The sequence below is a fragment of the Oncorhynchus clarkii genome, chromosome 2 (assembly GCF_045791955.1).
Source record: "Oncorhynchus clarkii lewisi isolate Uvic-CL-2024 chromosome 2, UVic_Ocla_1.0, whole genome shotgun sequence".
NCBI lineage: Eukaryota > Metazoa > Chordata > Actinopteri > Salmoniformes > Salmonidae > Oncorhynchus > Oncorhynchus clarkii.
In genome coordinates this window covers 24,951,284-25,023,372 of record NC_092148.1, presented here as the reverse complement: position 1 = coordinate 25,023,372, position 72,089 = coordinate 24,951,284, and the positions used below count along the sequence as shown (strand labels likewise).

The 72,089-nt window shown below is 43.8% G+C and overlaps 2 protein-coding genes across 7 annotated transcripts; one reads left to right on the top strand and one right to left on the bottom strand.

Moving 5' to 3' along the window:
• The first annotated feature begins 16,812 nt into the window (after positions 1-16,812).
• LOC139364830 (uncharacterized) lies at positions 16,813-24,939 on the top strand. Of its 6 annotated transcripts, none has more exons than XM_071101981.1 (15): positions 16,813-17,128; positions 17,291-17,364; positions 17,596-17,872; positions 18,246-18,397; positions 18,574-18,624; positions 18,717-18,999; positions 19,106-19,254; positions 19,418-19,441; positions 19,745-19,810; positions 19,985-20,267; positions 21,567-21,718; positions 21,837-21,941; positions 22,595-22,687; positions 23,962-24,244; positions 24,401-24,808. In XM_071101981.1, the coding sequence occupies exons 1-15, from the start codon at positions 16,950-16,952 to the stop codon at positions 24,540-24,542; spliced, it is 2,313 nt and encodes a 770-aa protein (XP_070958082.1). In that variant the 5' UTR covers positions 16,813-16,949; the 3' UTR covers positions 24,543-24,808. The 6 variants fall into 6 exon arrangements, with proteins under 6 accessions (XP_070958082.1, XP_070958067.1, XP_070958090.1 ...); XM_071101966.1 differs by having other exon boundaries at positions 19,106-19,275; positions 24,401-24,803; XM_071101989.1 differs by having other exon boundaries at positions 22,598-22,687; positions 24,401-24,802.
• LOC139364863 (protein C-mannosyl-transferase DPY19L1-like) lies at positions 24,893-39,810 on the bottom strand. Its single transcript, XM_071102020.1, has 22 exons — positions 39,421-39,810; positions 39,085-39,109; positions 38,849-38,936; positions 38,522-38,659; positions 38,305-38,425; positions 36,941-37,034; positions 36,741-36,798; positions 36,176-36,267; positions 33,864-33,963; positions 33,282-33,359; positions 31,254-31,340; positions 31,077-31,136; positions 30,738-30,818; positions 30,451-30,552; positions 30,016-30,087; positions 29,024-29,103; positions 28,842-28,866; positions 28,372-28,491; positions 27,422-27,596; positions 27,090-27,189; positions 26,883-27,008; positions 24,893-26,607 (listed from the first exon to the last, which is right to left on the bottom strand). The coding sequence occupies exons 1-22, from the start codon at positions 39,662-39,664 to the stop codon at positions 26,436-26,438; spliced, it is 2,238 nt and encodes a 745-aa protein (XP_070958121.1). The 5' UTR covers positions 39,665-39,810; the 3' UTR covers positions 24,893-26,435.
• Positions 39,811-72,089: the final 32,279 nt, after the last annotated feature.

Here is a 72,089-nt window from a genome sequence, read left to right as displayed (position 1 = left end):
CCTCTCTCCACTGGGATTCTCTGCCTCTAACCATATTACAGGGACTGAGTCACTGGCTTACTGGTGCTCTTCCATGCCGTCCCTAGGAGTGGTGCGTCACTTGAGTGGGTTGAGTCACTGACGTGATCTTCCTGTCTGGGTTGGCGCCCCGCCTTGGGTTGTGCCGTGGCGGAGATCTTTGTGGGCTATACTCGGCCTTGTCTTAGGATGGTAAGTTGGTGGTTGAAGATATCCCTCTAGTGGTGTGGGGTCTGTGCTTTGGCAAAGTGGGTGGGTTATATCCTGCCTGTTTGTCCCTGTCCGGGGGTATCATCGGATGGGGCCACAGTGTCTCCTGACCCCTCCTGTCTCAGCCTCCAGTATTTATGCTGCAGTAGTTTATGTGTCGGGGGGCTAGGGTCAGTCTGTTATATCTGGAGTACTTCTACTGTCGTATCCGGTGTCCTGTATGCATTTAAGTATGCTCTCTCTAATTCTCTCTTTCTCTCTTTCTTTCTCTCTCTCGGAGGACCTGAGCCCTAGGACCATGCCTCAGGACTACCCGGCACGATGACTCCTTGCTGTCCCAGTCCACCTGGCTGTGCTGCTGCTCCAGTTTCAACTGTTCTGCCTGCAGCTATGGAACCCTGACCTGTTCACCGGACATGCTACCTGTCCCAGACCTGCTGTTTTCAACTCTCTAGAGACAGCAGGAGCGGTAGAGATACTCTTCATGATCGGCTATGAAAACTTACTCCTGAGGTGCTGACTTGCTGCACCCTCGACAACTACTGTGATTATTATTATTTGACCATGCTGGTCATTTATGAACATTTGAACATCTTGGCCATGTTCTGTTATAATCTCCACCCGGCACAGCCAGAAGAGGACTGTCCACCCCTCATAGCCTGGTTCCTCTCTAGGTGTCTTCCTAGGTTTTGGCCTTTCTAGGGAGTTTTTCCTAGCCACCCTGTTTCTACACCTGCATTGCTTGCTGTTTGCTGTTTGGGGTTTTAGGCTGGGTTTCTGTACAGCACTCCCTTTTTTTAAATGTATGTTCATGTTATCTTCAGCAATATCCGCCTTATTAAACAGACTTATGGTCTGACATCTTCACAAACAAAAATATTAACATAGTGTCACTTGTGAACTAGTAAAACAAAGTTTAATGTCCTGCTATTGTGTCCATGAGAAATGTTTTTGCGACGTTGCTTTTGTCGAACAAACCTGGGTCAATGGAAACCTGCCTAGTGTTGGGGACTAGAGAACTAGATATAGCTAAACTATATTTTGCAGTAGCTTGGTGATAGTTGAACTAAATTAAAATACTGGTAGTGTTTTCAGTAGTTAATTACCTTTTAGGAGTGTAGCTAAGTCCTAGACCTAGACCTACACGCTACTTCTTTTGTTAAAATGAAATATGGGTGAAGACTTTCCTTTCTTTTTCGGCACCAGACCAGTCTGCATCTCACTTGAAACAGTTTTTGTGTTTAATAGGCTAAATTACACATTCTGTTAACATCTGACGCTAGAGTGATCCTTTTCTTGAAATTTGTAGTCTATGACATTTCAGATTTAGATATAATATGTTTTAGTTTGGATGTATCAAAGCGGGGACCGAGAGACTGAAAAACAGCTTCTATATCAAAGGCCATCAGACTGACAGCCATCACTAACATAGAGTGGCTGCTGCCAACATACAGACTCAATCTCTAGCCACTTTATTAATAAAAAATTGGATGTAAGGAATGTATCACTAGTCACTTTAAACAATTCCACTTTATATAATGTTTACATACCCTACATTACTCATCTCATACTGTATGTATATACTGTACTCTATACTATCTACTGCATCTTGCCTATGCCGCACGGCCATCGCTCATCCATATATTTACAGTGCCTTGCGAAAGTATTCGGCCCCCTTGAACTTTGCGACCTTTTGCCACATTTCAGGCTTCAAACATAAAATATAAAACTGTATTTTTTTGTGAAGAATCAACAACAAGTGGGACACAATCATGAAGTGGAACGACATTTATTGGATATTTCAAACTTTTTTAACAAATCAAAAACTGAAAAATTGGGCGTGCAAAATTATTCAGCCCCCTTAAGTTAATACTTTGTAGCGCCACCTTTTGCTGCGATTACAGCTGTAAGTCGCTTGGGGTATGTCTCTATCAGTTTTTCACATCGAGAGACTGAAATTTTTTCCCATTCCTCCTTGCAAAACAGCTCAGTCTCAGTTCAGCTCACTCAGCTCAGTCTTCTCCTTGTATGAGCTGAAAGTTTATTTGGGACGGCCAGGTCTTGGTAGATTTGCAGTGGTCTGATACTCCTTCCATTTCAATATTATCGCTTGCACAGTGCTCCTTGGGATGTTTAAAGCTTGGGAAATCTTTTTGTATCCAAATCCGGCTTTAAACTTCTTCACAACAGTATCTCGGACCTGCCTGGTGTGCTCCTTGTTCTTCATGATGCTCTCTGCGCTTTTAACGGACTTCTGAGACTATCACAGTGCAGGTGCATTTATACGGAGACTTGATTACACACGGGTGGATTGTATTTATCCTCATTAGTCATTTAGGTCAACATTGGATCATTCAGAGATCCTCACTGAACTTCTGGAGAGAGTTTGTTGCACTGAAAGTAAAGGGGCTGAATAATTTTGCACGCCCAATTTTTCAGTTTTTGATTTGTTAAAAAAAATTGAAATATCCAATAAATGTCGTTCCACTTCATAATTGTGTCCCACTTGTTGTTGATTCTTCACAAAAAATACAGTTTTATATCTTTATGTTTGAAGCCTGAAATGTGGCAAAAGGTCGCAAAGTTCAAGGGGGCCGAAAACTTTCGCAAGGCACTGTATATGTACATATTCTTATTAATTCCTTTACACTTGTGTGTATAAGGTATTTGTTGTAAAATTGTTAGACATTACTGCACGGTCGGAACAAGAAGCACAAGCATTTCGCTACACTCACATTAACATATGTTAACCATGTGTTTGTGACCAATAAAATTTGATTTGATGTAGTGAACTACTTTTTAAAAGTAACCTCTTAAGGGTAGCTTTAGTGTACCTTAACTTCTTCCATTGTCAAGTAATACAGTGCATTCGTAAAGTTTTCAGACCCCTTGACTTTTTCCACATTTTGCTACATTACAGCCTTATTCTAAAATTGATTATTTTTTTTTCTCATCAATCTACGCACAATACACCATAATGACAAAGCAAAAATAACATTTCTTACAAATGTATTAAAAATATAAAACTGAAATATGACATTTACATAGGTATTCAGACCCTTTACTCAGTACTTTGTTGAAGCACCTTTGGCAGTGATTACACCCTCGAGTCTTCTTGGGTGTGACGCTACAAGCTTGGCACACCTGTATTTGGGGAGTTTCTCCCATTCTTCTCTGCAGATCCTCTCAAGATCTGTCAGGTTGGATGGGGAGCGTCGATGCACAGCTATTTTAGGTCTCTCGAGGTGATCAGGTTCAAGTCCACTCAAGGACATCCAGAGACTTATCCCAGAAACCACTACTGTGTTGACTTGGCTGTGTGCCTAGGGTCGTTGTCCTGTTGGAAGGTGAACCTTTGCCACAGTCTGAGGTTCTGAGCACTCTGGAGCAGGTTTTCACCAAGGATCTCTCTGTACTTTGTTCCGTTCATCTTTCCCTCGATCCTGACTAGTCTCCCAGTCCCTGCCACAGAAAAACATCTCCATACCATGATGCTTCCACCACAATGCTTCACCGTAAGAATGGTGCCAGTTTTCCTCCAGACTTGACGCTTGTCATTCAGGCCAAAGAGTTCAATCTTGGTTTCATCAGACCAGAGAATCCTGTAGGTGCCTTTTGGAAAACTCCAAGTGGGCTATTATTCCATCTGGTCACTCTACCACAAAGGACTGATGGGTAGAGTGCTGCAGTGATGGTTGTCCTGCTGGAAGGTTCTCCCATCTCCACAGAGAAACTCTGGAGCTCTGTCAGGGTCACCTCCCTGACCAAGGACCTTCTCCCCTGCTTGCTCAGTTTGGCCAGGCGATCAGCTCTAGGAAGAGTCTTGGTGGTTCCAAACTTGTTCCATTTAAGAATGATGGAGGCCACTGTGTTATTGGGGACCTTTAATGCTGCTGACATTTTTTGGTAACCTTCCCCCAGATTTGTTTCTTGACATAATCCTGTCTCGGTGCTCTACGCACAATTCCCTTCACCTCATGGCTTGATTTTTGCTCTGACATGCACTGTCAAATGTGGGACCTTATATAGACAGGTGTGTGCCTTTCAAAATCCTGTCCAATCAACTGAATTTACCACAGGTGGACTCCAGTCAAGTTGTTGAAACATGTCAAGGATGGTTAATGGAAACAGGATGCACCTAAGCTCAATTTCAAGTCTCATAGCAAAGGGTCTGAAAACATATGTAAATTAGTTATTTCTGTTTTTGTTGTTAATACATTTTGCAAAAATCTCTAAAAACCTCTTTTCACTTTGTCACCATGGGTATTGTGTGTAGATTGACGAGGATTTTTATTTATTTAATCCATTTTAGAATAAGGCTGTAACGTAACTAAATGTGGAAAATGTCAAGGGGTCTGAATAATTTCAGAATGCACTGTATATACAGTTGAAGTTGGAAGTTTACAAACACTTTTGTTGGAGTCATTAAAACTAGTTTTTCAACCACTCCACAAATTTCTTGTTGTTTCTTGTTAATGAGTTTTTCCAATAATTGTTTACAGACAGATTATTTCACTTATAATTCACTGTATCACAATCCCAGTGGGGCAGAGGTTTACATACACTAAGTTGACTGTGCCTTTAAACAGCTTGGAAAATTCCAGAAAATGATGTCATGGCTTTAGAAGCTTCTGATAGGCTAATTGACATCATTTCAGTTAATTGGAAGTGTACCTGTGGATGTATTTCAAGGCCTACCTTCCAACTCACCGCCTTTTACATCTGTACAAACAATAGTACGCAAGTATGAACACCATGGGACCAAGCAGCCATCATACCGCTTAGGAAGGAGACGCATTCTGTTTCTTAGAGATGAATATACTTTGTGTGCGAAAAGTGCAAATCAATCCCAGAACAACAGCAAAGGACCGTGTGAAGATTCTGGAGGAAACAGGTACAAAAGTATCTATATCCACAGTAAAACGAGTCCTATATAGACATAACCTGAAAGGACGCTCAGCAAGGAAGAAGCCACTGCTCCAAAACCGCCATAAAAAAGCCAGACTGCAGTTTGCAACTGCACATGGGGACCAAGATCGTACTTTTTGGAGAAATGTCCTCTGGTCTGATGAAACAAAAATGGAACTGTTTGGCCATAATGATCATCATTATGTTTGGAGGACAAAGGGGGAAGCTTGCAAGCCAAAGAACACCATCCCAACCGTGAAGCATGGGGGTGGCAGCATCATGTTGGGGGGTGCTTTGCTGCAGGAGGGACTGGTGCACTTCACAAAATAGATGGCATCATGAGGAGGAAAATTATGTGGATATATTGAAGCAACATCTCAAGACATCAGTCAGGAAGTTAAAGCTTGGTCGTAAATGGGTCTTCCAAATGGACAATGACCCCAAGCATACTTCCAAAGTTGTGGCAAAATGGCTTAAGGACAACAAAGTCAAGGTTTTGGAGTGGCCATCACAAAGTCCTGACCTCAATCCCATAGAACATTTTTGGGCAGAACTGAAAAAGTGTGTGCGAGCAAGGAGGCCTACAAACCTGACTCAGTTACACCAGCTCTGTCAGGAGGAATGGGTCAACATTCACCCAACTTATTGTGGGAAGCAGAACGAAATGAGTCAAATGTAAATGTAAAGACAACTAACCGACTCATCCCTGTATCCTAAACAGTGTCCGTAACCAAACCCCTACCCTTACCCTATCCAAGCCCCTTCCCCTTCCCTGACTCGGCTTCCCAACAACAGAAGATACAAGACAATTTAAGGACGCTCTCTTCCCACCCAAAGGGTCTGTAGCCCCCCCCAAAATATAATTTTATAGTATAATTTCTTTATCTTATCCTTTACTCTTATAATTGTATCTATTTTATGTGCTTATTGCCCAGGCTTATATGCCTATTGACTTGCTTCCCTAGAAATGTAACTGTACAGAAACAGTTTCATTTACTCCTCCTGTACACATTCACAAATGCCTTGCCACCCATGCTCCACCCCCTCCGCAAAGCCCACCAATCCAAGACAGAAGCAACTGTCTACCAGCCCAGAGTACCACTGTGGTTGACATGCCTGTCTATGATGCTGATCCTGACTGTCTCATCTGCACTCTCTTTTGCTCTGACCTCTCACACTGAGACGGGAATCTAGCAAGATAAAGATTAACTTTTTTATTTTTATTTTTATTTTATTTAACCTTTATTTAACTACGCAAGTCAGTTAAGAACACATTCTTATTTACAATGACGGCCTACCAACTTGACTGCGTCACTCCCAAATACCTGTGTTAATATCCTTCATAGCTAAATTGCCTTTACACAATATAGGTCAATTATCTTGTCTAATGTGTATTAGTATTTTCTTGTTTTTCAGTTGAGATGCTGCGGTGTGCATTGATCCAGAGTGTATAAACTCATCTTTAGTTACCTGCCTAGCTCTTCCAATGAAACATGTGTCACTAGTGTGACTACTACCATAACCGTAACAGGTGTGCTAAGAGTTTGTTATCTACTTAAAAATGCTTAAAGCCAACCCGTGATGCTGTTAGCTTCCTTATGAAGGATCTTTTGAAACCTGATGTAAGATTACAATGTACAATATTTTTGGGTAATTGCCTCTTTACTCTATACTTCTATTTCATTAGATTCTATTCAAAATGGATCTCTTTTTCTCTTGTTTTGTAAAGGGCTTGTTACTGGTGAAGGTTCCATCAAGGTTAACAGGGCATGTGGCATTAAGAGTCACTGGCCACGTACTGTACACTGAGTGGACAAAACATTAGGAACACCGTCCCAATATTGAGTTTAACCTCCTGTTGCCCTCAGAACAGCCTCAATTCGTTAGGGCATGGACTCTACAAGGTGCTGAAAGTGTTCCACAGGGATACTGTCCCGTATTCACTCCAATGCTTCTAAGAGTTGTGTCAAGTTGGCTGAATATCTTTTGGATAGTGGACCATTCTTGATATATACGGGAAACTGGTGCGCCTGACACCTACTACCATACCCCGTTCAAAGGCACTTCAATCTTTTTATCTTGCCCATTCACCCTCTGAAAACATACACAATCAATGTCTCAATTGTCTCAAGGCTCAAGAATCGTTGTTTTTACCTGTCTCCTCCCCTTCATCAAATCCAATTTTATTTGTCACATACACATGGTTAGCAGATGTTAATGCGAGTGTAGCGAAATGCTTGTGCTTCTAGTTTTGACAGTACAGTAATATCTAACAAGTAATCTAACAATTCCCCAACAACAACCTAATACCCACAAATCTAAAGGGGTGAATGAGAATAGGTACATGAGTATATGGATGAGTGAAGGCTGAGCAGCATAGGCAAGGTGAAATAGATGGTATAAAATACAGTATATACATGTGATATGAGTAATGTAGGATATGTAAACATTATTAAAGTAGAATTATTTAGAGTGGCGTTGTCACGTTCTGACCTTAGTTCCTTTATTATATTTTGTGTTAGTTTGGTCAGGGCGTGAGTTGGGGTGGGTAGTCTATGTTCTTTTTTCTATGTAGTTTTTATGTGTTTGGCCTGGTATGTTCTCAATCAGAGGCAGGTGTCGTTCGTTGTCTCTGATGAGAATCATACTTAGGTAGTCTGTTTTCCCCATTTTAGTTGTGGGTGATTGTTTTCTGTGTTCGTGTTTTCACCACACAGAACTGTTTCGGTTTTCGTTTTTGTTGTTTTGTTCAGTGTTCAGTTGTTATATTAAAAATATGGACATGGTTGTTGTCCTTGATGATCTTTTTGGCCTTCCTGTGACATCGGGTGCTGTAGGTGTCTTGGAGGGCAGGTAGTTTGCCCCCGGTGATGCATTGTGCAGACCGCACCATCCTCTGGAGAGCCTTGCGGTTGAGGGCGGTGCAGTTGCCGTACCAGGCTGTAATACAGCTCGACAGGATTCTCTTGATTGTGCGTCTGTAAAAGTTTGTCAGGGTTTTGGGTGACAAGCTAAATTTATTCAGCCTCCTGAGGTTGAAGAGGCGCTGTGTCTGTGATGTGTACACCGAGGAACTTAAAACTTTCCACCTTCTCCACTGCTGTGCCTTCGATGTGGATAGGGGGTGCTCCCTCTGCTGTTTCCTGAAGTCCATGATCATCTCCCTTGTTTTGTTGATGTTGAGTGAGAGGTTGTTTTCCTGATACCACACTCCGAGTGCCTTCACCTCCTCCCTGTAGGCCGTCTCGTCGTTGTTGGTAATCAAGCACACTGCTGTTGTGTCATCTGCAAACTTGATGATTGAGTTAGAGGCGTGCATGGCCATGCAGTCATGGGTGAACAGGGAGTACAGGAGGGGGCTGAGCACACACCCATGTGGGGCCCCAGTGTTGAGGGTTAGCGAAGTGGAGATGTTGTTTCCTACTTTCACCACCTGGGGCGGACCGTCAGAAAGTCCAGGACCCAATTGCACAGGGCAGGGTTGAGACCCAGAGCCTTCAGCTTGATGATGAGCTTGGAGGGTACTATGGTGTTGAATGCTGAGCTGTAGTCAATGAACAGCATTCTTACATAGGTATTATTTTTGTCCAGATTGGATATGACAGTGTGCAGTGTGATGACGATTGCGTCGTCTGTGGACCTGTTGGGGCGGTAAGCAAACTGAAGTGGGTCTAGGGTGGCCGATAAGGTGGAGATGATATGATCTTTGACTAGTCTCTCAAAGTACTTCATGATAACAGAAGTGAGTGCTACGGGGCAGTAGTCATTTAGTTCAGTTATCTTTGCCTTCTTGGGTACAGGAACAACGGTAGCCATCTTGAAGAATGTGGGGACAATAGACTGGGATAAGGATTGATTGAATATGTCCGTAAACACACCAGCCAGCCGGTCTGTGCATGCTCTGAGGACGTGGCTCGGGATGCTGTCTGGGCGAACACGTTTAAATGTTTTACTCACGTCAGCCACGGAGGAGGAGAGGGGGCGCAGTCCTTGTTAGCGGGCCGCGACGGTGACACTGTGTTATCCTCAAAGCGGGCAAAGAAGGTCTTTTGTTTGTATGGAAGCGTGACCTCGGTGTCCGTGACGTGGCTGGTTTTCTTTTTGTAGTCCGTGATTTCCTCTCAGATCACACAGAACGTCACCATGCCAGTGATTGAAGTGGATTTACCAAGTGACATCAATAAGGGATCATAGCTTTCACCTGGATTCACATGGTCAGTCTATGTCATGTTTTGTACAATCAGTATATATACAGTAGTTACAAAGGTGACCAAGGAAGTGTTCACACAGGTGAGAGACATGCTTAAGCATTTGACAGGGGCAGGGCCAACCTGTATTGGATGAACAAGAAGGGGGACAGACGCTGCGCCATCACTGGCATGGTGACGATCTGTGTGATCTGAGAGGAACACTTCACGGCAGACCACCCCTTCCTCTTCTTCATCAGACAATACGACCTACTACATCCTCCTCCTCGGCAGGTTTTCCTCTCCTCATTGGAATAGGGATGGTATTGTAGTAACAACTGAATACACCAAGCCAAATGAAAAATTATATTTAGTTTGGACTGTATCATTGTGAATGATGATGGTTCCCCCTTACACTCTGTTAAGATTTGAATTGAATACTGCAATTGACACAACCTTCCTTATCTGTTAAAGGATCCAAACAATGGTCAAAACATCTACAATCCTATTAGAAAATGTTGTGGTGTGATTATTTATTTTACAATATTTCCATGTTGGTAGAAATGAATCATAATCATCATAATATAATTTGTTTTAAAGCAAGCACATTTAGAATATAAATCATCATAAATAAGAAATTATTAAATCAAGAAACACTCAAATGTAACGGGCATCAACTGGAAAACAATACAAAAATCATGACTTATATAGTATGTATTTTTAAATACATACAAATCATTGTACATCTCCTTATGTTGTAATCAATGCGTTATGTTGTAAGAGGCCCAGCAGCAGAGGGACTAGGCTCAGTCTGATGGACCAGGCTGTAGCTGTTACAGGCACATTGGTTAAAGTTACAGAGGCTGTAGTTACAGGGGATGTAGTTGCAGTTCCAAATACGGGCCCTGTGTTTACAGATACGGGCCCTGTGTTTACAGATACGGGCCCTGTGGTTACAGATACGGGCCCTGTGGTTACAGATAAAGGGCCCTGTGGTTACAGATACGGGCCCTGTGGTTACAGATACGGGCCCTGTGGTTACAGATACGGGCCCTGTGGTTACAGATACGGGCCCTGTGTTTACAGATACGGGCCCTGTGTTTACAGATACGGGCCATGTGGTTACAGATACGGGCCCTGTGGTTACAGATACGGGCCCTGTGGTTACAGATACGGGCCCTGTGGTTACAGATACGGGCCCTGTGTTTACAGATACGGGCCCTGTGTTTACAGATACGGGCCCTGTGGTTACAGATACAGGCCCTGTGGTTACAGATACGGGCCCTGTGGTTACAGATACGGGCCCTGTGGTTACAGATACGGGCCCTGTGGTTACAGATACGGGCCCTGTGTTTACAGATACGGGCCCTGTGGTTACAGATACGGGCCCTGTGGTTACAGATACGGGCCCTGTGGTTACAGATACAGGGGCTTTGGTTACAGTTTTAGGGGACGTTGTTATAGGCTATAATTACAGTTCAAGGCGCTGTGATTAGTTACAGATGCTACAGATGCTGTAGATAAAGGCACAGAGGCTGTAGATAAAGGTAAAGAGACTAGATAAAGGCACAGAGGCTGTAGATAAAGGCACAGAGGCTGTAGATAAAGGTACAGAGGCTGTAGATAAAGGCACAGAGGCTGTAGATAAAGGTAAAGAGACTAGATAAAGGTACAGTGTCACGTTCTGACCATCGTTCGTGTGTGTTTTCCTTGTTTTAGTGTTGGTCAGGACGTGAACTGGGTGGGCATTCTATGTTGGATGTCTTGTTTGTCTATTTCTATGTCTGGCCTGATATGGTTCTCAATCAGAGGCAGGTGTTAGTCATTGTCTCTGATTGGGAACCATATTTAGGTAGCCTGGGTTTCACTGTGTGTTTGTGGGTGATTGTCCTTAGTGTTAGTTTGCACCAGTTTAGGCTGTTTCGGTTTTCATTACGTTTATTATTTTGCACTGTTTGTATTTAGATTCGTGTTGCTATAGTCACAATAAACATGGATCGCAATCTACACGCCGCATTTTGGTCCGACTCTCCTTCTCATACAGAAAACCGTTACAGAATCACCCACCACAAAAGGACCAAGCAGCGTGTCAACAGGCAGGAGCAGCGCGAGGAGACGCGCAATAAGGATTTCTGGACATGGGAGGAAATCCTCGACGGGAGAGGACCCTGGGCTAAACCAGGGGAGTGTAGCCGCCCAAAGGTGCAGCAGGAGAAGAGGCAACAGGAGCAGCCCAAAGAGGAGGTATGGACATGGGAGGACGAATTAGAAGGAAGAGGACCCTGGGCTCAGCCAGGAGAATATCGCCGCCCCAAAGAAGAACTGGAGGCGGCGAAAGCTGAGAGGCGCAGATATGAGGAGGCAGCACGACGTAGCGGATGGAAGCCTGAGAGGCAGCCCCAAAAATTTATTGGGGGGGGGGGGGGCTAACAGGGAGTATGGCTACGTCAGGTAGGAGACCTGGGCAGACTCCCTGTGCTTACCGGGGGGCTAGAGAGACCGGACAGGCACCGTGTTATGCAGTGGTGCGCACTGTGTCTCCAGTGCGGGTGCATAGCCCGGTGCGGTATATTCCAGCTCCGCGTGTCGGCCGGGCTAGATTGAGCGTCGAGCCTAATGCCATGAAGCCGGCTCTACGCAGCTGGTCCCCAGTGCGTCTCCTTGGGCCGGTCTCCCGCCTGTTCAGAACTGCCAGTCTGCATAGAGCTGCCAGTCTGCATAGAGCTGCCAGTCTGCAAGGAGCTGCCAGTCTGCAAGGAGCTGCCAGTCTGCAAGGAGCTGCCAGTCTGCATAGAGCTGCCAGTCTGCAAGGAGCTGCCAGTCTGCAAGGAGCCGCCAGAGCTGCCTTTCTGCAGGATGCCGCCAAAGCTGCCAGTCTGCAAGGAGCCGCCAGAGCTGCCAGTCTGCAAGGAGCCGCCAGGGCTGCCAGTCTGCAAGGAGCCGCCAGGGCCGCCAGTCAGTATGGAGCAGCCAGGGCCGCCAGTCAGTATGGAGCAGCCAGGGCCGCCAGTCAGCATGGAGCAGCCAGAGCAGCCAGTCAGCATGGAGCAGCCAGAGCAGCCAGTCAGCATGGAGCAGCCAGAGCAGCCAGTCAGCATGGAGCAGCCAGAGCAGCCAGTCAGCATGGAGCAGCCAGAGCAGCCAGTCAGCATGGAGCAGCCAGAGCAGCCAGTCAGCATGGAGCAGCCAGAGCTGCCAGTCAGCATGGAGCAGCCAGTCAGCATGGAGCAGCCAGAGCTGCCAGTCATCATGGAGCAGCCAGTCAGCATGGAGCAGCCAGAGCAGCCAGTCGACCAGACTCTTCCAGATCTGCCAGTCGACCAGACTCTTCCAGATCTGCCAGTCGACCAGACTCTTCCGGATCTGCCAGTCGACCAGACTCTTCCGGATCTGCCAGTCGACCAGACTCTTCCGGATCTGCCAGTCGACCAGACTCTTCCGGATCTGCCAGTCGACCAGACTCTTCCGGATCTGCCAGTCGACCAGACTCTTCCGGATCTGCCAGTCGACCAGACTCTTCCGGATCTGCCAGTCGACCAGACTCTTCCGGATCTGCCAGTCGACCAGACTCTTCCGGATCTGCCAGTCGACCAGACTCTTCCGGATCTGCCAGTCGACCAGACTCTTCCGGATCTGCCAGTCGACCAGACTCTTCCGGATCTGCCAGTCGACCAGACTCTTCCGGATCTGCCAGTCGACCAGACTCTTCCGGATCTGCCAGTCGACCAGACTCTTCCGGATCTGCCAGTCGACCAGACTCTTCCGGATCTGCCAGTCGACCAGACTCTTCCGGATCTGCCAGTCGACCAGACTCTTCCGGATCTGCCAGTCGACCAGACTCTTCCGGATCTGCCAGTCGACCAGACTCTTCCGGATCCGCCAGTCGACCAGACTCTTCCGGATCCGCCAGTCGACCAGACTCTTCCGGATCCGCCAGTCGACCAGACTCTTCCGGATCCGCCAGTCGACCAGACTCTTCCGGATCCGCCAGTCGACCAGACTCTTCCGGATCCGCCAGTCGACCAGACTCTTCCGGATCCGCCAGTCGACCAGACTCTTCCGGATCCGCCAGTCGACCAGAATCTTCCGGATCCGCCAGTCGACCAGACTCTTCCGGATCCGCCAGTCGACCAGACTCTTCCGGATCCGCCAGTCGACCAGACTCTTCCGGATCCGCCAGTCGACCAGACTCTTCCGGATCCGCCAGTCGACCAGACTCTTCCGGATCCGCCAGTCGACCAGACTCTTCCGGATCCGCCAGTCGACCAGACTCTTCCGGATCCGCCAGTCGACCAGACTCTTCCGGATCCGCCAGTCGACCAGACTCTTCCACATCCGCCAGTCGACCAGACTCTTCCAGATCCGCCAGTCGACCAGACTCTTCCGGATCCGCCAGTCAGCCAGGATCTTCCAGAACCGCCAGCCAGCCAGGATCTGCCGGATCCAACCACCTGCCTGAGCTTCCTCTCAGTGCTGAGCTTCCTCTCAGTGCTGAGCTTCCTCTCAGTGCTGAGCTTCCTCTCAGTGCTGAGCTTCCTCTCAGTGCTGAGCTACCCATCAGTCCCGAGCTACCTCTGTCCCGAGCTGCCCCTCTGTCCTGAGCGGTCTTTAAGGAGGGTAACCTATCTAGGGACGCTAAGGAGGTGGACTAAAACTGTTATGGAGTGGGGTCCACGTCCAGCGCCAGAGCCGCCACCGCGGACAGATGCCCACCCACACCCTCCCCCATAGGTTTAAGTTGTGCGTCCGGAGTCCGCACCTTGGAGGGGGGGGGTACTGTCACGTTCTGACCATCGTTCGTGTGTGTTTTCCTTGTTTTAGTGTTGGTCAGGACGTGAACTGGGTGGGCATTCTATGTTGGATGTCTTGTTTGTCTATTTCTATGTCTGGCCTGATATGGTTCTCAATCAGAGGCAGGTGTTAGTCATTGTCTCTGATTGGGAACCATATTTAGGTAGCCTGGGTTTCACTGTGTGTTTGTGGGTGATTGTCCTTAGTGTTAGTTTGCACCAGTTTAGGCTGTTTCGGTTTTCATTACGTTTATTATTTTGCACTGTTTGTATTTAGATTCGTGTTGCTATAGTCACAATAAACATGGATCGCAATCTACACGCCGCATTTTGGTCCGACTCTCCTTCTCATACAGAAAACCGTTACATACAGAGGCTGTAGATAAAGGCGCAGAGGCTGTAGATAAAGGCGCAGAGGCTGTAGATAAAGGCGCAGAGGCTGTAGATAAAGGCGCAGAGGCTGTAGATAAAGGCGCAGAGGCTGTAGATAAAGGCGCAGAGGCTGTAGATAAAGGCGCAGAGGCTGTAGATAAAGGCGCAGAGGCTGTAGATAAAGGCGCAGAGGCTGTAGATAAAGGCGCAGAGGCTGTAGATAAAGGCGCAGAGGCTGTAGATAAAGGCGCAGAGGCTGTAGGTGTTGTAGTTACAGTTACAAGGGCTGTTACAGGGATTGTAGTTACTGGTACAGGGGATGTAGTTACTGGTACAGGGGATGTAGTTACTGGTACAGGGGATGTAGTTACTGGAACAGGGGATGTAGTTACTGGTACAGGGGATGTAGTTACTGGTACAGGGAATGTAGTTACAGGTACAGGGGATGTAGTTACTGGTACAGGAGATATAGTTACTGGTACAGGGGATGTAGTTATTGGTACAGGGGATGTAGTTACTGGTACAGAGGATGTAGTTACTGGTATAGAGGATGTAGTTACTGGTACAGGGATGCAGTTACTGGTACAGGGGATGCAGTTACAGGTACCGGGGATTCAGTTACAGGTACCGGGGATTCAGTTACAGGTACCGGGGATTCAGTTACAGGTACAGGGGATTCAGTTACATTGTAGTTAATTCGCCAGCGAACTGGGGTGGAGATCTGTAGGAGGAGAACAGATCTACTGTACAGTAGCTATAAATAACTATTGTTCTGATCTTGTTGTTGGTAATGCAATGGAAACACATTCAGGAACCATGTTGTCTGGTTCTCCTTAGTTCTCGTTTGTCCTGGTTCTGATAGTGGAATGGAGGCAATGAGATATTACAGTACAGTAGCTCTGACTTTTCTGATAGCTACTTTATTGAGGACAAATATACTTACTGTATGAATTATAATCTACATAATAATTACCATATACTATTGCTGTAGGATGATTTTCCCACTGTAGCAAACTGTCTCAAATTAAGATCCTATAAATGTAAGACACAGTCCGATCATATACTGTATTTCTTCAAACAATGACAGCTGAAATGAACACATCAAATACATTGTTGGAAACACAAACATTACTTAGGTAATAGACACAGGTATCTTACCATTCAGAGTTTGATTGTTGCAGCCACTGGTGTTACAGCAGAGCTGGTTAGAGGCAGTGCAAATTTGTCTTTTGACACTGGTTTCAGTGCACAGAGGAGTTCTGCAGTTGGAGATAGTGATGGATGCTGCATTGAGAGTACCTGTAGTGGACAAAACAGGTTAAACATTATCAGACGACACATACACAGGCCTGAAATATCTTCTACATGTTCATTTTACTCAAGGCAAGACTGTTGTCAATGACTAATTAACAAGGCAACAATAGTTAAAACATGATAAGCATATGTAATACATATTTATATTAGACAGCATTTGGTCCACTGGACTGAGCAGAAGGATGTCTGTGTTCTCCTCAATGTCCAGCTCAGTTGAGTAGTTCTTCAGTGGGATGGTGGGGGCGGTGAACATGCCAAGCAGAGCACTAATCTTGGTCATCTACACACACGCGTGCATGCATGCACAAACACACACACACACACACACACACACACACACACACACACACACACACACACACACACACACGTTTGTTTTACTATCCTTGTTGGACTGAACAATTTATTCCCATTCAAAATCCTATTTTCCCTAACCCCTAAACCTAAGCATGACCCTAACTCCTAAACCTACCCCCTAAACCTAACCCCTAACCCTAATTGTAACCCTAAACCTAAGCCTAAAATAGCATTTTTCCTTGTGGGGACCCGAGAAATGTCCCCACTTGTCCAACTTTTCCTCGTTTTACTATCCTTGTGATTTCTGGTCACCACAAGGATAGTAAAACCAAAAACACACCTACACAGTTATTAAATCATATACTTGATTTTTGTTTTTGTTTTACCTCCACCAATATTTGAGATGAAATGAAGCTCCTCTTTTGAACCATTTGATGGTGCTGTTGCATTGCAAACATTTCTTCCTCTTGTGATATGAAGTGGGTGAAGGACAGTGCATACCGTGATTCTAAAATGCTGCTATATTTATTCAATGGTGTTCAGTGGCCTGCCTAGCACATCTTTTTTTGCAAAATGTACAATTAGTTTTATATCACCATTTAGGACTGACTTAGAGGTGGTTTTGGACTGTACATGATGACAGGGCAGTGGCAAGGTTGATGTCACCAGGTTGTTCCACTGAGCCTTTACAGCAATCAAGGCCGTCTTAGTGTGTCTGTGAAGCTTCATCATGTCTTATGAACATACTCATAAGCATACTGTACAAGGAATACAAAAAGTGCAGTTCACACAAAAAGTACAAGATGACTAAATGTGACATGCCTGTGTCAGGGCTCTGTATATGTAATGCTCCATGGCACAGTCTTGTTTGCCACTTTTGAAAAGTAAACAGTTCTTTGTACATCGCAAACATAGTGACTCAGAGGTCAGTGGACCCTTCCTATGTTCAATCCATTTCTGCCAGTCCCTGAGTCCCTGGGGACACAAAGGAATCCCCTCTAATGCAGAGCATGCAAACACATTACTTCCACGGTAAGTTCCCAAATGTACATGATAACTTCATTTTGAGTAGCCTACTGCAAAATGTGTCAGTCACATGTTATATCTGATCTGTGACATTTCAAAGAACTGTCTGGTGAACAGAATGAATCTGTTGATGTTAATCTGTGAACCTCTCCTATTTGTTTCTGTCAGCAAGATGAAAGACGTAATTATACTCTCCCTGCTGGGGATTCTGGGAATGGGAAGGTGCTCTAAAGATGAATTAGGTTGGTCAACGCTTTTACCTTGTTGGGTCCCATGGGAATCTATTTTCTAATGTTCTATATGTAAAGTTAACGCATGAAAATAGTGTCATTATTTAAAATGTGGATATTTAATTAAATACAGTATTTAAAAACGATTTTATAACATGTATGGAGATTATCAGATGGTAACATGATTTATGGTTCATCTCTGTTCTGAATAGCTATCCTCACTATTCTCCTTCTGGCCCACAGTGAATGTAGCTCTGAGTGGCAAAGCAGCCCAATCATCCACATCCTATGGAGGCACTGCAAAAAGAGCCATTGATGGAATATGGAACCCGACTTACGAATATCTCTCCTGCAGCCACACTTCGGGAGAGACCAGCCCCTGGTGGAGGGTGGACCTGCTGGAGACCTACCAAGTCACCTCCGTCACCATCACCAACAGAGATACTTTAGCAGAGAGGATCAACGGGGCTGAGATCCACATTGGAAACTCCCTGGAGAACGATGGCAACAGTAACCCCAGGTATGGCACTGCCCTTCATCCTACATTTGAGCATTAGAGGAAAATAATGTTGTATGCCCAGGCTGATAGCAGACACCTGGGCTATGTCACAATTCTGTTATTCCTCACATCCTATCTCTTCACCTGCTTCTCAATAGTATTGAGGAGAAGGTTCAAGGTGCCTGCACAAGGACTTTTTTATCCAATGGGTTTTGACAGTTGCATAAAGTAGCTTTAGTACAAATGCCTTTGACAATTTTTACTCCACTAGATTCCTATTTTATGTTTACTGTACTTATTCCACAACTGGGTTTTTAAAAGGAGGCGAGGATAGAGGATATTAGGAGGAGGATAGAGGATACCTCCTCCTAATACGTCTTACTGTTCCATCCAGGTGTGCGTTGATATCCTCCATCCCCGCAGGGGGCTCCACCACATTTCAATGCCACGGGATGCAGGGGCAATACGTCAATGTGTTCCTCAGAGGATACATGCAATATCTGACCCTGTGTGAGGTGGAGGTGAATGCTCATCCTGCTCCTATTGGTACGCATCAAAACCTGGAAGAAAATAACCTAACAGAGTGATCATACACATATAGAGATACATATTTTGATGGTGATCCATTTGTGTGGTAGTTGTCCTTTTTTATTAGCTATAAATGGTCGATAAGACCTGTACGTTTTAACTCTCATGTATGTTTCATTGTGTCTTATAAGAAGAAATGGGACCAACTCAAGCTTCCGAACTCAACTTAATTGTTCCTGTTACAGGTAAACCCAGATCTATACCACATAAGTATGTTATATAAATGAATGGATCTTTGTACTGCATTGGTAAGTGTAAACCTTCTATTTCCCTAAAGACAATGTTGCCTTAAAGAAAACGACTCGCCAATCCTCCCAGTACTCCCACATGGGGGGCTCTAACAATGCCGTGGATGGAAGACGCCTCTCCATGTACAAAGACAAATCATGCAGTCGCACCAAGTCCCAAGTCAACCCATGGTGGAGGGTGGACTTGCAGCGAGCGTACAACGTCACCTCCATAACAGTCACAAACATTGAAGACGTTGATCCAGAGATGATCGATGGTGCTGAAATCCACATTGGAAACTCGCTGCAGAATAATGGCAACAGCAATCCATTGTGAGGAGCCTCATGAGCAAATATAACACAGAGCGCATTTGGTGTTTAAGATTTGAGATCAAAAACCTGTTTATACCATGTGTTTTTGTTCGATTTCCTTCTTTAGGTGCGCTGTGATCTCCTCATATCCCGCGTGGGAGGTCATGACCTTTCAGTGCAGTGGGATCGAGGGTCGCTATGTGAACGTTTTCTTGCCGGGCTGCAATAAACACCTGTCACTGTGTGAGGTGGAGGTGAATGTGGGCAGCCGTCCTGGTGAGGAGCAGACATTATATGGTATTGTCATCAATTAACGGAAGGGGCAATATGTGATCACTTCATCTAAGTTTCTAAGCTTGTTAGGGTGAGAAAATCATGACATTTGGTCAAACTTGACCTATTCCTCTAAATTACAACAAATCTCTTGGTCCTTTTACAGATATGGACGAACATCTTTCCTCTGGTATGTACAGGGTTTTAGTTACTATATCTCTGATGTGTTATTGTTGGATATCAAATCAAATCAAAATGTAACGGTCACATACACATGGTTAGCAGATGTTATTGCGAGTGTAGCGAAATGCTTGTGCTTCTAGTTCCGACCGTGCAGTAATATCTAACAAGTAATCTAACAATTTCACAACAACTACATTTTACACTTGCCTACATGGTAGCTATTAGATGACTTGAAGCCATGGCCATGGCTTAACAGTGTGGGTTCAAAGCCTGTGACTCAAACCTTTATGTACTGTCATGTTTCCTGTAGACAGGAGGGTGCAAGATATGAAGAGAGGGCAAGACATTCTATGCCCAGACCATAAGACTCGATATGGTAACACAATATACTTTTTTTTTTTTTTTACTTTTGTTGTATTATAGAGAATGCAACACTGTTTGAGAAATGTTTTCATTGAGATCGCTGATTAGTACAGCTATGTACTGCATCTTGAACTGACAATGAACCATTTGTAAACCCAATGTTTTTAATCTTGTTTGTTCTGTGAAGAGAATGCAGCCACTGGCGGGATAGCCAGTCAGTCGTCGCAGTGGGACATGTTTGGAGATGCCAACAATGCCATTGACCTGAGCTGGAGCAACCGGTATCTGGAGGGGTCCTGCAGCCACACGAAAGCAGAGGTCGACCCCTGGTGGCGGGTGGACCTGAGCAAGACCCACAACGTCACCTACGTCACCATTACCAACAGAGGGGACTGCTGCTCAGACAGGATCAGTGGAGCAGAGATCCACGTTGGGGACTCACTGTTCAACAACGGCAATAGCAACCCACTGTGAGTTATCTTCGTAACACAACTTCTGGCTGGCTATACAACCCACTATGTGTCATCCCGGTAACACAACTCTCCCTTAAACAACCCAGCCATCTCCATAACTCATCAACTATGAGGATTTAATCAGACTTAAAGGGGCAGTTTACATACACTTAGGTTGGAGTCATTAAAACTTTTTTTTTAACCAATCCACACATTTCTTGTTAACAAACTATGGTTTTGGCAAGTCGTTTAGGACATCTACTTTATGCATAATTATGAATAATTTTTCCAACAATTGTTTACAGACAGATTATTTCACTTATAATTCACTGTATCACAATCCCAGTGGGTCAGAAGTTTACATACACTAAGTTGACTGTGCCTTTAAACAGCCTGGAAAATTCCAGAAAATGGTGTCATGGCTTTAGAAGCTTCTGATAGGCTAATTGACATAATTTGAGTCAAGTGGAGGTGTACCTGTGGATTTATTTCAAGGCATATCTTCAAACTCAGTGCCTCTTTGCTTGACACCATGGGAAAATCAAAAGAAATCAGTGCGAGCAAGGAGTGTGAGCAAGGAGGCCTACAAACCTGACTCAGTTACACCAGCTCTGTCAGGAGGGATGGGCCAAAATTCACCCAACTTATTGTGGGAAGCTTGTGGAAGGCTACCTGAAACATTTGACCCAAGTTAAACAATTTAAAGGCAATGCTACCAAATACTAATTGAGTGTATGTAAACTTCTGATCCACTGGGAATGTGATGAAAGAAATAAAAGCTGAAATAAATCATTCTCTCTAGTATTATTTTGACATTTCACATTCTCAAATAAATTGGTGATCCTAACTGACCTAAAACAGGGAATTTTTACTAGGATTAAATGTCAGGAATTATGAAAAATTTAGTTAAAATGTATTTGACTAAGGTGTATGTAAACTTCTGACTTCAACTGTAGCTATGGATACAATGACTGACCAGCTATGATATCAAAAGTATAGTTGGAACCATGTTTTGAGGCTATATAGTTTGTTTAAATGTACTATGTTTAAGAACATTGGATAAAACAAGATTATATTTTTGGTTCTGATGGGCTATGACAGTTGAACTAAACTCATGAGGCATTTCTAAGATATGTTCTTCAAGAATCATTGGGTACATATCATTAATTTATACATCCCAAAATGGATGTAGCAACTGCAGATTGCCCCTTTAAGCTTTCAGGAAACTCGTCCCTGATCCCTTATTTTGAGCAAATACTGTTTGTCCTGTAATCATCTTGTAACACATAACAATGCTCAAGATTCCTATGCCTGTAGGTGTGCCAGGATTCCATACATCCCTGCTGGGCAAAGCAGGACATTTCCGTGCGGTGGGATATCGGGGCGCTATGTCAACATTCTCCTCCCAGGAAAAGAGAAGTACTTGACTTTGTGTGAGGTGGAAGTGCAAGCAAGCACCTTTCAGGCAGGTATGGGCTCCATCGTTCAGAATGTACACCTTCTCCAACAGATGCCTTTTTTATTATCGTTTACCAATATACATTTTTTTACTCCACTCCCTAACTCCCTGTGTCCTCCTTTTTCCAGGCCTGCCTTCAACTGCCCCCGGGACAGCTGTTACAGCTCCAAACCTAAACCTGGCCTGGTTGTGGGATCTTCTGATATCCCTCGGAAGGCCTGCTATTCGGAAAGGTCAGCTACTCCTACATCCAATCATACAGTATCCTCCAGGCTGAAATTAGGACCAGAAATCAGAAATCCTTAACCAGAGGCTTGGATTTGACACAATATTCCATATTCACCATGTCATTTTTCTGAGCATGGGCAGCACCATTGAGGGCTGTCCCTGTTTTAAAGTAGTCCATTTCTTCTTCTTCTACTTCTATGAGTGTATTGGCAGTACCAAAATAAACTGAAAAGGTGCATACCTACTTTGCTGGAGTGTGTAAAGTTTGAACAGATAGATGTACTGCCACCTGCAGTTATGGAATGTTTGCTCAGGAGTATAATTCATTGATTGAACCCTCCTACTGACCTACTGTGACCCTTCCTTAACCCATAGCAAGTCCTAGCCAGTTGACTACTTCAAAATGGTGAAAGTCCTCAATGGTGCTGCACATGCTAAAACAGGCTTTGGGACAAATGCTCCCTCTAACCAACTCAATGGGCCAATTACATTTCAACACAGTTGATTCATGGAGGGCCGAATCCTGACTTCAAATCGATGTATTTATCTCAAGTTTCATGCATTAGGATTAGGCCTGAAATGATTTGACGTGTGTTAGTTTCAACTCTGCTGTTGCATTGATTTCCCTCACTTCTCGTCTTCTATTTCTCCCCTGAAGAAGAGACCTATAATCAAAACAGTACAGACGAAGAGACATTTGATCATGACAAAATATCATTTGAGACACAACGTCCAGTTGATAAAGTGCCTGGTAAGTTACCCACATAGTCTGCAAAATCCAATACAACACATTACTGAGTACCACTCTCCATATTTTCATCATCGTTGTGCCTTCATCATGTTATGGGTATGCTTGTAATGGTTAAGAACTGGGGAGTTTGTCACGACTTCCGCCGAAGTCGGCCCTTCCCCTTGCTCGGGTGGTGTTCGACGGTCGACGTCACCGGCTTTCTAGTCACCACCGATCCATGTTTCAGTTTCGTTTTGTTTTGTCTGTTTTACACACACCTGGTTTCAATTCCCATATCATGTTCCTTATTTAACCCTCTGGCATACATTTCTGTTCTGTCCGTGATTGTTGGTGTCTTAAGTGGTTGTTGTATGTGCTAGTGTGTATGTATGTTCCTATTTGGAATTTTTGCTTGACTTTTTGAGTAAACTCCGTTCCGCAACATCTCTGCACCCAATCGCTGACAGAGTTTTTCTGAATAAAAAATACATTGAATGGACCTAATTCTAGAAGAAAACCTGGTCCAGTCTGCTTTCCACCAGACACTGGTGGCTTTAGAATCTCAAATATATTTTGAATTGTTTAACACTTTTTTGGTTACTACACGACTCCATATGTGTTATTTCATAGTTTTGATGTCTTCACTATTATTCTACAATGTAGAAAATAGTAAAAATAAAGAAAAACCTTGGAATGAGTAGGTGTGTCCAAACTTTTGACTGGTACTGTCTATATTATTATTATTATTTTGTTGACATAAAACAATGTAAAAATAAGAGCAAATCAGCTCCAAGTATTCCCACGCATAATAGATATTTGTGACCGTATACAAATGTTCACAGGGTTTGAAAAGATAATATTTTAATAAAACATGTTTATACTTCCTGCAGTCAATTTGCAGTTTTTCAAATGATTTGTAATTATGTTCCGGCCACCTGAATTTTTAAAATAAATCACCCCACGGGTGGATCTAATTTGATGATCCCTGTCTTAGACTTACCGAGAAAGAATGACTGCTGTAATCGCTGCCAAAGGTGATTCTACAAAGTATTGACTCAGGAGTTTGAATACTTAGGTTAATGAAATATATCTGTATGTCATTTTAAATACATTCGTTAAATTTTTTTTTAAAAACCCATTTTGTTCACTTTGTCATTATTGGGTATTGTGTGTAGATTATCATGTTTTAAATTTTGTTTTATCCATTTTGAATTCAGGCTATAACACATCAAAATGTTGAATATATCAAGGGGTAAGACTAAATCCCCCCCTAATTCTTATTGTGTCCCCCTCAGAGAATTTAGTCTCCGGTGGAATAGATGTCCATTCCTCCCAGTATGACAGCCACGGTGCTGCCAGCAATGCCACCGACAGGAAGCGTAACCCACTGTACCATGCTGGCTCCTGCAGCCACACGGAGGCAGAGACCAACCCCTGGTGGAGAGTGGACCTTTTGGACACATACCAAGTCACCTTTGTCACCATCACCAACAGAGGGGACTGCTGTCTCCACAAGATCAACGGGGCTGAGATCCGCATTGGAAACTCCCTGGAGAACAACGGCACGACCAATCCACTGTGAGAAGATATGATTCATGAAGCCTTGGCTTAGATGATCCACAGCAGTCATGTTTTAGAGATGTTGTGGCGAATTCACATCAATGATTGCAGGTTTCATGATCAGGAAAAACCTCTGGCTGTATGCTCTAACTTACTGGTATGTGTGCGTTTCAGGTGTGCTGTGATCTCCGAGATGAGAGAAGGGCAGCCAATGGATATTCCATGTAACATGGAGGGACACTATGTCACTATCGTTCTCCCAGGCAGAGAGAAGTACCTGGCACTGTGCGAGGTAGAGGTGTATGGGGGAAAGTGATGACCCTAACCAATCTGAAATGACTCCTTTTACAGGAAAGTTCCAAATAAGGCCAACATAGTTACCATCTAACTACAGAATCACTTAATATTTTGAGAAGTGTGGAGAAAGTCACTCAGTATTTCTTGTCATACCCAGTGGGATCTCAAATAGTTCTTTGTTGAAGGCGGACGCCGTATTTTAGCCAAATTATAAACAGTCACATTTGTATTCAGGTGTGTATTCTATTAATAAAGCCTTGTTACTGTGAATCCAGAAACCATTTCATGAATTTAATATCCAATTCTCTTAAATGATCAACCAGCAAAAACTCACATTGGTTTCACTGTTAATCAAAAACAAGAGAAAGATGCTGATAAACATTTTATTTTCAAAATACAGATGAAATCAACAAGCATTAGACAAAGCTAGGCCTGTCACAAGAAATGTTGATGTCAAAATATTTCAAATTGTGTGGTCACCGCTACACCACTAAAAACAGGCATTTTGCTTTCAAGATCACTTCAGTACCTTACTGTATATCTTGGACATAACCAAAAATAAACTTAGCATAAAACACTTGCTGTGCTATTCATGAACAGTCACAGAAATAGCAGAATACATTGAAATAAACTTCGCGCATTTAATTGAAAACGCTGCTTGAAACTATTACAATTGATGAATGTTGTATAATATGTAGAAACCTTCAAGTCTGAGTAACGAACAGCTTATTGCTAAAATGCCTCACCTGTATTGGTGAGATGATTTGTACCCAACAATACTGTAGCTTTTACACTGGGGTTGTTTTAAGTAACTTCAAAGCCACACTGGTAAAAATGAGTCACAGGGATAATGAGAACGACACTCCAGTTAAGTGGAGCTCTGGAGCACTCTCCTGTTTGACCCTTGACCTCAGAGTGGCAAAGGGACTTTCACAGTCACAACTCAGAGCTGCATGAACAAAAGGGGAAAGTGGTTTTAAGAGAGTAGAGCACACCAGTGCAAAGTGGAGTCCAGAGTGGCAGTCTTTCACAGCTATATCCCCAAAATAAAATGGGGAAGTAACCGCAAGCGCATTACAACTCAAATCATTAAACTAAATGTTTTTTTGTTGTCATAATACATTGTTGAATTCAATTATGTTGCTGTTGTGACATGTGCAAAGGCCACTGAGGTGCAAAAAAAGGCTACAAATGAATGACGTAACTTCCTGTGGTGAACTACAAAGCAATGACGCTAAATTGGCATGACTTTAACAACTCCAAAAAGATGCCTAAAAGTGTTTTCTGTATGTCAATACAGGGTCCTAAACCACTGATATATGGTGGTAGGTCATTACGCTAATGCTTAAAATAATGCACTGCTACAAGTTGCAATGGGTTGTTGGGAAAAATCTGTTTGCAGATTATCATATTCCGCTTCTCTTAAAAAGGACATTTCAGGTGTGCTACATTAAGCTGACACTTGCAGCTGTAACACTAGTAGTTATACTAACTACACTTTGCTTTGGCAAATAACAAAATTATTACACACATCACTGAATCAAAAAAATTACACTAAATAATGACAATTCTTAATATGCAAAAAAGGGCATAAAAGTACAAAAACTAAATATGCCCGACATCCAAAATGTACTAATACACAAAAATAAAATGCATGTCTATCTTTAAGAACAACTTTTAGTATAACCTCGCATAAAATTAAATGAAATGCTTACACAACACAAGTGGGGACTCTTATCTAGCCCATCACGTCAGTCCACTGCTCTAACAGAGCCTCAAAAAGGGAGACGTAAAACGCAGCTGTGGTACCTCCAAAGGAGACAGACCAACAGGAAAAGGGACCTATATAAAAACACGCACCAGGCTGGTGGAAATACTAGACGGTAGCACCAAAAACAGGCCGACCCTGCTGTTATCTGAGCTCTTTAGCTGCTTTGGGAACTTTTAGAACTTTGTAAACGTTGTTGTGAAAAACGGTGGCAAAGTGGGGCCTGGAGTCCCTGGACATGAGTGTACAGAGGGGGACTTTCCCAGCGTTCTGAGGGTCCTCTACATCCCAGATCTCAGGCATACTGCAGCCAGGCCTGGAGAGCACAGAGAAAGCCAGGAAGGGAGAAAGAGAAAATATTTCAGCAAAGAAACAAACTGAACCAAAACATTGTGTGATTAACGGACTGCGAAACAGATTGTTCAAAAGGTCACTTGGCAGCAGAATTGGGCTCAGTTCAATTCAGAGTCATTTCTGAGTGAGTTGGAAAAATGCCCTGTACTGACTGGAATGACTTGTTGACAAGGTCACAAGAACAAATGACAGTGTAAACAGCAGTTGGTTACTGACGGGAAGGCCACCCAGGGTTACCTGGAGCGCCGGGTGCACCACGAGTCCTCCAGGACAAAGTAGTCCACTTCCATCTGCATCAGGTTCCTCTTCACCACCTCGGCAGACTTGCGGCTATACATGGCATACACCAGCTTAGTCCTCTCCCTGAGTGGAACAGACGACAACGCTGAATTGGTGTTAGCCTAGCACATAGCGAGTACAGTAGTATCAATGTTCTGTCCACACCTCAGTCCAGCGTCCTCGTAATGTGGGTGGTTGACGATGGGCCGGCCGGCTGACAGCTTCACACTGGCCATGGTGGGCATGGCTCCAGCAAACACAGAGTCTGCACCACACACAAAACAAAACAGTACATCTAAGAGAAGAGTCCACAGAGGAATGGGTCATGATCACTGATCTGAAAGGGAACTGGATACCTGAAAGTAAGGTTACCAGCCAATTGCTTTCACCAATCCCACCTAGTCAGATCAGTCAATTCCATAACGAAGGATGCCATTTAGAATTATTTGTTTATCTCGAGCCTCTGGTTTCAGAGGTAGGATGAAGACATTACTTACTGGGCGGTGTGTTGTCTCTGATCCAGTCCAGCAGCTGCTCCTGGGGTAGGTTGCTGAATTCTCCCATGATGCCCCACTGGGCCTGCAGGTTGGCCGCACCCTGCATGGCCATGATGGACAGGATGCCAAACACCATCACGTGGAGCTTGAACTTCTCCCCTATCCAGCCAAACAACTGACACACAGACAGACAACACATGAGCATCAATGAGAACATTGGTCTGTAGTGCGTCTGTGATGGAGGTCTCTAGTGGTAGTGGTGTTGTGATCCATCTTTGGTACGTTATGTACTCTGCGGTATCTGTGTGGTGTCAGTGCTAATTGTGTTGTGGTGTGTTGAATCTCACCGAGTTGCGATGAGTGGTGTCTTGTCATGTTGTGTCATGTCATGTCGAGTGGCGTCGTGTCATGTCGAGTGGCGTCGTGTCATGTCGAGTGGCGTCGTGTCATGTCGAGTGGCGTCGTGTCATGTCGAGTGGCGTTGTGTCATGTCGAGTGGCGTCGTGTCATGTCGAGTGGCGTCGTGTCATGTCGTGTCATGTTGAGTGGCGTCGTGTCATGTCATGTTGAGTGGCGTCGTGTCATGTGTCATGTCGAGTGGCGTCGTGTCATGTTGAGTGGCGTCGTGTCATGTCGAGTCGTGTCATGTCAAGTGGCGTCGTGTCATGTCGAGTGGCGTCGTGTCATGTCGAGTGGCGTCGTGTCATGTTGAGTGGCGTCGTGTCATGTCGTGTCATGTTGAGTGGCGTCGTGTCATGTTGTGTCATGTTGAGTGGCGTCGTGTCATGTTGTGTCATGTTGAGTGGCGTTGTGTCATGTTGTGTCATGTCGAGTGGCGTCGTGTCATATCGTGTCATGTTGAGTGGCGTCGTGTCATGTCATGTTGAGTGGCGTCGTGTCATGTCATGTTGAGTGGCGTTGTGTCATGTTGAATGGCGTCGGGGACTGACCTGTTTTGAGCAGATCAAGGAGGCCATGATGCACATGTGGGGCGTGAGGAAGAGCTTGAGACGCATGATGAGCATCGCCAGCACTACAAACGCTATCAACTGTAGGCTATGGTACACCAGCTTACACCATGACAGAGAAAGAGAGATAAATAGAGAGAGAGAAAGAGCCCAGGTAGAGAATGAGGGTTGAAGGGCACAGGGAGAGAACAAGATTGGGGAAGGGATGGATGGATGGAGGAAGTGAGAGAAATAAATGGTTAGAGCTAGAACTGGTGATAAAGCGAGCAATTTAACTGGCAGGAGAAAATTGCCTCTGTATGCAGGTTATGACGATCATTACTATTGTAGCTGAAGCAGATGAACATTACCACATTTAAGGAAAAAAAGAAGGCTTGAATCATATGGCGTGAGGAGACTCGGGCACGGTGTATACAGCAGTAACATTCAGGGAAATCAGGATGCTTACTTACCTCTCCTTTTGCCAACATTTCTGGGCTGTGAAAAATGTGAAAAGAAAGTTATGAGTTGTCAAAATGTCAAGTTGTGTTGTCTTTATAAGAATGAATGGGCAAAATGCACATGGAAGTTTGCCTTGACTTGTGCTGTTATGAGGGTGAGTTTTACAACAGAGGACAGAGGGAAATATACTCACTGTTCATCGTCGTCATCGTCTTCAGGTTTGACAGAATACTTCTCTCCTTCCCTCAGGAACCTCACAACATCCTGGATGGTCTGTACAGAGTAGGAGAAGGGACAAAGTGTGTCACAAAAAAAAGAAAAAGAAAGACAAACCTTAAAAGGGATATAACGTTGACCAGGATGATTTCGCCTTCTATTATATGCTAACAGTGAGCATATTCACAGCAAACAATTAACCATTATCATTTCTACCAGTATCACTATTTAGAAGCCCTCCATTTCTTCACTAGCAAAGCAGTCAAGCAGAATCAAAATGGCACGTTATTTTTTATTACCCCTTTATCTCTCAATTTCTTGATATCTAAATTGGTAGTTAGTCTTGTAGTCTCGGGAGAAGTGAAGGTCGAGAGCCACGTGCCCTCCGAAACACAACCCTGCCAAGCCGCACTGCTTCGCATAACCCAGAAGCCAGCCACACCAATGTGTTGGAGGAAATTCCGTACAACTGGCGACCATGTCAGCGTGCATGCATCTGGCCCGCAACAAGGAGTCGCTAGAGTGCGATGGGACAAGGACATCCTGCTGGCCAAACCCTCCCCTAACCGGATGTTGCTAGCACAATAGTGCGTCGCCTCATGGGACTCCCGGTCGCCGCCGGCTGTGACATAGCCCGGGATCAAACCCGGATCTGAAATGACGCCTCAAGCACTGTAGTGCCTTTGACCGCTGTGCCACTCGGGAGGCACGCACTTGTCTTATTAATTCTGCATTTGACACACAATTAGATCAAACTGACACATTTGGACACGCTCGAGGAGATTCTTGAATATTTTTGGAACATAATTATCTTGCCATTTCTCAAGCCTGCCTTAAATATGACAAATTGAGCTCAACAGGCATGTCAAAAGCAGAACGGGAGAAATGACATTTCAAGGATGCCTGCCTTGTTCACTAACAGTGGATTGTGTGGAGTGCCTGGTGTATGGCACACAAATGAAGTCTTACCCGTCCTGCTACGACAGCAACCACCAGCATGTTGATGGGAAGCAGCAGTGTCTTGATGTAGCGCAGTGGGGTCTGAGAAGAGCAATGTTATACACGTCAGATCGACTGGAGAAAAACATTTATTTCTGACACATACCACACATGACCTTTACAAAATGAGCTACCAAATGGGACGGCAGGTAGCCTAGTGGTTAGAGCGTTGGACTAGTAACCGAAAGGTTTCAAGATTGAATCCCCGAGCTGACAAGGTAAAAAAAAGATGTTGTTCTGTCCCTGAACAACCCACTGTTCCTAGACCGTCACTGAAAATGAAAATGTGTTCTTAACGGACTTTCCTAGTTAAATACATGTAAAATAAAATAAATACTATGAAAGGATGCCTTCTAACACTAGTGCCATGTTGCTATGCCAAATACGGCCAAGTGTCTTTCATACCTCAATTTCCATGAAGTCAAACTCAGCAGCACAGGTATACATCATGGTGTCAAAGTCCTTGTAGCTGGTAAACTTGGACTTTATTAAGCTACTGATGTGAGCCTGGGAGAGAAATTGTTGTAAAAGTAGATGCAACTTCAAATACAGTTAGCATATTTCTATTTACTTTAATTACTATCATACTTTTGAGTGATGGCTTGTTTCAAAATGCAGTGATTCTGCCAGAAAAGGCACCAAAATGTAAGGCATTTTGTTTCAAATGCACAGGGCTATTTTCAAAGACTTACATCATCAGAGGCTCCAAAGACAGCTGACAGCATGAACTTGAGAATGACCGTGGAGACAACACATACCAGGCCCTGCATGGCCTGAGAGCAGACAGACAAGTCAACCAGGAGACAGACAGACGCAGTCTTCTTTTACTAACATTGTGGGAACACACAATTGATTCCCATTCAAAATCATATTTTCCCTAACCTTAACACTAATTCTAACCCCTCTAGAAATATAATTTTTGTCCTCGTGGGGACCGGCAAAATGTCCCCAGTTTTTGATTGTTTACTATACTTGTTGGGACTTCTGGTCCCCACAAGTATAGTAAACATGTCCACACACACACCTCTTACCCATGTGATGAGGCCAGGTTTGAAGGTTTCTGCAAATTTGTCCCGCAGGGCAATTATTCCCTGCAACCAGGAAGGAACTGATTTCAACACCATACCATTTTCAACATCACACCATGCTTAACATAAAAGACATCTTCTACACATTGAAAGCATGAGGAGAGTGCTAGTCCAGCTCACCCAAATGGAGACCAGTGAGGAGGCGTAGAATGATGTCAGCAGCATGGAGTTTCCAAACATCAGAACAAAGCACACGGCAAGTGTTATCTGGAGATGGAGTGGGGTGGAAAGAAGTTTGGTGACATAGTCAGAGTCGATATTCACATAATAAGGAATTCCCCTTGACCACGCCTACAAATTGTGGAAAACAAACATTCTTTCCCATTGACCTCAAGTGTAAGAGTGTAAACGTCATCATAGATTTGTTAAACAGAAAAAGAAATGCAGAAAACCTGCTGTGTTGTTCAATGTACATGTAACCAGGTCAAAAATCCCAGCGGTTCACAATGCATCTACATAGGGAAATAGAGCATGAAGAGCCCTATGGCTTCAGGCTATTCGGTGTAGGACAGTGGGAAATATGGCGACCCAGTGTCCAAGTAAGCATGTGCCTTATATACACTGGAATATTTAAATAATTTTACATCATTAGCTACAGTATGTGTGTGGAAAACATTATCACATTCAAAGACATTTAACTTGTTTAGTAGAGTCCGTTTGTAACGCCACTAACCCCAACAGAAAACGTGAAGCCTTCAGTCACAGTCTTAATGCTACTACTTGTAGCTGTATAATCTGTTATAGTCCGTTTGTGTTGTTGGTCTTGGCTAGCTTAATGTTCTGGTCGGTAGCACTCACGTGGCTGTTAGCACCCTCATAAAAACAGCATTGAGGCAACTCTACAATACATTTCTCTAAGTAGTGAGAACGCTCGGGAGCAGGCAATTTTGAAAAGTAATCTTTAGACATGTTGTACTTTTTTAAATGTAGTTTTGTAATTGACTAAAGCAGGTTGACAACAAGGAAATAGCATTTGAAAAAGGTTACGTTTCAGCTGTGAGCCAATGGGGTAACCTAGGCAACCACAGGTTGTTTTCCCCCACAGGTGGGCAGGGCTGCAACATTCAATCTAATACCGACTGGGACTATCAAAAGAGTTGTGTGTGAAAGTATACATATATTTTTTTACTGTTGTCATGGCACATTGACACGCACACCAAACTTGTTACAGCCAAAGTGGGCTTAAAAATGCTGTAAGTCGTCGAGGACACAAGCCTGTGTGTGTCCCAGTTTTCTTCACGCTGCCACTTCTTGCCAGGCGGATAAATTATTCACCGCCATATGTCCCTGCATACCACTGCTGGCTTGCTTCTGAAGGATTGGTCCTGGTCAGTTCCTGGATGGGAGACCAGATGCTGCTGGAAGTGGTGTTGGACAGCCAGTAGGAGGCACTCTGGTCTAAAAAAAAATATCCCAATGCCCCAGTTGACACTGCCCTGTGTAGGGTGCCGTCTTTCGGATAGGACGTTAAACTCTCTGAGGTCATTTTTTTATTATTTTACCTTTATTTAACTAGGCAAGTCAGTTAAGAACAAATTCTTATTTTCAATGAACTGCCTGTTCAGGGGCAGAACGACAGATTTGTACCTTGTCAGCTCGGGGGATTGAACTTGCAACCTTCCGGTTACTAGTCCAACGCTCTAACCACTAGGCTACCCTGCCGCCTCATTAAAGATCCCATGGCACTCATCATAAGAGTAGGGGTGTTAACCCCGGTGTCCTGGCTAAATTCCCAATCTGACCCTCAAACCATCACGGTCACCTAATAATCCCCAGTTTACAATTGGCTCATTCATCCCCCTCCTCTCCCCTGTAACTATTCCCCAGGTCGTTGCTGCAAATGAGAACGTGTTCTCAGTCAACTTACCTGGTTAAATAACAGATAAATAAATAAATAAATGTCCTTTCTTCTCTCCTCCTACAAATTTCCAGCATCATCTTAATACAAAGGGCCTCTTCTCTTATCTCCCCAGCTCCTTACGCTATCCACACTAACAGCCTGTGTTGCTTAGAGGATTAGGAGAACTGGAACTGTGGTGGAGAGGAGTAATGTAGCTACGGACCAAAACGCACACAGAAACCCACAGCCCTGTTTTACGATGCACGCCCACAAGTACAGGTTAGTTAGGAACCAGAAAAGACATTTACCATGTGTGTCACTAGGAGGGACTGCATTTTGGTGGGGCTTATGTATCCCAGGATGTACGAGGCAAAGAGCGAGGCCACCTGAAACAAGTAGTCAAGTGTAAACACAAGCAATAAGTAGTGTATACAACAACCTTGAAATGATTGCAATAAAGGGTGCATGCTTATTTTCGAGCACAACACATTGATGTTATAAGTACTTAGATTACAGTTTGTGGTAAAATCCCCATATATAATGCTCTAATTAGCTAGCAGAGGGACACTTGCTATAATAATCTAGCCAGACTGATAGCAAAGCTGTTGCTAAGCAAAGATGCCAGCAGATCCTGTTTGTGTGAGACTAACCTTCAACGCTTTTGTCTGCCTCCCCACCTCCTCCAGTCTTTTTCTCCATCTGTCTCACACCCTCCCTCCGTCTTCTCCATCTCTTACAATGTCCCTTTACCAGTTTACTCTTCTCCCTTTCTCTCACAGCCTCCCTTCTTCACTCTATCCCCATCTCTTCCTCACTCTGTCTTCCTCTTCTCCACTCCTCTCACAGCCTCCACCCTTCTCTATATTTATCTCTCCCTCTTTTTCTCTTACCTGGGTAAGCAGCACAAACTGGGCAAACTGCCAGGGCAGCATGAAGCACAAATTGGAGATGGCCAACGCCCACATGGCCTTTCTGCTGGGGTTGCGTGTCCTTTAGAGAGATAGATGTGGAAAAGGGCAGGAGGCAAGAGGTAAGGACATCCATCGACACAGGCCTACACTAACACTCCCATTCAGGCTGCCTCTAAATAGAATGTATCAGCCACCAAGCCCTCCACTCACACTGACAGCTTTAGAGAACAAGTTAAAGGGGTCGAATAGCAGAGACTTTGACTCCAAGTGAAATAGACTGAATACAAAATGTGATCAATGCGGGAACGGAACCAACAACCTTGGTATTGCCAACATCAGGCTTTACAAACCAGATATCTGGACCACAATGAATTGAGATCATAACAATTGCAGAACTCTCATTATAATCTACATCAGTGGTTCTCCAATGGTTTTCCCTCGGGATCCAAATTGAACTAGGTTGTCTCAGTCGCAAATCAATATTCGCATCGCGATAAAGAATCGCCAAAATCCAATATTGAAAAAAAAATAATAATGGTATATTGATAGTTAATGTAGCAATTATATGACAAGGGAACAACATTCACAGCCACCTCTTTCATTGTCAATAATTACACTTTGCACATATTCTTGATGAAGAATGTTAATAAAGTCACCTCACTGGCTTGAGATCACAAAAATCAACCAAGATAGTGCTGCTAATAGCTCTATATTGAAATATTGTGATTTAAGAAAAGGTGTTCAGGGATTAAATTATAAAAACATGTAAGTACATTATCATTTCTACCCACTATCTACCTGGTTTAAGTTCAGACTGGAGTATTTTTTTTTTTTCATACAATTTACTCAGTCAGCCGCAAACTATCATAACCTTCTACAACCAAAATTTGTTGGAGACGACCAGCACTAGATGTCGACCGATTAATCAGCACGGCCGATTAATTAGGGCCGATTTCAAGTTTTCACAACAATCGGTAATCTGCATTTTTGGACGCCGATTATGGCTGATTACATTGTATTCCATGAGGAAACTGCGTGGCAGGCTGACCACCTGTTACGCGAGTGTAGCAAGGAGCCAAGGTAAGTTGCTAGCTAGCATTAAACTTATCTTATAAAAAAAAATGTTTAAATCAATATTCACATAATCACTAGTTAACTACACATGGTCGATGATATTACTAGGTTAACTAGCTTGTACTGCTTTGCATATAATCAATGCTGTCCCCGTTAATTTATCATCGAATCACAGCCTACTTCGCCAAACGGGGGATAATTTAACAAATGTGTATTCACGAAAAAAGCACAATCGTTGCACGAATGTACCTAACCATAAACAATGCCTTTCTTAAAATCAATCTTGCATTTATTGCACGCTGAGTCAGGGTATATGCAACAGTTTGGGCCACCTGGCTCGTTGCGAACTAATTTGCAAGAATTTTACATAATTATGACATAACATTGAAGGTTGTGCAATGTAACAGCAATATTTAGACTTAGGTTTTCCATCCATTCGATAAAATACAGAACTGTTCTGTATTTCACTGAAAGAATAAACTTTTTGATTTCGAAATGATAGTTTCCGGATTTGATCATATTAATGACCAAAGGCTCGTATTTCTGTGTTCATTATATTATAGTCTATGATTTGATATTTGATAGAGCAGTCTGACTGAGTGGTGGTAGATGGCAGCAGGCTCGTAAGCATTCATTCAAACTTTACTGCGTTTGCCAACAGCTCTTAGCAATGCTTAATACACAGCGCTGTTTATGACTTCAAGCCTATCAACTCCTGAGATTAGGCTGGCAAAACTTTAGTGCCTATTAGAACATCCAATAGTCAAAAGGTATATGAAATACAAATGGTATAGAGAAATAGTTGACACGCCATAATTCCTATAATAACTACAACCTAAAACTTCTTAACTGGGAATATTGAACCACCAGCTTTCATATGTTCTCATGTTCTGAGCAAGGAACTTAAATGTTAGCTTTTTTACATGGCACATATTGCACTTTTACTTTATTATCAAACACTGTGTTTTTGCATTATTTAAAAGTGCTCATTCAGTGTTGTAATTGTCATTATTCCAAAAATATATACAAATCGGCATCAACTTTTTTTTGGTCCTCCAATAATCGGTATTGAAAATCAGTCGTTCGACCTCTAGCCAGCACCAGTTGAGAATCGCTGCTTTACATTACATATCACTAGCACATGAAGAGGCAGCCAGAGCGTATTGAAAAGAGAAGGAGAGAAAGGAAGGCGAAAGGAAATAGGGATGGTGAGTTACCGGAGGATGTGGGTGAGGAGTAACATCTGCAGGACCAGGAAGGGATAGGAGAAGCTCTCCCTCAGGGGCGGAGTCCACATGACCCGGGTGCTCTGCGACACAGAAACACACACATACAAACAAACACAATCCTACTTTATTTTGCAACAACACATTGCTGCGTAGAAGGGGATTTTTTCTGTACCGCTACGCAATCAATGACAACTGCGAAAAACTATTTGTACATAAAAATGCATCCAGTAATCTCATCCAGTACATTTAGTCTTCATCCTACACCCACACTGCACCAATGCTCCTATAATAATGATTTGGATACATTCACACTTCTGCGTTGAAACCAGCACAGACTGAGAAGGTAAAGGAGACAAGTGGGTGGCGACTGGGGAGAGGAGAGTATGATTGAAATGTCAGTATCGATTGGTGTGAATATTACAATAGAGCAACTACTCAGCATGTCTGATACTGGCTGAGACGGAGATCCTTTTGATGGCTGCCTGCATTGTATCCATCCCCCATCTCCACCCTCACCAGTCCACCTCCACAGTTCTGTACGGTACACACTCACCTCTCCATGGTTGAAGAAGAAACACAGCACCGTGACCATACCCCCAAGCCGACTGCCACTAGAGAGGGGAAGGGAGGGGGATAATTCAGCCTTTCTTATTTTAGCAGTCTTTGTCAGAACATTAAAGTGACTAAATGACTTTAAAGTCTTAATCTGAGCCCAACTGTTGCAGAATCAAAGGCGGGTAAAGGTTAAGTTACCTGAGGTAGGTCCCGTAGATGAAGAACAGACTCATCATCAGACCATTGAGGAGGAACACAAAGGTCACGTAGAAATATGCAGGGTCACCCATACCTGACACACACAGACAGAGAGACTATTAGGATTGAGACTGGCAATGGCAAGGAACTCGAATAGCCAAAGACCATAACTTCAAAACACTGATTCTCATGACCAGAGATTCTATTTAAATACTATATGCTATTCTATGGCCATGACCTGAAGTCCTGGACAGAAATGAAAGTGAGAATATTGTTTGCTTGTTGTATTACTGTACCAAACAAATTAACTTACTTTCAGAAAATGCTAAGTCGACTGATGGAATGGCTCAAAATAAGATGCTTGAAACCATGATGTAATATTGATTGATACCTGACATGGCTCGCTCATAGTAAAAGACATAGGCTAATGGAAATATTGAAGCCTTCAGTGAGTCGCCTTCTTAATGCTTTCCTGAAGTGGGAGGCTTTCTTTCATTTCACTACCATAGAACTGCTGAGGATAAAGGGCTATTCTGAGTCTGCTCTAATTTGCTGTGCACTCAGCTTGTGGAAACAGGAACAAAAGGCAGGCGGCACTTACATGTACAGCAGCACCTTCAAACTACATAGAGTGTGCTTTCACATAATTCACACCTTTAATTAGAAATAAGTGTAACTTGCTCCAGTCTTGACTATATAACACTGAGAAGTAATATGCATATAACATGCTATGAAGTGCTAATGACAAGTTAAGAGAACAGTTCAACAAGTAGAAAAGGGGAACAACCTCCCCCTTACAAAACACCTTCCCCTTATTCATAGATTTCATTGAAGTTGGCCCAGATACATGTGAAATGTGTTATGTGAAAAAAACAAAAACAAAGCTTTCCCTTTGTGCAGCAGCTCAATTAAAATGCAACGAAAGCAAGAAATAGCCTCACAGATTGCAATTATTCATAAGCTAAGCAACTGCATGGCATTCCTTTGGGAGACACAGATCTCTATTTTCCTGAAATGAACTGGTATTCAGTCTAACTTACACATTTGGAAATCCACAATTCAGAAAAATAACATTGATCCAGTGCAGTGGAATATATATATGTTGAAATTAAAATCAAACAGATTGGCTTTGTGTCTTCAAGCAGTTCTCTCTCTATAGTGGAATACTGGTGTTATGCCAACTTTCAATTTCATATGCAGCAATAATGAGGTTTTTACAACTAATATTTCAGATGAACCACTACAGCTGGGTGGCACCGGAATAACGCTCAGTTTCTTTATGATTTCCCATAGAGCTGGTTTGATTGTATCCGGCCTAGAGAGTTGTGTGTGTGTGTTCAGGTCAAACAAGACAGCATTGGTACCTTCACAGCCGTCCACTGCAGCCATACCCTCTCCTCTATTGATGGACCAACACATCTTGGTGGGGAGTCCAAAGAATTCCATTATATCTGTGTAGATTCTGTACCAGCTGGCCAGGACCACCTAGAGAGCAGTGGAGGAAGGATTTCAGCATGAAGACCCTCAACAAAGTCTGTTGTCCAATCAAATGCCAAGGATGTCCATTTCCACAAATGTTACCTCTGGATAGAGATTGAACCTCTTCAGTGTGTTTATAACCAGTGGGTACTCTGTAAGCCGATCGTTCATGACCAGATAAAGGCCGTTGAGAAAGGTTGGGGCCTCAATGATGGTCTTGAAGTAGGAGTAGTATAAGCCCTAGAACAGGATCATATAACAATTTGATTAAATTCTCACACAAAAGCCCTTATCAGGTATTGGCTCATGGCCTGCTACAGAAACAAGGCTCTAAGATTTTGCAAGGCACAGTATCACACACACATAGAATAGGTCATCATTACTTCATTCGTTTCTTCTTCTGTCATCTTTCAACAACACAAGACTTACCATTTCTGTCCGAAATGCCATTTCCTTTTCCAGCCCTGACAGATGTGAGAAGTGCCTGTCATTTTCAAAGAGGCGTGAGAGATGGTACCTACAGAAACAACAAATAGGCTTTAGGATATCTAGCTAACGTTAGTTATCTACAATCAATGTACACAGGAAACATTCAAGACTTGGAAGTGCATGTCAATGACCTGAACTGTTGTTAGACTGAGGTTAACGTTAGTTACTTAACTTACCAATGTAAATACCCAGCCAGAGCAGCTATGAAGAAAAAACAGAGAACCGTTAATGATATTAAGAAAGTTGTGGGGTTTAATCATTGTTCTAATATTAGTTAGCCAGCTAGTTAATAATATAATTACCGTTAGCTAACTACAGTAACGTTAAATTGGCTATCATCATTTGCTAGCCACCAATGACCGTGGCACAGCCTAGTAACCTCAGTAACGTTAGCTGTCGTCGTATGCTGTTTGAGCTAGCGCTAGCTTACGTAAGCTAACTAGCTACGTTAGCAACATCGTTACACTACTGGTCGCTAGCTAAGTACTGTATATGTGTTGCGTGACACTTACCAAGAACCAGAGTAATTCCGAGTTTCACAAAAGCTGACGGAGTAAGGCCAAGCTTACTTCTGATGAATGAAAACCCAGGAAATAGTCCATTCTTATTGTGAAGCAAGCTGTTAAAAGGGGTGCCCTTTCCTGCTCGTCTACTTTTCCCGGTGCCTGGCGATACAAACGGATTCCTGTCTCTGTCGTCGACGTTGGGCTGCGGCGGTTGATCCTTCACGTTTTGTTTTCTAGTTTTTACGACCATGTTTTCATAATCGTAAATCTCCGGCTGTGAAATACGTTTTGTAGAAGTAACTGGATGGGTACCTTCTATCCACCACTCTATCCACACATTTTGCTAGAGTGATGATGTGTTCACTGCACAAATCTTTGAAATGTTCGCCCCCAACTGGAGTTAATACAGACTGCATGCGTTAGTAGCCATGGTAACACACATACATGTGTGTCAGTTGGTAGCTAGAACGCTTCAGGTTAGGAAGTGCTGCTTAGTTTCCACCTCATTTTGTGGGCAGTGTGCACCTATCCTGTCTTCTCTTGAGAGCCAGGTCTGCCTGCGGTGGCCTTTCTCAGTAGCAAGGCTATGCTCACAGAGACTGTACCTAGTCAAGGCTTTCCTTAAATTTGGGTCAGTAACAGTGGTCAGGTATTCTGCCGCTGTGTACTCTCTGTTTAGTGCCAAATAGCATTCTAGTTTGCGCCGTTTTTTTTGTTAATTCTTTCCAATATGTCAATAAACTATGTTTTTGTTTTCTCATGATTTTGTTGAGTCTAATTGTGTTGCTGTTCTGGGGCTCTGTGGGGTCTGTTTGTGTTTGTGAACAGAGCCCCAGGATATTTCCCCATAAATTATGAATGTAAAGCATAGGTTTACATTTGCATTACTCATGCTGCTACATTTTCCAGAAATTGACAAACTACAGTAATGGCATCCCTTCACCAGCAGACAATGCTTGCTTGTTTACACTTGTCTTGGTTTTAACCACTAGGTGTCCCTACAGTTTCAGGTATGAATTGAGAACGGTCAGGTTTGCCACTAAACCAGCCAAAATGTAATTCCATTTACTACACATGTACTGTCTGACCTGATAATGTATTCCTAATGGCCTCTGTATCTCACAAAAGTAGCTGACTACAAAACTATATACACTACTACTTTATGAGAGTTTATTGGACACATGTAGTATTAAGTAATTTGTGCTACTTTTGTGTTACCTTTTTGTTATCGCTCTTTCTAGTTTTTTTATTTGAATAAATCTGATGTAGTGATCACAATGTTTCAATTATGGTTAATTAAATGTATTTATTTCATTATACGTCTTCAGATTAATCTTGGACTGATCAAGATGCCTTCCTATAGATACAAAATGTTCTTGGTTGAAGGTTATCAGATAAAATAACTGACCAATAATGTGCAGAACTATATTTGCTGTCATACCAGAGATGCCACCTTTATGCTAGGTGACCAGATTAACTGAATATCTTTAGAGCCTCTCTGCGGCCACGGCAACCCTTGAGGACAGAGACATGGTTACCAAAGCTGCAGTGGAGTGGAGTAAGGGTGGCTGGTCACACAGACAGGAACATCAGGAAAGATGATCTGATCTCATCTGTTTGGCTTGGAAAGGGACAGAGAGCACTAGAGGGAAAAGCTGCCTTCTGGTGATGACATCATGACAGCTTCTCACCATCTCCACAAACAAACACGTCGGCTTGGTGCGCTCTTTCTCGGCGGGGGCGGTGGGTGGCGGGTGAGTGGGACGAGAGGATGAGGGGCAGGAGGGAAGCGCTCTGTTTATTTTCCCTGGTGTTCTCCATCGTGTTGGCCCTGGGACCCAGGAGCCTCCTGCTTTCTCTGGGAAACACGGCTGAAGAAGAGCGAGGAGCGAGGACCCCGACCGGCCCACACAGAGGCCTGCCTGGTACAGGTGCAGAATGAGGGAATGTTGTTCTGATGCTGACAGGCTATCAGGGTGCTGAGCCTCAGAGTATTCTAATGTCCTTCAATGGAAGCAACCCTCAGAATGTTGTCCTACATTCTTAGAAAAAGGGTTCTTAGAACTCTCTAGAGAGCAAGCAATGTATAAAAAAGTTGAAACAAGAGTACATGGACTATGTGGACCTCAATGGCATAAAATGTACCTTTTAAGGTTTTGCCTTATTGGCCCATGGAATAACTGAATAAACTCTGGATAACAATATCAGCACAATAACATTGAATACACATAGGCTAATAGATATATTTAGATAAGAGATAACGTCCCGAACCCATTCCAACACCCTATCACTGACCTCCACATACAAATGACAGGATGCTTATTGTTACTCCACCTTGGGACAGTTTTCCTTGGAGCACCTCAGTTTCTTACACCACCAGTCTGCCCCAGTCCTCTCCCTTGCCTGGCCAAAGCCACGCCTTCACAGACGCAAGTATATATTATATGATACCCTAACTAAGGCCCCTACATGCCAAGCTTTCAACATTGCACCCCAATCCCTCCTCCTTCCTCCGCCTCCCCTATCCCAATGCCAAGCTCAGGGTGGCATTTCTTGGGCCCCTGACTGATTCATGGGTGCCAGACTGAGCCTAAATACAATAACAGGGGCAGAGTGCCCATCAGGACTGTCAGAAACAGGGGCGTGGGTTGGGGGTGGGGGGACTGGGGTGAGGGGACGAGTCATTGAAAACTGCTCTGCTGTTAGCTCAGCTTGCGGCCACACTGAGGGAATTTGTTTTTTTACCAAACAAAGCGCTGCAGCAGCGCCCGCTGGCCTGGGCTGGCTGGAAGGAGGGTGAGCGGGGAGCAGGCGTTTTGCTGGTGCGGGCAGGACAGCTCGGTGCAGTCACCTCCTATTGACTGCCCTGGGGTAATTGAAGCCAGTCGCCACGGCCCGGCCGCCCCATGCCAAGGCTAAATGGCATGCTGGGAAGAGGAAGGGCGTTTGGGCCTCCGTTTCTCGGAATTGTTGGCCATCTTGGTTTTACAAATAATTGTCCCATTGGAGTCTTTCATGAGATTCTCAGATGAATTTTGAAGTTTCATGATACCATGTCATCTTTTTTGGCTATTTCCCTTCTCCACAACAGTCTGGCTCCCTAGATTAAATGATAGCAGGGCTGGTTTTGGTTGGTCCAGTAGGTAAGCACACAGTCGGCAGTCTGAAGTGTGAATCAGGGACCAGTGTTTATGTATTGAGCTTTCAGAGCACTGAAGCTCTCCCAAGTCTCCACTACACAAACATCTACCATATGGAGCAGCCAGAGAACTGAGGGAAGCATCTGGGCCAGGGCAGCCCATGGGTGCCAAAGTAACCACAGGACAGTGGGAAGAGATCTGTGATCACAAGCAGTGTGTGCGTGTGTCAGTCTGTGGCATCTCAACATTTTCTAGCTTTTAGAGGTTTCTATAGTGACATCTTGATAGTCCAATTATTAAATATAATACACAACATATTATAGGATTACACATGTCATTTCAGCAGTGAAAGTTTGCAACCTGTTTACTTAGTCACTAGTTGCAGTACTAAACCATAAAATGTATTGCATGCTGTGCGTGTGGTGAGACAGAATTTCAGAGGAAATTCAACTGGCTCCCTGTTTCCGTGACATGTTTATTACTGACAAGAAACACATGCTGTCAATGATCACTTATTCTTTGGGTATCAGTTATCTCAACATTACGCCTCATTAGTATTCTCTGGAAACCAATTCAATTAGGTCTCTCCAGGGGCCTGGGGCCGCAACACAGCATCAATCTGAATGAGAGGGAGAGCGGCTGTCAAATCAGTGCAAGGGTGTGTGATGTGTGTGTGTGTGTGTGTGTAGAGGTAGGGGTGTCGTGGGGGTTTGTCGTCACAGAACTCTGTCACTCACCCAAAGGAGAGGGGGGGGGGGGGGGGGGTTGAATGGGTGGTCTGAAGGGCAGAGAGATTGTCAATGATCCCCTGAAGAAAAGTGATTTCTTATTGCTCGGCTTTTGTGATATAAACCACTTTGTTGGTCACTTTTGAAAGCTTCAACTACTGCCGTCATTTCCAGCCTTTACAACGTTCCAGTCCTGATCTCTGTCTCTTACGGGATGTGAACAAAACCTGACTTTAGAGTGCAGAAAGCAAACAATCCAGGATTGATACCAATCGGTTACAGGAGCTCAGCAGGTCCTGTGGTTGTCATGGCAGCTTGTGGCATGGTAACAGGCACACCTGTTCAGGCTGACTACGGGGCCCTTGCCCTCGTCTTAATCCTGGTAATACCACTGGCAGATTACCGGCAAGCCTCAACCTCCATGTTTAATTTTCCTCTTTTCCTGGGACAAAGCACTAGCCTGCCTTACCTGCATGGTTGCTGATGGAGAGATAACAGAGTGATAATAAAGGACATACTGTGTATCAGCCTAAAAGAAGAGGTATCAGCCTTTAGCCCTGAAGAACATTTAGGTCACTGTGCTCTCATGAAGCAAGTGAAGCCACATGGGAGGTCTATAAGACAGTCATTGTGAAGACCTATGTCATTGTGAAGACCTATGTCATTGTGAAGTTCTATGTTACTCCATCTACAACTATAACATTTTACAACAAGATAGAACTGCCGAAAGGGGCGGAGGTGGAATCTACTGCAGAGATAGCCTGCAGAGTTCTGTCATACTATCCAGGTCTGTGCCCAACAAATTAGAGCATCTACTTTTAAAAATGCACCTTTCCAGAAACAAGTCTCTCACCGTTGCCGCTTGTTATAGACCCCCTTCAGCCCCCTGCTGTGCCTTAGACTCCACATGTGAATTGATTGCCCCCCATCTATCTTCAAAGTTCGTACTGTTAGGTGACCTAAACTGGGACATGCTTAACACCCCGGCAGTCCTACAATCTAAAATAGATGCCCTCAATCTCACACAAATGATCAAGGAACCTACCAGGTACAACCCTAAATCCAAAACCATGGACACCCTCTTAGATATCATCCTGACCAACTTGCCCTCTAAACACACCTCTGCTGTCTTCAACCAGGATCTCAGCGATCACTGTCTCATTGCCTGCGTGCGTAAACGACCACTCCTCATCACTGTCAAACGCTCTCTAAAACACTTCAGCGAGCAGGCCTTTCTAATCGACCTGGCCCGGGTATCCTGGAAGGATATTGACCTCATCCCATCAGTAGAGGATGCCTGGTTGCTCTTAAAAAGTGCTTTCGTCGCCATCTTAAATAAGCATGCCCCATTCAAAAAATGTAGAACTAAGAACAGATATTGCCCTTGGTTCACCCCAGACTTGACAGCCTTTGACCAGCACAAAAACATCCTGTGGCGTTCTGCATTAGCATCGAAAAGCCCCCGCGATGTGCAACATTTCAGGGAAGTCAGGACCTAATATACTCAGTCAGTTAAGAAAGCTAAGGCTAGCATTTTCAAACAGAAATTTGCATCCTGTAGCACTAATTCCAAAAGTTTTGGGACACTGTAAAGTCCATGGAGAATAAGAGCACCTCCTCCCAGCTTCCCATTACAACTGAGGCTAGGAAACAGTCACCACCGATAAATCTATGATAATCGATCATTTCAATAAGCATTGTTCTATGGCTGGCCATGCTTTCCACCTGGCTTCCCCTACCCCGGCCAACAGCTCAGCATCCCCTGCAGCAACTTTCCCAAGCCCCCCGCTTCTCCTTCACCCAAATCCAGACAGCTGATGTTCTGAAAGAGCGGCAAAATATGGATCCTTACAAATAAGCTGGGCTAGACAATCTGGACCCTCTCTTTCTGAAATGATCTGCCAAAATTGATGCAACCCCTATTACTAGCCTGTGCAACCTCTCTTTCGTATCGTCTGAGATCCCCAAAGATTGGAAAGCTGCCACAGTCATCTCCCTATTCAAATGGGGAGACTCTCTTGACCCAAACTGTTACAGACCTACATCCATCCTGCCCTGCCTTTCTAAAATCTTCGAAAGCCAAGTTAACAAACAGATTACCGACCATTTCGAATCCCACCATACCGTCTCCACTATGCAATCTGGTTTCCGAGCTGGTCATGGGTGTCAGCCACGCTCAAGGTCCTAATTGATATCATAACCACCATCGATAAAAGACAGTACTGTGCAGCCGTCTTCATCGACATGGCCAAAACTTTTGACTCTGTCAATCACTGCATTCTTATCGGCAGACTCAATAGCCTTGGCTTCTCAAATGACTGCCTCGCCTGGTTCACCAACTACTTCTCAGATGAGTTCAGTGTGTCAAATCGGAGAGCCTGTTGTCTGAAACTCTGTCAGTCTCTATGGGGGTGCTACATGGTTCAATTCTCGGGCCGACTCTTTTTTTCTGAAAATATTAATGATGTCACTCTTGCTGCTGGTGATTCTCTGATCCACCTCTACGCAGACGACACCATTCTGTATACATCTGGCCCTTCTTTGGACACTGTGCTAACAAACCTCCAAACGAGCTTCAATTCCATACAACACTCCTTCCGTGGCCTCAAACTGCTTTTAAATGTTAGTAAAACTAAGTTCATGCTCTTCAACCGATTGCTGCCCGCACCCTCCCGCCCGACTAGCATCACTACTCTGGATGGTTCTGACTTAGAATATCTGGACAACTACAAATACCTAGGTGTCTGGTTAGACTGTAAACTCTTCTTCCAGACTCACATTAAGCATCTCCAATCCCCCAAAAAATCTAGAATCAGTTTCCTATTTTGCAACAAAGCTTCCTTCATTCATCTTGCCAAACATAACCTTGTAAAACGGACTATCCTACCGATCCTTGACTTCAGTGATGTCATTTACAAAATAGCCTCCAACACTCTACTCAGCAAACTGGATGTAGTCTAACCCAGTGCCATCTGTTTTTTCACCAAAGCCCCATCTACTACCCACCACTCCGACCTGTATGCTCTCCTTGGCTGGCCCTCACTACATATTCGTCACCAAACCCACTGGCTCCAGGTCATCTATAAGTCTTTGCTAGGTAAAGCCCCGCCTTATCTCAGGTCACTGGTCACCATAGCAACACCCACCCGTAGCACACGCTCCAGCAGGTATACAGTGCCTTGCGAAAGTATTCGGCCCCCTTGAACTTTGAGACCTTTTGCCACATTTCAGGCTTCAAACATAAAGATATAAAACTGTATTTTTTTGTGAAGAATCAACAACAAGTGGGACACAATCATGAAGTGGAACAACATTTATTGGATATTTCAAACTTTTTTACAAATCAAAAACTGAAAAATTGGGCGTGCAAAATTATTCAGCCCCTTTACTTTCAGTGCAGCAAACTCTCTCCAGAAGTTCAGTGAGGATCTCTGAATGATCCAATGTTGACCTAAATGACTAATGATGATAAATACAATCCACCTGTGTGTAATCAAGTCTCCGTATAAATGCACCTGCACTGTGATAGTCTCACAGGTCCGTTAAAAGCGCAGAGAGCATCATGAAGAACAAGGAACACACCAGGCAGGTCCGAGATACTGTTGTGAAGAAGTTTAAAGCCGGATTTGGATACAAAAAGATTTCCCAAGCTTTAAACATCCCAAGGAGCACTGTGCAAGCGATAATATTGAAATAGAAGGAGTATCAGACCACTGCAAATCTACCAAGACCTGGACGTCCCTCTAAACGTTCAGCTCATACAAGGAGAAGACTGATCAGAGATGCAGCCAAGAGGCCCATGATCACTCTGGATGAACTGCAGAGATCTACAGCTGAGGTGGGAGACTCTGTCCATAGGACAACAATCAGTCGTATATTGCACAAATCTGGCCTTTATGGAAGAGTGGCAAGAAGAAAGCCATTTCTTAAAGATTTCCATAAAAAGTGTCGTTTATAGTTTGCCACAAGCCACCTGGGAGACACACCAAACATGTGGAAGAAGGTGCTCTGGTCAGATGAAACCAAAATTGAACTTTTTGGCAACAATGCAAAACGTTATGTTTGGCGTAAAAGCAACACAGCTGAACACACCATCCCCACTGTCAAACATGGTGGTGGCAGCATCATGGTTTGGGCCTGCTTTTCTTCAGCAGGGACAGGGAAGATGGTTCAAATTGATGGGAAGATGGATGGAGCCAAATACAGGACCATTCTGGAAGAAAACCTGATGGAGTCTGCAAAAGACCTGAGACTGGGATGGAGATTTGTCTTCCAACAAGACAATGATCCAAAACATAAAGCAAAATCTACAATGGAATGGTTCAAAAATAAACATATCCAGGTGTTAGAATGGCCAAGTCAAAGTCCAGACCTGAATCCAATCGAGAATCTGTGGAAGGAACTGAAAACTGCTGTTCACAAATGCTCTCCATCCAACCTCACTGAGCTCGAGCTGTTTTGCAAGGAGGAATGGGAAAAAAATTCAGTCTCTCGATGTGCAAAACTGATAGAGACATACCCCAAGCGACTTACAGCTGTAATCGCAGCAAAAGGTGGCGCTACAAAGTATTAACTTAAGAGGGCTGAATAATTTTGCACGCCCAATTTTTTAGTTTTTGATTTGTTAAAAAAGTTTGAAATATCCAATAAATGTCGTTCCACTTCATGATTGTGTCCCACTTGTTGTTGATTCTTCACAAAAAAATACAGTTTTATATCTTTATGTTTGAAGCCTGAAATGTGGCAAAAGGTCGCAAAGTTCAAGGGGGCCGAATACTTTCGCAAGGCACTGTATTTCACTGGTCTTCCCCAAAGCCAACACTTCCTTTGGCCGCCTTTCCTTCTAGTTCTCTGCTGCCAATGACTGGAACAAATTGCAAAAATCACTGAAGCTGGAGACTTATATCTCCCTCTCTAACTTTAAGCATCAGCTGTCAGAGCAGCTTATTGATCACTGTACCTGTACACAGCCAATCTGTAAATAGCACACCCAACTACCTCATCCTCATATTGTTATTTATCCTCTTGCTCTTTTGCACCCCAGCATCTCTATTTGCACATCATCATCTGCACATCTATCACTCCAGTGTTAATGCTAAATTGTAATTATTTCACCTCTATGGCCTATTTATTTCCTTACCTCCCTACTCTTCTACATTTGCACACACTGTACATGTATTTTTCTATTGTGTAATTGACTGTACGCTTGTTTATGTGTAACTCTGTGTTGTTGTTTTTGTCGCACCGCTTTGCTTTATCTTGGCCAGGTCGCAGTGTTAAATGAGAACTTGTTCTCAACTGGTCTACCTGGTTAAATAAAGGTGAAATACAATAAAATGTCAATAAAAATGTGAAGGTCTACAAAACAAGGTTGTTAAACTGGGAGGATTAAATGTGAGATGTCTTTCCTGTTTGCCTCTTTCCTAGTATCACGGAAAGGACATGAGAGACATGTACATTTTTGGTTGGTAATTATTTTACAGTGGAGCATATATACATACAATAAACCATATATGTCTATATAAGGGGTATTCAACCGGGGGTCCGCGGTTGAAAAACCACCAGCAGACAGGCTACCAGTGCAGCAAGTGCCACTGGTTTTCTTGACTCAGACATACATTTTTGCCAACACATGGCCAACACCTTTTTGCAAACAGTTGCTCTTAGTGAAAATGTTTTTGGACTTACCTTTCAAAAGCTAATAGGCTGTGTCAGCGTTTAAATTTCTTCTTCCAATTATAATGTGGGGAGTTAACGAAAAACAATATACCAAATCATTTTAAAATGCTGATTTCTTCACCTTGCCATTATCATTCACCTGATGATAAGACAAGACATTCAACTTTTTTTTTTTGCCAACGCATGATGGGTCGCTGGTTTGCCTAGGAGGGGGTCCCTGGGAAAGAAAAAGGTTGAAGCCCCAGGTCTGATCAACAAACAGACAGAGAGATAATTCAAATGGGGAAGAACAAAAAGCATAGGGAAAACCAAGAACCACATAGATTGAATCCTGGAGAGAGAAGGAGAGAAAGAAAGATGGAAAGAAAGAAAGAGAAAGACATGATTGGCTTAAGCCTGTGCAGAAAGATTGTTTCCTTTGGCCCTGCGTTGCAATTTCCTGCCCTGTGATCATCTCTTCCATATGATTAGGCCGATGTGCAGAGCATGCAGTCATATGATGGGCTTACGCCACTGGGCCGGGCCTGGGCAGGGCGTGGAGAGAAATGAAGCGGAGCAGATCAGGGCAGCCTACAGGATTAGCTTTTGAGCGCCCAGGAGAAAAAGCACATAACTTATGTTCTACATATTAACACTGGCCCTGAGCCCCCCAGTGCTAGCATAGCTCTGTTATAAACAGATGATGACGCTTCTGTTTGATGCAATTGTAGACCTATAGAATCCATCCAGCTCATTGAGATAGGAGATAGTAGTTACACATGTATCATTTATACTATGTGGGTACACACACACACACACACACACACACACACACACACACACACACACACACACACACACACACACACACACACACACACACACACACACACACACACACACATACACATACACATACACACACACACACACACACACACACACACACACACACACACACAGACTTAACTGGCATTGAGTAGGGACTGTAATGTAATTAGCCCAATACACTAGGCTCTCTTTTAGACTCTACACAGTACCAAGGGGCCCCTGCCTACCCTCTGCATCCCCCTCTCTCCCCACTGACCCAGCTGGGCCCTGCTAGCTAATGGAGACACAATCAGCCAGTACTCTGTCTATCTGTCCGTCAAATAGAGACATTGTCAAAAATGAGTATGGCTTTGTTGGTAGCTATATTATGTGAGAGGGTTGAACATATGCACATTCAATAGCTTCTAGCAGGTACTGGATATCGAAGCATACATCCATATGTTCATCAATTTTATTTTGCAACGTTGTGGTGTCGAAAGAGTATGGATTCCAGGATAAGTCAAAGATTTAACCTGCGCACATACACTTGCACACACTGCACTGTCTCTGTCTCCCTCTGTCTCCCTCTGTCTCTCTCAAACACCTAATCCAACCCTACCCTCTTCTCCCCGGGCTGTGTCCTCTCTCTCTCTCTCTCTCATTCCCAGAAATATTTTCACTAAGCCTCTTACTCATAAAGACGTACCTGATCGACTATTGGGAAAGCAATCTGGAAAGCCAATTAGTTTAATTAAGGTGAAGAGTCCTGGCCGATCGCTGAGACCCTATGGAGTGTGACTTCTTCAGAGCAGCTTACACACTCGAGGAGGTTTCTCTGTCACTTGTCAACACCCTAATGTTTTAATCTTTCCTGCCTGTGCGCATATAAAAAGATGATGAGCTTTCTGCATGGCTTCATGCCGCCGCATAAGGGCCTGTTCTCCAGGGGCGATGTAGATCTTAGATGTAAGATCTAGGGCGCAGGCTAGGGGACGAGGAGGGGGATTTTTACTGTTCTTCCACAGGTGATGCATGCAAGACATTTTCACGCAGACTTGGATATGAAAGAGTTTTTCAGTCAAAGTTGTGTTCATTTCTGCTATATTTTTTTACGCAAAATATACTTTCCGTGCATTACATTCAAGTTTGTTTACAAGATAGGTCTACTGTGGAGTTTGTGTTTTGTCAAGCAAGTGTCTATCCTACAGGTTATTCTATGCATGTTTGCTGTGACTCACAGTAGGCCTGTTTACCAGTGTATTCCCTGAGAACCAGTGTGCGTGCATGAGTGTGAGTGTGAAAGAGAGAGCGTTTCTATTAACACTCCCAGGTACAGAGGCGAGGTCTAATAGGCTCTTTCAGCACGTTGGCGGGCTGGCTGTGTGCTGCATCTTTCAGCGGCAGCCAGGCTCCCTGCTAACAGGCCGCTCAGAGCAGCCGTTCAATTAGCAGTTTATTATTACAGAGGCCCAGCACAAGGCGCTGATAGCCACATGCCAATACCGCTACTGACACTTTGGAGTGTGTGTGATGGTGTATGTGTGTGTGTGTGTGCATATAAGTGCGTGTGTGTGTGTTCCTGTGTGGGTGTGCGTGCATATGTGTGTGTGTGCTGGGCGAAAGTGAAGAGTGACACCTTTCACTCATATCAGAGGTGGAGGTATTTAGGTAAACATGTTTCTATGCAGTACAGTTCCTACACTGTTAGTACGTCAGTCTGTGTTCCTGATAGAGGTACCAGTGTGTCACACAGTGGAGTGGGGCACGTAGCATGTAGTATCATATTGAGTGTCTAAAGTGTAAAACTATCTATTCTATCTATCCTATCTTTAAAGTTGAAAGGATGGTGAACTAGTAATGGTATTCATTTCGGTGCTCTTGCTTACATCAACACTTGTATTGGCGTTACAATCTGTTAGTTCTATAACTAGCACATGGAGATGCTGTCAGGCTGCAGGTGTTTGGGATGTTCTCTGATTAGAGGGCTACATACAGTAGAGTAGAAATAACCAGAGATATCACTGTCTCTGACGGTCTGTGTCAGAGTGGGAGAGAGGGAAGACAGTATTGGCTAAATCTCGCTTTCTCTCGCACACACATACGCACACACACACACACACACACACACACACACACACACACACACACACACACACACACACACACACACACACACACACACACACACACACACACACACACACACACTCACACTCCTACTCCCCTCCCTGTGTGGCTCTCCAGACCCCGGCTCGCCTATCTGCCAATGCGCATGTAGAGATATTGTTTGCATTCTGTTTGCCATTTACATTTTCTCTGCTTGACATAATTGAGGAATGGATGCTCTTATGAAAATTAAACTTGCGGTCCTCCTGGGTTACTGTAACCCTGTTAAAATGTCATGAGATTCTTTATGCCTCTTCTTGTGATTTTTTATTAAATAGAATATCAGTATGACTAATTCCCCAGGCCTAAATGCAGACTGGGACATAGCATTATTGATAGGCTAGTGCATAAGTGGTCTCCCTTCCCCTGCCTCTAATGGTCTAATAATGCATTATACCAGTATCAGTGGGTCTGTGGCTTGCAGTGCTTATTGTCGTTATTGAAAACACCTGGGCCAACCATTCATCAAGGTTAAATCAAGAGGGCCCTTCCGTTCATTAGGCTGTCAGTACACATCTTTATTTAGTTTCGCTGTCCGAAGCCGGTTAGCAGTCCCACGGTAAGGCACGAGCCCCAAGCAGCCGGGGCACGAGCAGCAGTCAGCCCTCCAAATGAGACTTTCCCCAGTTCGACCCTCGCCTGACGGTTAGCGTTGTCATTTTGGATGGATGATGAAACGGAACGGATTATGTTTGCTTGCCATTCCCGGAACCAATGCAATTTTACGATAGCTATTCACTGCGCATATTTATCATTTATCATGATTGTTTTGAGTGTAAGCAGAGAGAGAGAGAGCGAGACTGACAAACTTATTTTAGACAGGCTTTCAGAATTGTGTCGGTAGTTTTTCTGTACTTGAAATGGAAGCTAGATTAATCATTAGTGTCCTAAATTCTCAGTTTGTTTTTCTAAAATAAAGGGTAAAAAGTATAATTATTTATTTAAATGTCATAGATTAAAAAAACAAATCTTAATTAATTTATAAATCATCGTTTGTTATTGGCACAATTAATTGTTAGCCTTCCAAAAATACAAGGCCTAAGCCTACAAGTGCCTGACACAGTACAATAAATAAAAATGCCTTACACCATAAAGAGAATAAATATATTTCTGCTTCCATCTAACACAAATGTAAATTCTGTAGTTAGCGGTGACACTGACAATTAATTCAGAGTAAATTAGTACAAATTATGAGGATTTAAACTGAGGAGAAAAACAGTCAATACAAACATTCCTAAAGGAGCGAGGCCTTTCCTACATTTATCAAAAGGAAAACCAATCAACTCATTCCCTGTAGTCCCGAGTTTCATCTGGAAAGTGTGTTTCAAATCGACATTTTGCAGAGTCGACTGTTTACAAAAGATATTGGGTAGTTGGAAAATGGACATCTAAAGTGCAAAATATAATTACAAGAAACAAACCTTGTAGGGGTCCTTTACAGGAAGCTTGATGATTAAAAAAACTAACATTTTCAGAGCAGCTGTTCCTCACTTCATCACCTGTCCCCATAGAATTAGGAATTAGAATACTATATTATGTATTATTTTATTATTATTATTATTATTATATTATTATTATAGGTTTATATTATTTATATTATTATTATAATAGTCATTTAATAGGATTTTTATATCTGTCCCCTGCACTACTAAAATCACAAAGGGCTACCTCTAACAGCAGCTATTTTGTCACCTCATCTTAATTCATTTTAGTCATATCCATCACATAAGGGTCTGTACAACAGCATAAACATAAAATGGAGTCGGGAGTACAAAACACTACACAGTTTGTTTCATACCTGCCATAATGAACACACCTTCCTTCTCTCCTCAAATAAATAAACCACAAGGTGTCGTGTCACATCAATTGACACTTTAACTCCATCACTGACAGTGGGGATTGCAATAAAATGCAATGAGAAAACCGTCATTACATTTATTTTGACACTATGAGTGTCTAGCAATGTAGTACACAAGTCCATCCACCAATTCCACGAGCAGTAGAAGATAACACACTGAAACTGTCACTGTCTCTGCAACCCTGTAAAAGCACTGTAGAAAAATATAAATAAACAGACAACACCTAAACACTCGGCTGTCACTTTCACCACTGTAATAATGGCACTGAGAGACAGGGAGTCAAGAGGAGATATGCAAGCGAACACAGACAAAGGGGCTGTGTTTTCAGCTTTCACACACACACACATGCACACACACACCACTGGTACACTGGAAGGAGATAGCCACATGTGATTGGGAGGGCAGTGGCGTTGATGAATTGATGCGCTGGGCTGGGGTGTGCTTCCCTTGCCAGCCTGGGACACACAGCTTGGATTCATGGGAACTGGTAGTTACACGGAACCATATTTCTCTCAGAGCCCAAGGCGGGAGAGAGCTAAGACTGCACACGTCTGTCACTGGGCTGGGCCGGTCCCTGCGCCCTCAGACCAAAGACAAACAAACACACGCAGCTGGACCAGAGACTTCATCTACTCACTCTCTCACGCACACACACACGCACACACTCATACTCAAAACATGGACAGTACACACTGTGTAGCACACATACTGTCCACACACACACTTCTATTTAGCACATGTACAAAGTCCTACTCTCTCTCACACACACGCCTCTGTCTCTCCTTTCGCTACGTCTACATTCCCCTCTGGTTATCCAAACCTATAGGCATTGTTGCACAGACCTTTATACCGTTTCACAACGTATGTGCAACACAGCAGAACATCTTAATGTCTACCTCTGAACAGCAGTTGCAACATTGGACTTTGAACTCTAGGGGGCGACCATAGGATACGCAGAGTAGGATGGCAGGGAAAACTCAAAGGTTGTAAGAGCAAGAAAAACCTCTTGTCATGTAGACCTCAAAAGGTCTGAACATATTTCTAAAGAGGTCTTACGTCAAGATGAGTGGATGTCCCACACTATCTTGACAGTAGAACACTTTAGAGGTCTGAAAATGTCTAAGAGTCATTGCTGTTGGAATGAACTATTACTTTAGCACACAGTCACCTCCGTATGGCTTATACATGTACGTGACAATTACCAGATATATAAGAAACACTCACATTTTGCTGTCAGTGCTTCTTTAATGGCTACTAATGTATCGACTTCCTTTACACTGTTTCAATTATTTGAGTGACATGTATTGAAATTGAATTTAGAGACATTAAACATTGGGATTTTCCAAGTATCTGACAACATATTAGTGAGTGTTTAACAACAGATAACTTAAATTAAGAGCTATTTAAGTGAACTTATTTGGCAACTAGGCCCACATTATTCTTAAATACAATAGCCAGCTCTCCTGGCACGGAGAGAGCCAAAGTCAACCATTCTCCACAGCATTCGTCGTCATCATCACAGCAGCCTGAGAAGTTCTGAAGGAGTAAAATGATTTGATTATGTTGAGGCTAATGACAAGAGGCATACTTAAATCCATCTCCACGTTTTTCTTGATTCTGCCTCTGATTCAGCGGCCTGTCAGCAGCTTGTTAAAGTTTTACTGCGGTATTTCAGAGCTCTGCTATGAGCTCCCGTCAGCCCAGTACACAGTGAGAGAGAGGCCCTGTGGAGAACTGACAACCAACCGTTTTACTGTAAAACAGTTATACTGTGCATGAACCCTTTGTCTTAAGGCCTGCTATACACTATCAATGTAATGTCATAATATATATTAATAATAATAATAATACATTTAATTTGTTAAGTACTTTTCTCACACCCAAGGCACGGAAGGTGACAGATAGTGTCAGCTTAGGACACTTTAAATTGTCATTACACAAATCACTATTTAGAATAGATAGGTTTATAACCATAGCCAACCAGCTCTCTACTGTAAATGATGCCGTGTTAAACGATAGTTGTATAGTGGATTGACATCAGCTGTCATGACCACCACAACAACCTCTCTTTCCCTCTCTCTCTCCCCCCCTCTTTCTCCCTCTCCGGGCTGGATGGCTGCTTTGCTGCTTCCGAAGGCCAGTCCATGTTTGTTTTCATTCGGCCTGTTGTCGGGGACAACGCTCACTGGTTGATTGTATCCCTTGGCATCTCTAGTGTGTCCATGTCAGGGCAGTACCTGAGGGCGAACCCCATAGCACTGGTTTGATTGCATCCGGCCGGGAGGGAGAGAGAGAGAGAGGACTAACTTTATTAACATTTTCGCGTTCCAAAAATCCCCAAAAGGCAATTTTACGCTTAGGGGTTAAGTTTAGGGTTAGAATTAGGGATGGTGTTAGTTTTATAGTTAGGGATAACTAGGGTTAATTTTTGCTCTGAAATGCGCTGTCAACTATGGGACCTTATATAGACAGGTGTATGCCTTTCCAAATCATGTCCAATCAATTGAATTTACCACAGGTAGACTCCAATCAAGTTGTAGAAACATCTCAAGGATGATCAATGGAAACAGGATGCACCGGAGCTCAATTTCGAGTCTCATAGCAAAGGGTCTGAAAACTTATGTAAATAAGGTATTTCTTTTTTAAATTGTTTATAAATTTGCAACAATTTCTAAAAACCTGTTTTCACTTTGTCACTTTGGGGTATGGTGTGTAGATTTATGAGGGGGGGGGGGGGGAAATTATTTAATTCATTTTAGAATAAAGTAACAAAATATGGAAAAGGTCAAGGGGTCTGAATACTTTCCAAATGCACTGTAAGCTTTACATGTTTCATTCATATTTTTGTTCATTGTAACTATAGATAGATATACTGATGTGCAGTTGTAAATTCTCAGAGCAATAAATCAATAGTCCCATATGTTCATATGGCAAAGTATGGTGCCTCATGGGCTGACAGCCTGTTTAGTGATGAGACTGAAAAATAACAATAACATGTTCACAAAGCTGATCAAATTCACCCTTATAATTGACATGCTGAAAGGGCTCTACAAAAAAGTAGCACTGCTGAAATAAGTGACCCGCCTTGTCTGACTGTCAGTACAACAAAGAGCCGAGCATAGAGAGGAGTCCAGTTAGCCAGCTGGTGCTACAGATGAGATCGCTAACACCCCAAAACATCACCCGGCCTCAGTGCATGACAATAACACACCGATCCAGTCAACCAAATTACAGTAAAGCAAAGCACAAAGACAATCTCATTACCTTTGCTGGACACACTGAAGCACAAAGTGAGATGAAATGTTAACTGGAAATCTGAATATAAAGAACCATCTGAAACAGAGACCACTGGGAGAACTGACATTATCTGACCTCTGTGCTGCATCGGAACAGTTTATACAACAGGATACTGTTGTACATTGCATGATGTACTAAGATGTAACAAATATGCAAAACAAAACAGAAACAGGTCATTTGTTGACGAGGGTTTCATACATTAACCATTGGTGTCTGTGATGAGCTTCTATGATGCCAGAGCAACGACAGAGTTGACATGTGATAAAATACAGCGTGTGGTTTGAGAAGGGGAGTATATAGGAGTGTGTGTGCGGGTGTGTGCGGCTGTTACTCTCTCTCGCCGTTATCGTCACTTCCTTGTCCATCGCAGATCACTGGCAAGGGGAGATGGCAGAAGAGATGCTGTAAAAGAGAAAGAGAGGGAGAGGGGACGTTTCACCGCTTGCAGAGAAGCTCCATCGGTGAGGAGCCCCTAATCACATTACCCAAGAAAACTTTTACTTATGGCTAATGGAATTCGTTTAAAATTGAACCGCTTGAGCATAAGTAGATTTGCATTGATCCAGATATGTATAGAGCCAAAGTCAGTCTATCTATTCTGTGAGGTAATTAAAAGCGGGTAAGCCTATAGAGCCAGACTGTATGATCCTATGTTCAAAGATCAATACTGGCTGGACGACTCATGAGCTTTTTCCAGTGGCTCTGTGTGTGTGTGTGTGTGTGTGTGTGTGTGTGTGTGTGTGTGTGTGTGTGTGTGTGTGTGTGTGTGTGTGTGTGTGTGTGTGTGTGTGTGTGTGTGTGTGTGTGTGTGTGTGCGCGCAAGCGTGCACACATGCAAGCTCGAGGTTGTGTATATATGTGTGTTTGTCCAGAGTGTATATTTTGCCAGCAAATTCTTCAGTGTGGGAATTGGCCATCCCTGGGTTTTACCTGCATGTTGGGTGGCGGGCCTGGCCCTTGCGAGGGATCTTTGGAGTTTCGCTGGCCTGTTAACACCACACAAATAAGCCTGGCTGCCCCACGTTTATTTAGTCTGACACTATTGACATCCATCGTCTGAGCAGCCTTCTGACAGCTTGACCTTGGGAAGAGCAGAGCAGACGCTCCTGGAACTACTGCCACCAAACCAACCCAACACTGCCCTGTTTACAGCAGGAAGCAGAAACTAAAGACCGAGATATATATTAGAACTCAATGGAACTCAGGCATTCCCATCAAGTGAGCATGTTTGATGAACATTGGGTAATGTTCTCTTGAGGTTCTCCTTAGATTATGTTGTAGTAAATGTTGCAGAATTATTTTTTCTTAAGCCATTCATTAATGGTTTAAAGCAGGCAAGAATGTTGCGCAAAATGTTGGTAGAGTTGCACAACAAAATATTACTCAATATCAGGGTATGAGCAATTATGTGCAGAGAACATTTGAAGCCATTTGGAGAAATTTTTTTTCCAGCATTTGTAGGATGCAGCAAATTATTTCCTGGGTAGTTTATTTCACCCTATTTGACTATTTGCCTAAATAGTTTATTGGATCATTAATGACTGACGTTAAATAAGGGACTAACAGGAGATATTATTCATGTGGTTACTAAACCAGGTTGAAGGATTTGGCTTGACTGAACAGACCCAACAGATCATTCATATTCCCTTCTCCCTCTGCTGCATACAGTACATTGCTCCAAACACGGTGACAAAGTGCTAAATGACCTCACACACCAGCAGCACCGCCACAAACTCAAAAGTGACCTCATTGATGAGCTACACTTCCTGTCTCACACACGCGCACAAACGCCAGTGTGGGAGAGGTCAGTTCGACCCCCATCATCATCACACTGGGTAAAACCAGCAATGGCAGAGTAGTACAATGACATTGGCCATGTGCAGCATGAGGGCCAATCTGATGACTAAAAACTCCAAATATGAGATTAGTCTCCCGACTCCTCTCTCCTAAGTGCCACTCGGCACAAATGGGGCCCTAAGAAGATAATAACCTTACAATTGCTTTTATAGGGATTGATTTATTCGATTACAAGCTCCATGAGTGAAATATAGCTCTACCTTTACCGCGGCTGGACATGAAGAGCTAAGCCATTTTCGCAACCTTTCGGAATTGAGTGAGAACACCAGGAATGTCAGGGGATGAGTGTGTGTGCGGGAAGAGGAGGCATCTGGCAGAAAACATGGCAGATGAAGACGGTGATATCAGAGACATAAGGTCCAATGGAGCGCACACACACTGCGTATGCAAGCTAGCTCTGATGAAGACCGCGAGGCAGAGACGTAGGCAAAAAAACAACAACAAAAAGTGATATCTCACATGTTCAGTGTGCAAAAGCTTTCTTTCTTTGAATTGTAAATTGTTAGTGAAATTGTTAGCAAGTAGTAGCTGGTACAGCACACATGGATATTACAATCTGGATTAAATGGCAGCGCAACAATGTGTTTCTGACAATGAGCAATGTCTTCATTGGTACGTTTATTGATGAAATAGGTCTATAATCAGTGGTGTGTTTTCCACTATTGACAGTACCCAGTACCCTACTCATGTCTCTCTCTCTCAATTAGCCCTATATAGCCTATTCTACCCTCCAGCACAGGGGTGCCCAAACCTTTGAGTGGTGAGTGGTGTGCCGCGGGGCTTACTAATAGACATATCTATTTAGAAATAGAAAAGGTAAACAATAGATTTTTAGGGTCTTTAAACAATAGCTTTTTAGTAAGCAATCATAAAATCACACTTTAAATAGTAGTCAAATTGTAGCCATATATTTACACCCCTAACAACACATTCTGATTACCAGAATAAAAAAAATAAAAAATAGCCGTTATGGCACAGGAACTTCCTTTTGGGGGGCCCTAAGCGAGATTTGGTTGCCCGGGATAAATGAGTGACTGTCAGTGACTGAAATAACAAGTGGAAAACTGCTTATGCACTTCCAGATTTCGAAATTGCACCTTGTGTATTCTACTATTCTAACTCTCAACAGTAAATTAACCCTGACTAAGTAAAAAAAAAAAATTAAGAGTGGGCCAAGTTTGGCCCGCGAGCCCCAGTTTGGGCGGCCCTGCTCTAGCATCTAGTCTCACTGCAGTTCCCCCTGAATACATGCAACTATTTACTCTCTTGACCCACCAAAGGTGTTCATCTTGCTATCCCCATCCACCAATGGGGACCATATTACCTACTAGGAAAACAGTTACTCTAGTCTAACCACTCCTTCTCTGTTCTTTGGCAACATCAAGTCCCATGATGAGAGAGCTGTTGAAAGTCCCAACTCACCCACCAACCCTCCCCACCTCACCACTCTTGCCCCCTCCCCAGCCCACTAACTCTCTGAGATAATCCTGTTTGTCCTCGTTTACCAGGATTGAAGTGGAGAGGCTTCTCTCGATTCCTCCTCCCTCCCCATTTAAAAACATTACTGGACAATATATATGTGCCCTTATCCAGGACAACTTCTATTGCTTACAAATTACAGGCTCTGTAACCCACTTATGCAGTGAGGCTTTATGGTTCTTCTGGAAATCTACAGGGTTTCAGGGGACAGCATTTCAGCCAAGGGCAAACCACAGTCCAGCCACCATCGGGCCTCTAAGAGAGACTTAACTGAGTAGGGCCAGTAGATACGCCTTTTACTGTATCTATGGATATAAATGTCACATGACCAAGGTCTGGCCTTTTTTCTGACCATGTGACCTGACCAGGAACATTTCTAGGCCCCCCAAAAAATTCTGCTCAGGTCACATGGTTCGGAAAAACTCATACAGTAGCTTAATATGTTGCTATATTCTTAAGCACAGGTGGATCTCTAACATGCGTTGATATGATATCGATGATATATGATGATAGTGTAACACGCCATTTAGATTGTTCGGAAAGTGAATGGAACGTCAAGGAATGTTAAGACCAGACAGAGGCAGCATGCAGGAGCGATGGAAAACGTGTCTTTATTCTCTATACCACCCACATCTCAATCAGTTCACGTGAGAGGCATTTACAGACACAGGTCAGGCATTACCAATCAATGATGAACATCGAATTCTCATCCTTACCTTACACTGGGAGAGATCAGCCTCTTACACGCTTGCATCAATATTGTCTAATCATGGATCATTTTGTGTCAGCTCCCTGAGAGAGCTCCCGATGAAGTCAGAATGCTCATCACAATTATCGATCAATCAGCCACAAGCCAAAACCTTGTCCCACAACAGGGGGACGTGCCTGGAGATAATGTCCCATAGGTTCTGTCACTATGCCCTGCGGCAGTGCTAGGGGACCACGGATTGGCCTAATGGAGCGCCTAATTGAACCACATTGGGAGTTAACACCTCCCCATTCTACAGGCCAGTGGGGAGGGGATGAGCATGGGGGGGGTACATGTTCCAATCTTAATATGACTAACCCCATGCGCCCATAATCCCCTTAGCCTCTCATCAATGGCTGTCATGATAGAAATGTGGGGTTTTGCTCAGGACCAGAGCGCAGATGTACAGGTAATGTATGGAAATATGTCAGGACTGGTGTGAGCGCAGATGTAGATACCTTACCAACCCTATAACATAGTCATATACATGTTAAATAATAGACTGCTCTTTCTCATTAGAATCACCAATAGGACAACAGCCACTAAACAAATAAACAGCTGACTGGATCATTCCTGTTACTACCAGAGAGCATGACCACACATGGTGATTGACTGTCTCTGCAGCCCTCTCCAGGAACACAGCATCCACCAATAGCTACTAACTCACCCTGCTGCTGTCTCACTGCACAATACCTGGATGCCCCACTGTTTGGACAGAAAACAGTCCAGCAGTAAAGGCTAGTAGTAGGAGGCTTGGCCTCAGTAGTGGAGGACCATACTGGGTGTCCTAAACAGTCTATATTTAGCTGACTTGGGCCCGTCTGGCTGGAGGAGGACGTAGTGGGAATGTTTCAGAAGAATGCCCCAAACCACACCCCCACCATGGCCGTCCTGTACCACACAGGAAGGACCCTCGGAAATTAGCCTGTCAGGAAGCCACTAGGGTGTGTGTGTGTGTGTTTGCGGTTGTGTGCAGTTGTGTGTGTGTGTGTGTGTGTGTATCTGCGTGCCTGTGTGGTTATATCCCACCTCTACCGCATCCTTTCAGGCCATGGTTCACATGGTTATTAATATGAGGGGTTAAAGGGGCATTGGGGTCACAGTGAATTATGACGCTACAGTAAGTACCTAGCACAGGAGGTTGGTGGCACCTTATATTGGGGAGGACGGGCTTGTGGTAATGGCTGGAGCGGAATTGGTGGAATGGTATATGTGTTTATGCCATTCCATTAGCATTATTATGAGCCGTCCCCCCCTCAGCAGTTTTTTAATGTATTGTTTCTTACATTTTTACCCCAGGAAATTGTAAGTCTTATTACATAAAGCCGGGAAGAACTATTGGAGCAACGTCAACTTACAGTACCAACATTATGACCGGGAATACAACTTTCCCGAAGCGGATCCTCTGTTCGGACCACTACCCAGGACAATGGAGCTAATTCCGGTAGGCAATCCAAAACAACGGACCACCTGGTCAGGCTCCGTAGACGTGCACATCGTACACCGCTCCTGAGTATACTACTAGTCAATGTCCAGTCTCTTGACAACAAGGTAGACGAAATTCGAGCAAGGGTTGCCTTCCAGAGAGACATCAGAAATTATAACATTCTCTGTTTCACGGAAACATGGCTCTCTCGGGATATGTTGTCGGATTTGAAGCCACCGGGCTTCTCCATGCATCGCGTCGACAGTGATGAACACCTCTCTGGGAAAAGGAAGGGCAGGGGTGTATGCTTTATGATTAACAACATACAGGAACTCAAGTCCTTCTGCTCCCCCAATCTAGAATTCCTTAATACCAAGAGAATTCTCGTCAGTTATAGTCACAGCTGTGTACATTCCCCCTCAAGCAGACATCAAGATTGCCATCAAGGAACTTCACTGGACAATATGCAAACTGGAAACCATACATCCTGAGGCTACATTTATTGTAGCAGGCGATTTTAACAAAGTAAATTTGAGAACAAGTCTACCTAAATTCTTCCAGCATATTGATTGTGCTATGCGCAATACCCTCGACCACTGCTACTCTAACTTCCACGATGCATACAAAGCCCTCCCCCACCCTCCCTTTGGCAAATCTGACCACGACGCCTTCTTGCTCCTTCCGTCTTATAGGCTGAAACTCAAACAGGATGTACCAGTGACGAGAACCATTCAACGCTGGTCCGACCAATCGGAAGCCACGCTTCAAGATTGTTTTGATCACGCGGACTGGAATATGTTCTGGTCAGCCTCAGAGAACAACATCAACCTATACGCTGACTCAGTGAGTGCGTTTATAAAGAAGTGCATTGGAGATGTTGTACCCACTGTGACTATTAAAACCTACCCTAACCAGAAACCGTGGATGGATGGCGGCCTTTGCTCAAAACTGAAAGCGCAATCCATGGCATATAACCATGGAAAGAGGTCTGGGAATATGCTTGAATATAAACAGTGTAGCTATTCCCTCCGCAAGGCAATCAAACAAGAGAAATATCAGTACAAGGACAAGGTGGAGTCGCAATTCAACGACGTATGTGGCAGGGTCTAAAGGAAATCATGAACTACAAAAATAAATCCAGCCATGACACGGACACCAACATCACGCTTCCAGACAAACTAAACACCTTCTTTGCCCGCTTTGAGGATAATACAGTGCCACCGTTTTGGCCAGCTAACAAGGACTGCACCCCCCCTCTCTCCTTCTCCGTGGCTGACATGAGTAAAACATTTAAAAGTGTTAACCCTCACAAGGCTGCTGGCCCAGACAACCCTGGCCGCGTCCTCAAAGCATGCGCAGACCTGCTGGCTCATGTGATTACGGACATATTCAATTGCTCCCTGCCCAGTCTGTTGTCCCCACATGCTTCAAGATGGCTACCATTGTTCCTGTACCCAAGAAGTAAATGATTACCCCCCCCCCCCCCATTGACTACAGCTCAGCATTCAACACTATAGTACCCTCCAGGCTCATCATCAAGCTAGAAACCCTGGGTCTCAACCCCGCACTGGGAATTTGGGTCCTGAACTTTCTGACGGACCGCCCCAGGTGGTGAAGGTAGGAAATAACATCTCCACTTCACTGATCCTCAACACTGGGGTCCCACAAGGCTGCGTGCTCAGCCCCCTTCTGTACTCCCTTTTCACCCACGACTGTGTGGCCATGCATGCCTCCAACTCAATCAAGTTTGCACACGACACAACAGCAGTGGGCTAGATTACCAACAACAATGAGACAGCTTAAAGAGAAGGAGGTGAGGGCACTCGGAGTGTGGTGTCAGGAAAACTGCCTCTCACTCAACGTCCACAAAACAAAGGAGATGATTGTGGGCTTCAGGAAACAGCAGAGGGAGCGCCCCTCTATCCACATCGAAGGGACAGCAGTGGAGAAGATGGAAAGTTTTAAGTTCCTTGGCGTACACATCACAGACAGACTGAAATGGTCCACTCACACAGACAGTGTGATGAAGAAGGCGCAACAGCGCCCCTTCAACCTCAGGAGGCTGAATAAATTTGGCTTGTCACCCAAAACTCTGACAAACTTTTATAGATGCACAATCGAGAGTATCCTGTCGGGCTGTATCACAGCCTGGTACGGCAATTGCACCGCCCTCAAGGTTCTCCAGAGGGTGGTGCGGTCTGCACAACGTATCTCCGGGGGCAAACTTCCCGCCCTCCATGACACCTACAGCACCCGATGTCACAGAAAGGCCAAAAAGATCATCAAGGACATCAACCACCCGAGCCACTGCCTGTTCACACCGCTACCATCCCGAAGGCGAGTCCAGTACAGGTGCATCAAAGCTGGGACCAAGAGACTGAAAAACAGCTTCTATCTCAAGGCCATCAGACTGCTAAAGAGCAGTCACTTTTTTATTTGTTTTATTTGACCTTTATTTAACCAGGTAGGCTAGTTGAGAACAAGTTCTCATTTGCAACTGCGACCTGGCCAAGATAAAGCATAGCAGTGTGAACAGACAACACAGAGTTACACATGGAGTAAACAATTAACAAGTTAATAACACAGTAGAAAAAAAGGAGAGTCTATATACATTGTGTGCAAAAGGCATGAGGAGGTAGGCGAATAATTACAATTTTGCAGATTAACACTGGAGTGATAAATGATCAGATGGTCATGTACAGGTAGAGATATTGGTATGCAAAAGAGCAGAAAAGTAAATAAATAAAAACAGTATGGGGATGAGGTAGGTAAAATTGGGTGGGCTATTTACTGATAGACTATGTACAGCTAGAGCGATCGGTTAGCTGCTCAGATAGCAGATGTTTGAAGTTGGTGAGGGAGATAAATCTACACATCTGCTAACCATGTGTATGTGACAAATAAAATGTGATTTGACCTCTATCCGAACTATCAGAACCACCCATGCATTAGTCACCCTAAAGGTAAGGCCCACCTCTTTAATGACCCCCACACCAAAACCTCCCCTTTAAGTCAGCCTCTCCACTTAGATCCCAGCGCCTGCGTCCCTTTAAGAGTGCTGATCTTTCCTCGCTTCCCCAATTAGGGCTCTAATTTGGCTAATGTAGCAATAATGGAGAAAGAGGCTGCTGAAGCCCAGAGCTCAGCACAATGCTGCCCCAATAGGACACACACAGACAGATTAGATTTCACTAACAATAACATCAGGATGTCCCTCTCAAGGGATCAACGTCCAACCCCCTACACACATACATACACCCATATACACACACACACACACACACACACACACACACACACACACACACACACACACACACACACACACACACACACAGGGGCAAAAAATGATTTAGTCAGCCACCAATTGTGCAAGTTATCCCACTTAAAAAGATGAGAGAGGCCTGTAATTATAACTATGACAGACTGTAACTAGGACAGACTAAATGAGAAAATAAATCCAGAAAATCACATTGTAGGATTTTTTATGAATTTATTTGCTAATTATGGTGGAAAATAAATATTTGGTCACCTACAAACAAGCAAGATTTCTGGCTCTCACAGACCTGTAACTTCTTCTTTAAGAGGCTCCTCTGTCCTCCACTCGTTACCTGTATTAATGGCACTTGTTTGAACTTGTTATCAGTATAAAAGACACCTGTCCACAACCTCAAACAGTCACACTCCGAACTCCACTATGGTCAAGACCAAAGAGCTGTCAAAGGACACCAGAAACAAAATTGTAGACCTGCACCAGGCTGGGAAGACTGAATTTGCAATAGGTAAGCAGCTTGGTTTGAAGAAATCAACTCTGGGAGCAATTATTAGGAAATGGAAGACATACAAGACCACTGATAATCTCCCTCGGTCTGGGGCTCCATGCAAGATCTCACCCCGTGGGGTCAAAATTATCACAAGAACGGTGAGCAAAAATCCCAGAACCACACGGGGGGACCTAATGAATGACCTGCAGAGAGCTGGGACCAAAGTAACAAAGCCTACCATCAGTAACACACTACGCCGCCAGGGACTTAAATCCTGCAGTGCCAGACGTGTCCCCCTGCTTAAGCCAGTACATGTCCAGGCCCGTTTGAAGTTTGCTAGAGAGCATTTGGATGATCCAGAAGAAGTTTGGGAGAATGTCATATGGTCAGATGAAACCAAAATATAACTTTTTGGTAAAACCTCAACTCGTCGTGTTTGGAGGACAAAGAATGCTGAGTTGCATCCAAAGAACACCATACCTACTGTGAAGCATGGGGTGGAAACATCATGCTTTGGGGCTGTTTTTCTGCAAAGGGACCAGGACGACTGATCCGTGTAAAGGAAAAAATGAATGGGGCCATGTATCGTGAGATTTTGAGTGAAAACCTCCTTCCATCAGCAAGGGCATTGAAGATGAAACGTGGCTGGGTCTTTCAGCATGACAATGATCCCAAACACACCGCCCGGGCAACAAAGGAGTGGCTTCGTAAGAAGCATTTCAAGGTCCTGGAGTGGCCTAGCCAGTCTCCAGATCTCAACTCCATTGAAAATCTTTGGAGGGAGTTGAACGTCCGTGTTGCCCAGCAACAGCCCCAAAACATCACTGCTCTAGAGGAGATCTGCATGGAGGAATGGGCCAAAATACCAGCAACAGTGTGTGTAAACCTTGTGAAGACTTACAGAAAACGTTTGACCTCTGTCATTGTCAACAAAGGGTATATAACAAAGTATTGAGATAACCTTTTGTTATTGACCAAATACTTATTTTCCACCATAATTTGCAAATAAATTCATTAAAAATCATACAATGTGATTTTCTGGATTTTTTTTCTCATTTTGTCTGTCATGGTTGAAGTGTACCTATGGTGAAAATTATAGGCCTCTCTCATCTTTTTAAGTGGGAGAACTTGCACAATTGGTGGCTGACTAAATACTTTTTTGCCCCACTGTACATACACAGATATACTTAAGCAATAAGGCCCGGGGTGGTGTGGTATATGGCCAATATACCAAGGCTAAGGGCTGTTTTTATGCACGACGCAGCGCAGAGTGCCTTGATACAGCCCTTAGCCGTGGTATATTGGCCATATACCACAAACCCCCGAGGCGCCTTATTGCTATTATAAACTGGTTATCAATTTAATTAGAGCAGTAAAAATAACAGTTTTGTCATACCCATGGTATACAGTCTGATATACCATGGCTTTCAGCTAATCAGCATTCACGGCCTGAACCACCTGCTGTCAGTATGGATAACATAGTATGAAAGTGGTGCTGGGAGTTATTAAGGTAACCAGGTGTGACACATGAATGGAAAACAAAGTATAACCAAACTAACAATAAATGCTCCAAGGACCTAGGATTATTAGCTGATGTTTTCGTCAGAAAATCTACCACTTGCTTTCTTTGAGGACCACCTCCATCCTTTCACACACACGTAAAGCAAACACTGGTCCATATGCACACATACATACAAATACACACACACTTACACAACAAGCTCATAGAAAACATGTGGCCGGCATGGGAACATAGTCCTGCTGAGTAGAGGATCAACATGGCATCACCTCCCCTCTCCTTAGCACATATGCACAGGAACACACACACATACCGTTTCTTCTTCTTTCATTTATTTTTTATTTTTCTGCTGGCTCAATATGGTTGTAGACCATTACTGTACATTATAGTAATGTTGTGATTAGGTTGCAGTAGTGTTGCGATGGAGTTTCCAAGACATGACAACACTGGCGACAGCCATATCTGGGTTTCAAGTTAACCGTTGCCACTTCACTCTCCTGCACATACCCCCCTGCGAGAGAGGAGGAGAGGAGAAAAGAGAGGGGGGGGGGTGGCAACAGACAAGTTGAATGAAGAAAAAACAAGTGGAAACCCAGAGAAGTGCAGCAGTCAGTCTAATCTCCAGTCTGGCTCCACAAACAGTTGGGCCCTGGTCTGGCAGCGCCAGAACGAGCAGCCACGATCCAGCTCCACGGTGGGGCGGCCAAGGCTCAAGTCTGACACTGTGCCATGCCGTCCACACAGAACAACCCCAGATTACAGCTGGCTCCGTCTGATGATGTCATCAGCAGCTCTCCTAGAGGACTGGAGTGTGTGAGAGAGCGCGAGAGAGAGAGAGAGAGAGAGAGAGAGAGAGATACAGAGAGAGAGAGAGCGAGCGAGAGAGAGAGAGTATTAATAAAGAGTAATGAAAGACTTTGTATGCTAGGAAGTCTTCTTTAAATGTTATTTTGTGAAGGAGAATTGTAGAGAATGGCAGTTTTAAACCCAGACTGGTAAGACTATTTTGTAAATTATATGTAAATCTGTGGACATTGTGTATGATTGAATGTATGGCACAGAGCACCCATGTCACTTGTTTTGCCCTGAAGCCATTTGCCTACCAATAGAGCTCACAAGCTTGTAGTCCTTAAACCTGGAAATGAGTTACCTCTGGTTCATTCATCCATTCATATGAGAAATATTAGTGGGGAAAGAATAGGGTTTTGGGATAAACTCCAAAAATACACAGGTTTTGTAGCTCTTATCCATTTTGGTCTATGAGATTATACCAGGCAATTAACATGACCTTTATGAATTATGAATTATTTATGATGCCTTTATGTGCTTTTTTAAATGATATAAATGCTTAAAAATTCACAAAAGTGACGTTAGCTGATGAAGATTATCTCATAGAACAAAACATATACGACTTCCTAATCCTGTGTTTACCACAGACCTTATTTTTGGCCTTTATCCAAAAACCCTACAAAAACTCCATTCATTTTTTCAAAGGCTTTGTCCAGCGAACCATGGCGGAGTTAGTGACTACAAAAAGTCGCCAGAAATATTGCTCTCTATAGAAGACCATAATGTTATCAATCAATAATGACAAACCTCCTGGCATTGACAACTTAGATGGAAAGCTACTGAGGATGGTAGCTGACTGTATATCCACTCCTATCTGTCATATTTTTAATCTGAGCCTAGAGGAAAGTCTTTGTCCTCAGGCCTGGAGGGGAGCCAAAGTTATTCCGCTACCCAAGAGTGGTAAAGCGGCCTTTACTGGTTCTAACAGCAGACCTATCAGCTTGCTGCCAGCTCTTAGAAAACTGTTGGAAAAAATTGTGTTTGACCAAATACAATGCTGTTTCTCTGTAAACAAATTAACAACAGACTTTCAGCATGATTATAGAGAAGGGCACTCAACAAGTACTGCACTGACACGAATGACTGATGATTGGTTGAAAGAAATTGATAATAATAAGATTGTGAAAGTTCAGTGCAGCCTTTGATTTTATTGACCATAACCTGTTGTTGAAAAAACACAATTTATTCTGGTCTGCCGTAATAAAGAGATGCTCTGCTTTTTTGACACCACACTCCAAAAAGCAAGTTCTGCAGGCTCTAGTTTTGTCTAATCTTGATTATTGTCCAGTCGTGGGGTCCAGTGCTGCAAGGAAAGACCTAGTTAAACAGCAGCTGGCCCAGAACAGAGAGGCACATCTTGCTCTTCAGTTTAATCAGAGGGCTGATATAAATCCTATACATGCCAGTCTCTCTTGGCTAAGAGTTGAGGAGAGACTGACTGCATCACTTCTTCTTTTTATAAGAAACCCTGAGCTGTTCTTGTCTGTTGATGTTCTGTATTATGTTTCATGTTTTGTGTGGACCGCAGGAAGAGTAGCTGCTGCTTTTGCAACAGCTAATGGGGATCCTAATAAAATACCAAATACAAATACATGTATTTGTTGCCTGCTGTGGCTTCTTCATGTATTTTCAGTTGTCAAATAAAATAAAATATCCCTGACATTGAGTAATGTTGGAGTAAATTCTGGTTCATTATTCTTAGACACAATGATTAAATTCCGGGTTGTGATACTCCTCACAAAATAAATAATAGGCCTTGGGTAATCGTTGGTGGTATGCTCTTGCAACTGTCTATTACTTTGAGTCCCTTTTCAGATATTCTAGATTATCTGAGGCTGACAGGATGTCAATCACGCACACTTCCTGTCTGGCAGTAGAGAGAATGTATTGTTTACAACTTTCTCAAACTTCAGGTCTAGTCCAGATGGATGAGAAACTGATCATTTAAGTACAAAAGCTCCGGAGTGGGAACTGCCAACAGCTCACGACACGCTATTGACACAGAGCACTTTCCTTTCCTAAGGAAAACAGCAATGGCAAACACAACAACCGCTTACTCTTAAAATCCCCTAACAACAACATACGTAACTTCTCACACTTTCGCTAATTTACGCCACGGGAAGGAGAATGCTGTTTGTTAGACGACTGCTTTCCTCTTGTCACTTTTGCCGAATTAACATACATAACTTGTATTAATGGAATCCACCAGCCATCTTCTTCCACCTGCCATCTTCTTCCACCCGCCATCTTCTTCCACCCGCCATCTGCTGTTACTCTGGTTCATCAGCTAGCTACGAGCCTGGGTGGAACTCAGACTAAGGAACAGAGTTCATTCCATTCCTGAAATGTTTGAAATATCAACTTGTCTGGCGAACAACTGTCATCATGCCTCAGACAAGTCTACATCACCACTGCACTCAACACCAACACCAACCATTAATACCTTCCCAGAACGCACCTGTAGAAAACCTCCGATTTCCAACTTGCCAAATTACCTTTGATCGCTCCCAAAATGCCTTGGTGATCCCAACCTATCAATGGAGAGAACGTGTCTGCCGGGTGTTAACAGATCAGGTAGTTATGAATGGAGTTGCTGTAGTGGAGTTGCTGTAGTGGGGTTGCTGCCTTGCGGTGCACCGCTCACTTCAAAGACATCCAAACGAAGCCCAAATATGGGCGCCACTGAAGACATTAACGCATCACTTTAGCTTTTGTTTGAGTGGATTTAAACAGAGAAGAAAAATAGGTAAGTACCTGAGTTGATGGTGTAACTACAGTTTTAGCCCCAGGGGGAGACAGAGTGGAGGCTCATCCACAGTGAAAGCCACACAGGAGGAGTTAAGCCCGGCTGAAGAGAGCCTGTCATATTCTCCAGGCTGCACCTGTGGGGACTGGCCTGGCACTCTCGAAGCCCGCTGGGTACTGAGGGGGAGATTTGGAGGGATTTGGGTGAGAATGGGAGCCCACTTAGCACCTTTAAACAGTAGAGACCTGAATGAAGAGGTTGGCGTCAGTGAGCCCTGAAGGAAAGGACTGATGTTACAGCCAGATAGATCAAGATTGACTTCGAAATTGGACGTCTGTCCACTTCCTAAGTTCATGAGAAAATGCATTCAAAACCGGCCACTAGGGGCAACTGTGAGTTCTATTACCATCAAGTAGGCTCCATCAAGTAGGCTTGGGTTTTACTAGGGTGTTGTGGACAGGAGTGGGTGATGGGTCTAACCCATTGACTCCTGATCCAAAAATTGCGTGCTCAATCCCAGTGGGAGACACTCGCTAAGTCCGATCACAAACCTTAACCCTTAACTTAACCATTCAGAATGAATGCCTAAACTTAATGTTTTAACCCTATCCAAAACCTTAACCCTTAAC

What these genes read in the sequence shown, in the direction of transcription:
- LOC139364830 (XM_071101966.1), top strand. Translation starts at nt 16,950, where the DNA reads ATGGCACAGTCTTGTTTGCCACTTTTGAAAAGTAAACAGTTCTTTGTA. An exon ending in TGCTCATCCTGCTCCTATTG is followed by an intron (nt 18,398 to 18,573) that starts GTACGCATCAAA and finishes TCTTATAAGAAG; the next exon opens with AAATGGGACCAACTCAAGCT. An exon ending in GGACGAACATCTTTCCTCTG is followed by an intron (nt 19,442 to 19,744) that starts GTATGTACAGGG and finishes TGTTTCCTGTAG; the next exon opens with ACAGGAGGGTGCAAGATATG.
- LOC139364863 (XM_071102020.1), bottom strand. Translation starts at nt 39,664, where the DNA reads ATGGTCGTAAAAACTAGAAAACAAAACGTGAAGGATCAACCGCCGCAG. An exon ending in GGTTCAATCTCTATCCAGAG is followed by an intron (nt 38,426 to 38,521) that starts GTAACATTTGTG and finishes ACTGCTCTCTAG; the next exon opens with GTGGTCCTGGCCAGCTGGTA. An exon ending in CTCCTCACCCACATCCTCCG is followed by an intron (nt 33,964 to 36,175) that starts GTAACTCACCAT and finishes ATCTCTCTAAAG; the next exon opens with GACACGCAACCCCAGCAGAA.